General features: G+C 36.2%; 4 protein-coding genes and 1 non-coding gene across 5 annotated transcripts; 1 reads left to right on the top strand and 4 right to left on the bottom strand.

Annotated features, from left to right (window-relative positions):
• Positions 1–4,371: 4,371 nt before the first annotated feature.
• On the bottom strand, positions 4,372–5,265 carry LOC148197527 (uncharacterized). The gene has a single exon (XM_088114937.1). It carries the CDS (start codon positions 5,263–5,265, stop codon positions 4,372–4,374), a length of 894 nt encoding a protein of 297 aa, XP_087971063.1.
• Positions 5,266–8,238: 2,973 nt separating this feature from the next.
• Positions 8,239–9,390, bottom strand: LOC148197526 (uncharacterized). Its single transcript, XM_088115972.1, has one exon. It carries the CDS (start codon positions 9,388–9,390, stop codon positions 8,239–8,241), a length of 1,152 nt encoding a protein of 383 aa, XP_087972098.1.
• A 20,681-nt stretch (positions 9,391–30,071) lies between these two features.
• Positions 30,072–45,111, top strand: LOC124844921 (embryonic stem cell-specific 5-hydroxymethylcytosine-binding protein). The gene is made up of 8 exons (XM_047321939.2): positions 30,072–30,269; positions 30,930–31,086; positions 38,173–38,258; positions 39,244–39,356; positions 39,451–39,516; positions 43,845–43,951; positions 44,085–44,150; positions 44,452–45,111. The coding sequence occupies exons 1-8, from the start codon at positions 30,175–30,177 to the stop codon at positions 44,815–44,817; spliced, it is 1,056 nt and encodes a 351-aa protein (XP_047177895.2). The 5' UTR covers positions 30,072–30,174; the 3' UTR covers positions 44,818–45,111.
• Positions 45,112–45,743: 632 nt separating this feature from the next.
• Positions 45,744–46,200, bottom strand: LOC148197525 (uncharacterized). The gene has a single exon (XM_088114980.1). The coding sequence runs from the start codon at positions 46,171–46,173 to the stop codon at positions 45,871–45,873; it is 303 nt and encodes a 100-aa protein (XP_087971106.1). The 5' UTR covers positions 46,174–46,200; the 3' UTR covers positions 45,744–45,870.
• Positions 46,201–65,801: 19,601 nt separating this feature from the next.
• On the bottom strand, positions 65,802–65,883 carry LOC124844923 (small nucleolar RNA snoR117). Its single transcript, XR_007029407.1, has one exon. It is a non-coding gene; the product is annotated as a small nucleolar RNA snoR117 (small nucleolar RNA).
• Between the last annotated feature and the right edge of the window lie 6,206 nt (positions 65,884–72,089).

Genomic DNA, 72,089 nt, shown 5'->3' with positions numbered 1-72,089 from the left:
GAAATCAGCCACAGATAGTAAGAGCAATACGAGGATGAATTCTCAGTGCACAAAAGGGATGGTGGAGTTTCAGCCTCATTTTTCAAGTGTTGGTAGGGTTCCCTCTTTTCAAGTTGGAACACATGGTAGCCTACTCAAACTGTCAAGGATGGATTCTGTTTAAGGATTTTAGCTTAGTTTCTTGTTCAACTTATGGGTTAGAATGGATTCTTTCTAAGGATTTTAGCCTAGTTTCTTGTTCAACTTGTAGGCTAGACAGCTGTGTTTGTTTCGTGTCATTCTTTTTCCATTCTCGTGAATGTGATGTTAAAAATAAATGTTCTTATTTTTGTTAACTAGTTATGAAAATATATTCTTGTGTTGATAAACAATTTTGACAAAGGTCACAATATTAATTTGAAAATGTCTTCATATACTTTAATAAAGGAGGCGGGTTTTATGTGTATGAAATTATGGTTTTCATTTAGACCATATGTGCATGGTTCACTTTAAATCATGTTAAAGCAATAAGGAGATTTAGGTTTTGGTTTATTTTATTTTTATCTTTTATTTTTGCCTTTGGTGAATTTCTCTATTTCTTGCCTCGTGGGATCCTTCCCTCTTTTCTTCCTTTTCTTAACATTCTTCTTTTATTTTTGTAACTTAGGAAATTGTACTAGCACGTGATTATGTAGAGGTAAAATATCCACTCTTTATAAATAAGAGTATCTCCTTCCCTAAATCATATATAGAGTGATGGTTAGTTCTATGATATTTATTATTGTTAGTTCTATGTGTTAGTCAATTTACGGTAGGAAGTAATGTGTGAGAACAGAGAGAATATGAAATGAAGAAAACTGTATTGTATTGTATTAGGAAAAACTCTGAAACTAGAAAACAGTACAGACAAGTATATAAAAGGTAAAACAGGCTTGGTCAAAATACATGACCGTTATTACAGTTACAATTTTAAACTACTCAACACACCCCTCCTAAAGTGAAACTGTTGAAAGATCTAATTCCAAGGTGTTCTCTCAATTTCTGAAATCTGTTTTGGCGAAGTGCTTTGGTAAAAATATCAGCAGTTTGATCCTCAGTTGGACAATGTAGAAGATCAAGTTTCTTCTTATCAACTTGCTCTCTCAAGTAGTGATACCGTGTTTCTATGTGTTTGCTGCGTCCATGTGCCACAGGATTTCTGGCAAGGCTGATTGCAGATTTGTTATCTACCATGAGCTTCACTGGTTTGCAATAGTTGATCACAAGTTCATCAAGCATCGCTTCAATCCACGCACACTGACATGCAGTTTCTGAAGCAGCCACATATTCGGCCTCGCATGAAGACAGTGCAACAATGTTCTGCTTCTTCGAGCACCAACTGAATGTAGCCTCCATGAACTTGAACACATATCCGTAAGTGCTTTTTCTGTCAAGCTGATCTCCAGACCAATCAGAGTCACTCCATGCTTCCAGAACTTCATTTGTTTCACTGTGTTTCTTTGGATAAAACAGACCATAATCTGCTGTTCCCTTTAGGTATCTCAATATGTGTTTGGCAGCACTCAGATGTGATTGTCTTGGATCTCCCATATACCTGCTGATCAATCCAACACTGTAAGAAATATCAGGTCTACTGTTGCATACATACCTGAGTGAGCCCACGATCTGCTTATATAAGGTTGCGTCAACTCTTTTATCCTCTGCTTGCAGTGATAGTTTTGTGTTGGCCATTATGGGTGTACATGTGCTGTTGCAATTTTCCATGCCAAACCGCTTCAAAATATCACTTACATACTTCTTTTGATGCACCAGGATTCCACCATCTACACGTGAGAATTCCAGCCCAAGAAAATAACCTAGACTTCCGAGATCAGTCATCTCAAAGTCTTCTTTCATCCTTGCTTTGAACTCATTGATTTCTTCTTCATTAGTACCTGTTATTAATAGATCATCTACATACAAACAGATTAATACAATGCCATTGTTACTAACCTGTTTTGAGTAGACTCCAAACTCAACCCTGCATTTCTTGAATCCATTCTTTATCAGCCAGGCATTAATGTGTGTGTTCCAGGCTCGTGGTGCTTGTCTTAGCCCGTATAACGCCTTGTTGAGTTTGAACACTTTAGCTTCTTCACCCTTTTTGACAAATCCAGGAGGCTGTGTCACATATACTTCTTCTTCCAAAGGGCCATTCAAGAAGGCTGACTTCACGTCCATCTGACTGATTTCCCAGTCTTTTGCATTTGCTATGGCAACCACAAGCCTTACGGTCTCTAACCTTGCTACTGGTGCAAATACGTCTGTAAAATCCACTCCAGGCTTTTGGAGAAAACCTTTTGCAACCAATCTTGCTTTTAGCTTGGATATACTTCCATCTGGTTTTAGTTTAGTTTTGAATACCCATTTAACTTCTATCGGATGCTTGTGTCTAGGCAGTTCTGTCATTGTCCAAGTGCCATTCTTCTCAATTGCCTTTAATTCTTCTACCATAGCTTCCTTCCATTTCTCTTCTCTGATAGCTTGTTCCCAAGAAAGTATCTCTGTATCAACAAGAAAGGCATCATGATAAATCTCACCTGTTTCTGTAATCTCTCTATCAGTATAGACCTCATGATTCATTAGTCTTGTGGAAGGAAATCTGGTACGTTGTGATTTCCTAATGTTGTTAACTCCTTCATTTGTATCCATCTGATCACCAGTCTCAGGTCTCCTATCTTCTAACCAGCTGGGAACTATTCTGTTAGCACTTTGAGTTGATTCCAATTCCTGCCAATCATAGATTGCTGATTCATCAACAATAACATCTCTACTGATTACAATCACCTTTTTTCTCGGGTTGTACATCCTGTAGGCACCTGTGCTGTGATATCCAACCAGTATTAAAGCTTCACTCTTGTCTTCTAACTTTCTTCTCTTCTCATCTGGAATGTGCTTATGACAGACTGAACCAAATATCCTCAGGTGTTTAATTGATGGCTTGACTCCAGTCCATGCCTCTTCAGGAGTAGAGTCTATCAAGGCCGTGGTTGGGCACCTATTCAACAAGTAGGCTGCTGTAACGACAGCTTCTCCCCAGAGATTGTGTGGTAGATTCTTTCCTTTCAGCAAGCATCTTGTCATCTCCACTAGAGTTCTGTTTCTCCTTTCGGCTAAGCCATTGTGCTGTGGGGTGTAGGGTGCTATGACTTCATGATTAATTCCCTTTTCTTCACAAAACCTGTTCATCTCGCCTGAGTTGAATTCTCCACCTCCATCAGTCCGAAGTATCTTGACTTGTAAGGCAGATTGTCGCTCAACAAATGCACAGAATTTAACAAAATATGAGTAAACTTCTTTTTTTTCTTTTAACAAATATACCCATAATTTTCTTGTCCATTCATCAACAAAAAGGAGAAAATATTTATTACCTCCAAATGTAGTTGTCTCGAATGGACCACAAACATCTGCATGCACGATTTCAAGCGACTGTTTGGCACGTTTTGGAGCAGATTTCCCGAACCTTGACTTGGTTTGTTTGCCCAGAATGCACTCTTCACATAGTTTCTCTGGAACAGTAATCAGGGGAATTCCTTTTACTAAATCTTTGCTGTTTAACAGACTTAAACTTCGAAAGTTTAAGTGCCCTAGTCTGTAGTGCCATTTCCAACTTTCATCTTCAATACTCGTAGATGATAAGCATTGTATGGTAGAAGCATTTAGATTGACCTTGAAGGTTCTGTTCTTAGCAATTGGAGCCTTGATTATTAGACGATCTTTTTTATCAAGCACTTCTATTGAATTGTCACGCATGATCATTGAGTAACCTTTCTCAAGAAGCTGTCCAAGGCTCAATAAATTGCTCTTCATACTGGGAACAAATAGCACTTCATCCATATAGGCAGTTTCTCCGTTCTTGCATGTGAGCAAGACTTTTCCCACTCCTTCTGCCATTACCATGCTGTCGTCTGCAAACCTTATCTTGCTTTTCTTACTTGAATCTAGTTCAACCAGCCAATCTCTTCTTCCAGTCATATGGTTAGAGCATCCTGTGTCAAGATACCAACTCTGATCATTCTCCACATGTTCTTGGTTGTAGTCTGTCAACATAACGCATCTTTCTTTTATCTTTGTATCTGCATGTTGTCTCTCACTTGATTGACAACAGCTGCCCTTTATTTCTCCACTGAACATGTAATCCACATTCTTCCATAGGAAACGTGTCATGTTGTCCATAGGTAACGTGTAATCCACATTCTTCCAGCACATGTTCTTTGTCGGCAAATCTTTGTCTATTTTCCTAATTTCACTTGCAACACCCATTAATACCACTAATTCTGATTCACTGTCATGTGTATCTTGTGCCAGATTTGCAGTATCATCACTTTTGCCCTTCGTAGCAGATTCATTGTGTCAGCAATCATAGGAATAGTGACCATACTTCTTGCAAACGTAACACTGTATGTTCCGTTTATCTATGCCTTTCCTGCCTCTGCCTCTCGGACATCTACCACCTCTGCTACCTCCATCTTCTCCGGTTTCTTCATCATTCTGATCTGAGTAGGTCGTATTTCTTCCACCATTTCGTCCACCTCTACCTCTCGATCTTCCTCGGCCTCTGCCTCGGTTCTTGTAGTTTTGCTTTGTTCTTGTTTGAAGAGCTTGCTCCGTTGCTTGTATCGCAGCTGCTTTCTCAGCATTCTTTCTTTCAAGCAGTCTCTGTTCATGTGCAACAAGCGAATTCTGTAATTCTTCTATTTTCAATGAGTCGAGATCTTTACACTCTTCAATGGTGATTACAATGTGATCATACTGCGGGGTTAGAGTACGCAAGACTTTTTCAATTAATTTTCTATCCTTGACAATTTTTCCGCAGGCCCTCATATCATTGATGAGATTCTGGATTCTGCCCATGTATTCAATCACAGTTTCTTCCGTCCCCATGCCCAGAAGTTCATATTGTCGCTGTAACGCTTGTAGTCGCACCTTTTTTACTTTTCCCGTATTCCCATAACCTTCTTGGAGAATATCCCAGGCTTCCTTGGCAGTAGACGCTTTAGAGATCTTTTGAAAGATGGTTGGAGAGACGCATTGATGAAGAAGCATTCTTGCTTTGCAATCCAGACGACGTTCTTCCTTCTGAAGTTTCTTCGCTGCTGCTGTATCATCTTCTTTAAATTCTTTAACTCCCTGTTTCACGATTTCATCAACCTCTTGATACCCTAGAATCGCCTCCATCTTAACGCACCAGTCATCATAATCTTTTCCATCGAAGACTGGAAGATTGCTGTGAACCATGTTTGCCATTGCACCACTCTTTGATCGTCACCAGAGATTCTGCGAATGTCCCGAATCGAAAACGAAAGCTCTGAATACCACTGTTAGTCAATTTACGGTAGGAAGTAATGTGTGAGAACAGAGAGAATATGAAATGAAGAAAACTGTATTGTATTGTATTAGGAAAAACTCTGAAACTAGAAAACAGTACAGACAAGTATATAAAAGGTAAAACAGGCTTGGTCAAAATACATGACCGTTATTACAGTTACAATTTTAAACTACTCAACACTATGATCTTCATTATCATTTAGTGACAAACCTTTTATATTACATTACTTCTTCAAAGTTTTTCATTTATTTTTTATATATTTTTTAAAATTATATTTATATTACTATATTATGTTTTTAAGCTTTTAGTGGAAAAAATCAAAATAGTAATTACTATAAAAACAAAAAACAAACCTTGATTATAGTTGTATTTATAGCATAATCTAATGCTCATGGACCTTTACCTGGATGGGCTTGGATTTAGGCCCAATGGCTTAAGGATCCATTTACCTTGATTGATGCAATAATTGATTAGATCTTACTAAGTTTCATACGGAGCGATACATCATTAGATTTGGTAGGTGGACATGTACTTGACTAGGCTACTTAGTAAGTAGTTCACCATTAGCTTCCACAAGTGGCACATGGTACTAGTGGGAGGCACATAACCCTCACAAGGTGACACCTAGTTATTAATACACGACGTCTACTCTTGGTTGGCAGTAATATAAACGTTTATATGGACTTCTCTACTTCTTGGTCTTGTGGGATCCTTGGCTTTCACGTTACTTCAATATTGTCTTTCTTTTCTTAACACTTCTCCTTTAATTTGGTAACTTGGGAGATTGTAGGAACACGTGATTATGTAGGTCAAATATTCACTCTCTATATAGGAGTATCTTCCTTTGAATCACATATTAACTTTCTCTTCTTTTTTCATCACCTTAAAATCTTTCTCTTGAGTGATGGTTAGTTTTATGATCTTCATTACCACTTAGTGGCGAATCTTTTATATTATAGGACTTCCCCAAAGTTTTTTCATTTAATCTTTTATTCATATTTTAATATTATATTTATATATTATTATATTATTTATATTAATTTTTCTAAACTTTTCTTAAGACCTCATGCACAACCCGTACCCTACCCCCTTCCATATTGTTCTTCTCTCTTTTGTTTCTCTCTCTTTTGCACCTCTCTTTCTATCTCAATTTTCATCCTCAATTTCTTATCCTTTTCAAAATCAAATTTTACCTTGGTAAAATTTAGAAGTTAAAAATTATTTTCTATCGGTCAATTTCTTCTTTTGAGTAAGCTCATTTTTTATCCTTTTTCTCAAAAATACATGTTTTTCTTTTGCATGTGATAAATTTGCCTATTGTGTACCACTTGACAGTGATAAATTTATTTAGTTTTAAATAGGTGAGAGGTGATGAATTTATATTAGAAAAATTATGATCAACAGTAAAAAAAATATTCTTTTCTCAAAAGGAAGGTTTGTGATGAAGATGGAAAAATGCAACTATCTCATTTAATGATAGCTTTTTATGGCTATTTTATGATATGATACTGAATGATAATCATATTTTTTTGGATTCTACTATCATGTGTGCTTGTTTTGGGTAGATGAAATGAAGACACAAAATGAAGACTTTTTTTAATTAGAAAAAAAAAATTCAAATATAAAAAATTTAATTCTTATTGTTTATTGGGAAGCTTGTGCAACATAAAACGAATAAATCACTAAGGTTAGTTCTTATCCACTTATAAAGAAACCATTTTTTTTTTTCATATTCTAAGTCACCTTTTACTACATTCCTAAGGACTTAAGGACATACACACCAACTTTACACTAGAGAAGCCAAACAGTGTTACTACAACACACACCATCTTTGCAAAATTGTGCTCTGACGTTTCAAAGATTGAATTTTTTATGGGCTAAAACTTTTGACGCTAGTGGGAATGTATGTCTACTATATTATACATGTATAAATTTATTTTCACTCTTGTAACTTTCAAACCCGACATTAGTACATAAACACATTGAAGATTGGGCTATGTGAAAAAGATATGTTGTCCCACTTTCCTTAGTGTATTATTTAATGAGTTTTCAACGTGTATTACTTTGACAAGAAAGCTAAAGGAATTTGGGATGCTTTTATTCTCAAATACATCAATGAAGATGTGGTTAAACAAAAGTTTGTTATTGAGTAGATGATTGAAGATAAGGACATGAAGATACATATTAATGATTATCACAAGTCACTTGAAGATATTAAAGCAAAAAGCATACCCTACCTAATGAATTTGTTTCATAATTGCTAATCAAAAAACTTCTACAATCTTGAACTAATTATAAGCAACAACTGAAATACAGAGACAAGCATATGTCAATATTATAAATTCTATCACTAATGTATCATCTTTAAGGGTGTGTTCTTTTGGGGGTATTTGGGAGAGATGATTTGGGGGAGATGATTTGAATGGATTTGAGTGGATTTGAGGGTAATTTTTTTGTTGTTTTTTTTAGTGGATTTGTGGTTAATTGAGAGTGGATTTGGAAGGAAAGTTTGTGAGAATTAGTGTAGGATTTGATTGATGTGATAGATTTTAAAAATTAGTTTAATTGGTAGAAAATATAGATTACCAAATTGCCCCTACTTATAAAAGTATTATAAAATGTTATTTTGTAATGTTATATTTAATTGTAAAAATGTTTATAAAGAGAAAAAAATTTTGAAAAATTGTTAAAATTAATGTTTAAAATCTATGAAAATTAAATTGTAGTAAAATGAATGTATTTTAAATTGTAGAATTAAATTGTAATATAATTTAGTACGAAGTGATATAAATTTATTTGTCACGCATGTGAGAATGATTAACATTAATCAAACAACCACAATTAAGTAGCAAGTTATAATATCACACGACATAATGGGAAATATAATGAACTTAATCATCTAAATGGTGAAGAATCGAGTTCACATTTTGATTGAGGTGAGCAAATTGGCGGTTCATGTCTAGGGAAAGGTTTGCCAAGTTATCTTCAATACGTTGAACCCGCACCTGCATTTGTTCCATACCCTGCATTTTGTTTCTCAAGTCTTGTACTCCTTCCCACATTTGAGTGATCATGTTAGCATTTGATAGAGGTGGAGGAGGCTGAACAGGGTTTTGATGAGGGTGTGGTTGGTCTTCTTCTTCATCATCATCCAGATCGTGTTGCCAAACACCGTTGACACATACAATTTTCATCCTCTTCAAAGAATTGATAGAAAAGTGATGTCGGGACCCAATTTGAGTGCTGGCATTGGCTGAGACGTCAACTCCACAATATTGCATGATGTGTGTGATAAGGACACCGTATGGGAGGGGTGTGTCACTGGCCTTGCATTTAAGCATATGTTGCATGATGTGATGAGGCCAATTGATTGCTATATTATTTTTAAGCACCCATATCATAAAAATATCTTCGTGCAATAACCTAGCAAAATTCCCTGGTCGTGGAGTCAACATATGCACAATAATATAATGGAGAAGCCTATCATTGATATTCAAACAACCAACCGTTAAAACACCTTGACCACCCTGCAAATCTGGTATAATCATAGTAGCTAATGCCATGTCGCGGTCATATGGAAATTCGTCTGGGATATTTGAATAACATAATTTCTGACCGTCGTACTTCAAGTTAGCTACATTCAACCAATCAGCAGGTTTGAATCTTATTTTTGTCTTCTTTACCTCACTGAGCAAATATCCATTTGCAGATATCTTTAGATTTGAATAAAATACTTTGATTAAATCCGGATAGTACGGTCCCTGTAATGTCAGAAATTGGCTCAACCCTTGAAATAGAAGTAGCTGTTGGAAAAGTAACCCTGAACCGGCGAATGAATCAAAATTCATTATCTTGGGAGGAACTACACTCCTTGTATAGAAATCAACTGCATAGTTTTCCATTTGATGACTGTGAGTGAAAAAACACCGCTGATCTAATTGTTCCTCTACAGATGGTCTTACATGGGGTGCATCTTCTGCCTCAGTGACAGTTTCTTTTCCCTTACGGCTTCTTCTTGACCTTTTTGTTGATGATGAGGTCATCTGACAATTTCTTCAACAAATCATTTTATTAAAACAACAACAAAGGATAACATAAGATATTACTTATATTTAATAAGTACAACAAATAAGAACACATAAGAACACATAAGAACAAATCATTACATCGGAAACATAATATAACTAAATAATTACATCCAGCACAGAAATATAATAATTCATAATTACATCACTGATACAGAATTTCATATAATACTAATACAAGTAAGTCAGGTGTGGAAATTCCTAACAGTCACCGCCCGATATCATTTTACATAATTTGTTCCACCGCTTATGTGGTGGTAGTCCCATCAACCTCTTCGTACATGTGGGGTTTCGACATAAGAAATCATAACATTGCTCTAGCAAATTTTCATCACTAATGTTCATGGCACTCAACATTTCATAAATGTTCGCCTCAGTATATGTGTAATTGGGGTTGCGACGAAGGATCTCGGTTTGGGAACGTAGTATTTGATTTCTGTCCTCCATCACAGATACTTGACGCATGGCTGCATCAGAAATTACACCAAAATGTACATTTGATGAGCTTAAGACATTTGCGAAACCATCCAGACTAGTCGTCAACTTATCAAATTGAGAATCAATAGAATCGACCATAGGTGCCTTCCTTTTCGAGCCTCGTGAGGATGAAGTCCCACCAGATGGGACGGAAGGCACAGATTGAGTCTGTCCCGGACTATATTCATCGACAGATGGAGGAGGTGATGGTGGAGTTGGGTCTCTATACCCTGTCCACTGAGGTTGTTCTGGAATGTACTCAATATTTTGATTTAAATCAACACTGACATGAGGACCAACCCGCTGTCTTCGAGCTTGACGAGCGGTCCGAACACCACTCCCTGTCGCTCGATCAGCTGCCCATAACTCGACCATTAAATCGTAGTGTTTTATACTATTAACTCTCCACTTTGCCGCAGTTGGCTGCGACTACACAACAAACACAATAAACACACTGCTTCAGTATATGTATAATAAGGATCCACAAAAAGTAAGTATTTTTATAAATACCTGAATCAGGTCAAGCCAGACTTCGTCCTCAGCATGAAATGTCATACTTACCAGATTCCACGCAAATCCACTCAATCCAGAAAACAAGTCATGTACCTCACGCCATTTATCTTTCAAGACTTTATGACGATTTTTAACATTATTTTTTGTAACTGCGACATATCTAGAGCTATGAAGATGATCAACTATGTTACTATATGCTTGGGTTGTCCAGCTTCCGTCAACCCTATTACCGATTCGTGATTCCTCAATCATACAGTGTAGTAGACGTGCGTCCATGTCCTCTGTCCACTTCATGAACTCCCTAGTAGGACCAGAGGATTGAATGGCGGCTGCCTTACCTCTATTCATTTTATACCTAATGAGTCAAGAAATATGTAAGTTAACATTAAACATCCTTAATATAATGTTGTTGTCACACATATAACAAACAAAATGAAAATACAATAGAATAGAATACAATAACTACGATGCTTGGTAATCTCGCCACATATGATCGGCTATAGAATCCCTAATACTATTACCAATCCTATGGTCCTCTTCTCTAACTTGAGATGATGAAACATCATGTTCTTCCCTTTCATTCAACTCGTTATCAACTTCATCGAGTAATGAGTCATCGTGATCCACGCCCCGCAGGAAGTTGTGTAATATACAACAAGCTAGTATGATATTTGTCATCGTCTCCAATCCATAGTGTGGTTCAGTGCCACTTGCAATGATAGGGAATCTTTTTTTCAACACACCAAAAGTTCTTTCAATTACATTTCTCAACGATGAATGGCGATGATTAAACAACTCCCTTGCATTTTGTGGTCCCCTGCGTGTATATTCTTTAAGGTGATATCTTACGCCTCTATATGGAGTCAAAATTGTGCTTTTCAACATGAATCTTGCATCACCGAGGTAGTATTTTCCTACAATTTTGCACATACAAAGGTAATTAGTCAGTACTAAATAAGTTCATGCACATCGATTGTTTACACACTGACCTTGGGGGATAACCAACGGACCATCTCGATCAAGAGCATTTTTTAAAATTCTTGAATCGGATGTAGTGCCTTCCCATCCACCAAGAACGTATGTGAATTTCATGTCAACATCACACGCCGCAAACACATTTTGTGTTGGTCAATCTTTTCTTCCTCGAAATCTCGGAGCTTCACACCTTGGAACCCTTACCCTAACATGAGTACTGTCTATGGCCCCTAAACAATCCTAAAGATAAAAATATTAACTCATCATATGTCTCATAATTTGTTATCATCCTTTGTTGAAATAACATTAACAGATGTAATCAAATCACTAACTTAAAGTACGGATAAAATTGATTGTTGTTCAACACATGTGGATGAACCTCATTTCCTGTTGGTTGAATTAGAAATTCTGATTCTAAACTTAAGATAGCGTCCAACACATTGTGAAAGTGTTTGCTAATCGTCGAACCTGATCGATGAAAGAAAAAGGCCACACTACGATTCTTAACATTATGACCAATTATATGAAGAAATTCAGCAACTTGTTCCTCCACTGTCGACCGAATGGCGTCCTTCACTAACCCAGTTGATCTTAGTCTCTCACAAAGATTAATAAATGCCTATGGACCCATCTGATGACAAATTTATGAACACCGAAAAACGGCGCAACAAACTTGTTTAATAATCGATAAGTGTGACCGAATCGTATCAAGTAATAAAACAAGGTAAGACCAAGTATCGTTTTCCCAAAGGACTCACGGCCTAGTTTAGCTATGTGATTTGTTGATTATTTAAGACTTAAGAACAAATTGATTGTAGATTTAAATGCAAAAGACAGTAATTAAACATGTATGTATGAATGTTGATCAATGGAAAAGAGGAAAACAAACAGTTTAATGAATTAAATGGATGAGTATGTTGTTGGGGTTATCAATTTCATCTTATCCACTCTCATATACTTTTAGGAATTCATCATTCTTATCATCAATTGCTAATGTCACTCTCTAAATCACCTTGCAAGAAGGCCTATCCTTAATTACGAGTTCATACAATTCCTAGCATTCCTAGTAATTAGTTCTGAAGTGCAGGAGCTTAAAGGCAACCAATATGCTATTGGGAGAAATTCCCCGGATCTAGACTTCCCCGTACGTTCCCATATCGACAAAATCAATAATCATGGCAATGAATGAGTTAAACAAAGCAAGCATTAAGCAAGGAGGAAAATCCCTAACTAAAGATGAAAGAAAGCATGTATCTTAATATAAGATGTTGAAACAAATTCCATATATGAGAGTTTCACACGACTACACTGATTTCCCAACAACAATACAAGATTTAGTTCACCATATTCATGGTGAAACTAGATGAACAAGAATGAAAGAGTGAAAGAGATTGAAAAACCCTAGAAAGAGAAGAGGAGAGCTGTCACCATCACCCAATCTACCCCCAAGGGGTGAAAAGTGTGTTTCTACTTCCTCTCAGCCAAAGATACAAACCCTAGGACGTGCAAGTCCTTAAATAGGGCATAAAAATAACATAAAACAAGTCCAAGCCCATAAAAACAAAAGAAAACCGGTCCAAGCCCACTTAGAATGGCGCTCAGCGGTATTTTACCGCTGAGCGGTACTAGCGCATGATCCATTTTGCCCCCCAGCTGCTGTTTTGCCCCTCAGCGGTGATTTCGGCACCCGAAAAGTGTCGCTCAGCGGTATTTTACCGCTCAGCGCCACTCGGTCACACTTTTTCTGCGTTCTGGTTGGTTTTTCAGCATTCTGGTTGACTGGTTGACTTTTCTGGTTGACTGATTGACTTTTCTGGTTTCTGGTTGACTTTTCAGCACTCCAATCATTCGGTATTTCAATTCTTCTTTCAAATCATTCAATTAGCCTACAAAATCAAGGGAATCTTGCACAAAACCATTAAATTCACCTTTAACTCTCTTATTCACAAAACTAAAGAAAAAATATGAGTTCGAGCTAGTTTCTAAGTCTTAAAGGTTGCTTTTGGTATCAATTTTAAGCATAAAAATAACGGTTTTTCAACCGTTATCACAACCCCAAACTTAAAACTTTGCTTGTCCTCAAGCAAACAAGATGTAACTCAATCTTCCATCAATCCTTATAATGGTTCACCACATTCAAAAATCCTTCTTTCAAGACAAGTAAATACTCAATTTAGCTCATCATCAAGACTTCAATCAAGATGTGCACATGCTTTTAGTGATCACTCAAACACATACTATCCAACAAATGCTATTTTCATGAATGATCAATTAATTAAGCAAAGATGTTCTTATGTGTTCATGGAATCTATCCTCACTAGATAAAGTGTTTCACTCAAACACACAAGTGTATAGGAGATATTCACTCATTCACTCTGCTATTACAATGTCACATGAATCAACTTTGCCTTTCATTTAACCACAATCAAAAACACATACCAGCAAGCATCATCACAATGACTTTTCTATGGCTTATAACGTGGTTGGGATAACAAGAAAATTGGTTTTTCTAGATCACAAAACCCTTGAGTTAAGAGAAACATATAAACACCATCATTCTTATTTATTCCCAACTTTCTTTTGCATTGAGCTTTGCTTTTTCTTTTCTTTTTTTTCTCTTTTTCTTTTTCTTTTCACATACTTAATTATTAGCTCTTAGCTCAATGCTTTCAATTTCCCTTTCATAACTTCCCAACAACCCCAAACTTGGACATTTGTCAATACCACAAAATATTTTCTACTTAACTCAAGGTAAAGCTTTTCACAAGGGGTTTTCAAATTATGTTCAAGGCTACGGGTTCAAATGATAGAACACATAGTGCTCTTTTTTAGTGGGCTAAATTTATGAATTTGGCTAATAAAAGGGTTACCAACAAATGACCTTGATCATATGATGCAAACAAGCAATTGATTCAATCATAGAAAACCTGGGCAAAATCATTCATGCTTTCAAAGTAATAGCATTCATTCAATAACAACTCTGGAGCTCAAAACCTCACATATAAGGTCATTCACATTCCACATATAACATCCTGCTTAGTATCATAATCACAATCACAACATCATGCATTTGTTCACAAAGCTTGTGAATCACCTGTATAAGCATATAATGTGCATGTTCTCAACATCAATCAATATTAAAGCATCATCAGGCATTACTTATCAAACAACAATCATGAGCAAACCATCATAACAGACAAAGTTTCCAATTGAGTACATCAAATCCTATTCTAAAAACATAAGTGATTGATAAAACAAATCCTACTCTAGTGCTTTGAAAAACTCAGCCCCATCAATGATGCTCTCTCCCAACCCCAAACTTAGATGAAAAACTAGTGAGAAAGTGAGTGGAAGGGAGATTTTCTAAAGAGGAATGAAAGGAAAAATGTAGAGAACCTTTGTAAAAGTATTTAGGAGTGTGTGTGCAGAGAAGAATATGGAAATAGAGGCCAAAGCGTGACTTAGGGTATAAAAATACCCTAATGGGCTCGGGTTCCGCTAAGGGGCAACCTAAACCTATTTTACGATACCACCGCTCAACGGCAATTTGCCGCTCAGCAGCACTTTTGTGTTGTGCTTTTCTTCTTCCTAGCTTACCCTAGGTGCCTTCTACTCATGCCCCTCACTTACTCCCTGCAATTAAGTTCTCAGATCACTCAAACATTCAATCCCTATCATGCAACTAAAGCAGAATCAAAACAAACAATACAGATAAAATCAATCAACTGGGTTGCCTCCCAGGTAGCGCTTGTTTAACGTCACGAGCCTGACCCAAAATCCTCCAGCACCCTTCAGTAGATGCAAATATTTCTTACCAACACCCATCAGTAGGTGTATAAAAACATAGTATCCTTCAGTAGATACTCTTCCGCCTAACATCCATCAGTAGATGTAAACCCTGTAACAAACTTATAACAAAAACAAAAATACCCAAAAGTTCAAAATTACATCACCAAACCAAAAATTAAAAGTTCTTAAATCACTAGGTTGCCTCCCAGCAAGCGCTCTTTTAACGTCACTAGCTTGACCCAATAAAGCTCATGTTCCATCTTCTTTTTCTTCTTTCTACTGAACTTCTTCAGAAATTTGATCAAACCAGGAACCTGTTGCAGTGTCTCAATCATAGGAACTTTAATCTCCAATTTCTTGAAGATTTCCATAAAGCGCTCAAATTCTTTCTTCCTATGATACTTCTTTGGATGAGGAAGAGGTTTTTCATATGATTCTTTCTTTTTTTCTCTCGTCCTCTCTTTGTTTTCTCTCACTTTCTTTTTGCTCTTTTTCTTTTCTCTTACTCTCTTTTTTTCTTTTCTTCTTCTACTCACTTTCTCATTTTTCGCACAAATTTTCTCTTCTTCTTTCTCTTCTCTCTCTTTTCTCTCTTCTTTTTCCAACTCAACTTTTTCAACATTTACACTCACTAGCACTTTACACTCTTTCCTGGGGTTAACCTCAGTATTAGCCCCACAACTCTTGTCAAGCCTTTCCTCCAACAGCTTAGTAATTTGACCCACTCGAATCTCCAAGTTCTTAATAGTAGCTTCAGTGCTCTTTTAAGTGGATTCAATTGCCTGTATGAATTGCTGAAGAGTTTCTTCCATCCTTATTGATCTTTCATTAAGTATAGACATTTGTTGCCATAAGGTTGGTTGTTGTTGTTGCTTGTTAAATTGCCCTTCTTGTCCAGCTTGCCCACTTTGTCCTTGACCAATGCTTGGGTGTGCTTTCCACCCTTGATTGAAGTTCCCCTGACGGTATGGAAATTGATTGGCCATGAAGTTAACATCCTCTAAAGCTTCCACTGGAAAGGCGCATTGACCATTGATATGGTCACCCCCACATAATTCACACATTTGTGGTTGAACCTGTGCAACAGTCTTTAACTCTTTTGGCAGTTGTGCAAGTATCTTTGTGAGATTCTCCAATTGTTGAGTTAGTATCTTGTTCTGAGCTACCAAGGCATCATTGGATTGCAACTGTAGAACTCCTTTTTGTTGAATAGGAATAGGAGCTCATCTTTCACTATTCAGCTCATTGTCATTAGTAGCCATGTTTTCAATTATTTCAGTTGCTTCCTCTGGAGTCTTCCATTTAATATTGCCTCCAGCTGAGGCATCTAACATTAGCTTAGTTTGTGAACCAAGACCTCTAAGGAAGATTAGGACTACTTCTACTTCGTCAAATCCATGTGTGGGAGTCTTTCTTAATAGGCTTTTGTACCTGTCCCATGCATGACCTAGTGATTCCTCCATGCCTTGCTTGAAAGAAGAGATCTCTTGCTTTCCTTTGTTTACCTTGGATTGTGGGAAGTATTTGTTCAAGAACTTTGTCACCACAGCTTCCCAATCTGTAAAGCTCCCTTCTGGAAAAGAGTTCAACCACAGCTTAGCGTTGCCTCCTAATGAGAATGGAAACAGGATAAGTTTGATTGCTTCGTCAGGCACCCATTTATCTTCACTGTATTGCAAATTTCATTAAAGCTTGTGAGGTGCTCATATGGGCTTTCATGAGACAACCCATTAAATTGATTACTCTTAACCAGCTGGATCAATGCCGGTTTCACCTCCATGTTGGCTGCATAAACCCTCGGTCTTGCTATGCTGTTAAAATGTTGAGGGCCAACCACATTGGTGTAATCTGCAAGAGTCCGTCTAACATTATTATTCTCCATCTCCTCAATGCTATGGTGAGAACCTTGCGGTGAAGGTTATAAAAGATCTTCCGGAGGAGGGAAAAGTTCTCCAGACAGATTCTTCTCCTCCGTCTTTCTCGTCTAAGCCATAAAAAAGAGGTTCCGAGGTTTTCTTGCTCCTAGTTCGGATTGCTTCCTGCATACACAAGAAAACAAATCCCTAGAAAAATTTGTTAGCACAAAAAGATAGAGAAGATATAAAATAAGAGATAAGAAGATAAAAGATAGAAAGATAGAAGATAAAAATAAAAACAGAAAAATAAAAACAGAAAAATAAAAACAGAAAATAAAATAAAATAAAATAAAATAAAATAAAATAAAAACCGAAAAATAAAAACAAAAAATAAAAACAGAAATTCAAAATTCAAAAACAAGTCAAAAATAATCAATAATCACACAAATAAACTAGTTAAACCACGAGTCCCCGGCAACGGCGCCAAAAACTTGATGACAAATTTATGAACACCGAAAAACGGCGCCACAAACTTGTTTAATAATCGGCAAGTGTGACCGAATCGTATCAAGTAATAAAACAAGGTAAGACTAAGTATCGTTTTCCCAAAGGACTCACGGCCTAGTTTAGCTATGTGATTTGTTGATTATTTAAGACTTAAGAACAAATTGATTGTAGATTTAAATGCAAAAGACAGTAATTAAACATGTATGCATGAATGTTGATCAATGGAAAAGAGGAAAACAAACACTTTAATGAATTAAATGGATGAGTATGTTGTTGGGGTTATTAATTTCATCTTATCCACTCTCATATACTTTTAGGAATTCATCATTCTTATCATCAATTGCTAATGCCACTCTCTAAATCACCTTGCAAGAAGGCCTATCCTTAATTACGAGTTCATACAATTCCTAGCATTCCTAGTAATTAGTTCTGAAGTGCAGGAGCTTAAAGGCAACCAATATGCTATTGGGAGAAATTCCCCGGATCTAGACTTTCCCGTACGTTCCCATATCGACAAAATCAATAATCATGGCAATGAATGAGTAAAACAAAGCAAGCATTAAGCAAGGAGGAAAATCCCTAACTAAAGATGAAAGAAAGCATGTATCTTAATATAAGATGTTGAAACAAATTCCATATATGAGAGTTTCACAAGACTACATTGATTTCCCAACAACAATACACGATTTAGTTCACCATATTCATGGTGAAACTAGATGAACAAGAATGAAAGAGTGAAAGAGATAGAAAAACCCTAGAAAGAGAAGAGGAGAGCTGTCACCATCTCCCAATCTACCCCCAAGTGGTGAAAAGTGTGTTTCTACTTCCTCTCAGCCAAAGATACAAACCCTAGGATGAGCAAGTCCTTAAATAGGGCATAAAAATAACATAAAACAAGACCAAGCCCATAAAAACAAAAGAAAACCGGTCCAAGCCCACTTAGAATGGCGCTCAGCGGTATTTTACCGCTGAGCGGTACTAGCGCATGATCCATTTTGCCCCTCAGCTGCTGTTTTGCCCCTCAACAGTGATTTCGGCACCCGAAAAGTGCCGCTCAGCGGTATTTTACCGCTCAGCGCCACTCGGTCACACTTTTTCTGCGTTCTGGTTGGTTTTTTAGCATTCTAGTTGACTGGTTGACTTTTCTGGTTGATTGGTTGACTTTTCTGGTTGACTGATTTACTTTTCTGGTTTCTGGTTGACTTTTCAGCACTCCAATCATTCGGTATTTCAATTCTTCTTTCAAATCATTCAATTAGCCTACAAAATCAAGGGAATCTTGCACAAAACCATTAAATTCACCTTTAACTCTCTTATTCACAAAACTAAAGAAAAAATATGAGTTCGAGCTAGTTTCTAAGTCTTAAAGGTTGCTTTTGGTATCAATTTTAAGCATAAAAATAACGGTTTTTCAACCGTTATCACCATCCTAATAATGTCACGGCACCGATTAGTTGAATGTATTAATGTATATATCAATTATGTATATACATTAATACATTCAACTAATCATTATAAATAAACAACAACAAATACCATGACACAACAACAACATTTGAAATATTTTTTATCAACTACATACATATACATATAACAAATCAAATTCAGGTTTCAAATATTAATACATTCATATATTAAATAACATAGAAATATAAATCACCATAATATATTTCATTCATACATTCAAACTTGTAAATGTACACATAACCACCACTCATTCAATCATTCAAATATATATATTACATCCAAATCATCTAAAATACTTACCTCTTGAAGACGTTCAACACGTATATGCACACTTGAATATGGTTTCAGCAACAAAGTTCCACAAATGAGTAGCACAACCTATTTTCGTCAAATCACACAACCAATTTCACCAAACAGGCTACCTTGCATTGAAACCTACAAATATAATTATATGTGTTTATTAGATAACAGCCCCAATTTTCAATGCTTGCACAACACTGAATATAACTTTCAATGTTACATTAACATTTACCACTTTGGTCTACTGATGCACCACACTCGCCCACTTTCACAACCAACCACATAGCCACCTCTTTTCTAGTAATGGAAGTCTATAAAACCAACCTGTTTCCTACCAAATCAATAAAAATTGCTTAATAACTCATACTTAAACTATCCAAGTCATGACACTTTGGTAACAAAACACCAACTCATTTCATTCAATACCTACTACTACTACGGCAAATGATACAAATTGATGTTGTTGAATCACCTCCTTCACCTTTCGTAGCTCCCACACCGGTCCAGCAACTTCGCAATCTCCACCGGGATCACAATGCCTCCAACCAGTCAACACCTGCATCACAAACGCACTGTCAGAGCAAGGACCATGATCTTTCACCCACCAGCATCCACTCCTCTGCATGGACAGCATATGTTTCACTGCTCATCCGCATTCCATATGCTTGCTTGTCCACCGTTGTTATCAACATCATTGTTGCTTCCTTCTTTAGCTTCTTATATCTCAGATGGCCTCCACCACGCTGACGACGTCCTCCATAACAGCCTCCACCCAAATCGTGTCATTGCCTACCAACCACAACGATTCCAATGCTTATCTTCAGCACTCACAACCACTCACCCCTACCATACCTCTCCACTGCGGTCAATCGTCTCCTCCACAGTGTCGTCCAACAACAACCGTGGTCCAACGCTTGCAGCTGCTCCGGAGGTCCTTCTTCAACCCAACAACCGCCTAACCGATTACACTTACCCCTCTAACCGGTTACAAGATTGCGGTAATCGATTACAGATGTGCAGCAAATTCTTCAAAACGTTGTAACCGATTACGTCTGCTGTAACCGATTACGCGAGCCCCGTCTTGCACTGTTCATCATCGTCTTCTTCGGGTCTCAGACACGCAGATTCATCTTCTTCTTCAATCCTTTGCTTGTTCACGCCATCAACACGCACAACGTCCTTCTTCCTCCTCCTCTGCAACCCTGCAAATCAAAACCAACAAAATGTGCTTGGATATACGATTTTGGTATGTTACTAACCTAACCACTTTCTCTTCTTCGTCTCAGCAAAACCTTCTTCTCTTCCTTGTCTGAGCTTACACAGCGGAGCACTCTCTCTTCGCACACACCTTACAACACTAGCAACCAATTTAGTAAGCTTCTTACCACTCAATAAATAACATCAACTACCCACAACCAACCACATATGAATTCCCACCAATGGGTCAACGCCACTTATCCTTACTGCACTTTCACTGTGTGTGGATGCAGGAATCTTTCCTGTTGAATGCATGTATGAAGCAACGTATCATCAGCTATCCGTAGCTCATGAATATTTCAGTGGCCATGCCCCCACGCCAACCTAAGCATTCTCGTGCACGCACAGTGGTAAAGCAAACTTGATTGTTTTCTATTTCTTTAATATATACCCCTTCACCATGTAATCGGTTACCCTTCACGATGTAATCGGTTATCTGGTCCACTGTGATATGGAATTGCTTTTATGCAGATTCACTTATGTGGAATTTAATAAAAAGGTCCGGGGCACACACGACATTTCACTAAAAATCACTGCAAATCTTCTCACTTCCGCGGGTGACCAAAACGGGATGAATCCCGCAAATCCGTCTTCGATTTTCCTCGCCAATCCTCTCATACGAACACAACGTAAGCTTGAATTCTTCGCTCTGTAATTCGCATGAACAGTAAATTGGGTTCATGCGAACACAGCATAAATATATTGCTCCTATAAGAAGTCAAAGATATTTGAGATTTTCTTATTCTTAAAGACATTGCAGAACAAAGGTTTGTTATCATAATAATATATTGTTGTGTACTAAGTTAAAATATTATATTAATCCTTGTATGTAACAAGACTTTGTCATAACAATATAGTGATGTTCATGTTATCAAAGTATATATATTATGCATAATAAAATTGGCAAACTATCATAGTTTTCATAGTTATTGGAATAATTTAAGGACAAGTTATTGCAATTTGTTTTAGTTAATCATAGTTTTCAAAAATAAAAGAATGCAACTTCATATTAACAAGTTAATGGATGTTATATTTTGGTGGTTCAAATAATTCTTAAGGTTTTGGAATAAGAATATTCACAGTTTATCTAGAAATTTTCTTACTAAGTTATGAAGACTAGATTATCCTTAGTTGGACGGACAAGAACATTTAAATTATACAGATTAAATAATTTGAGTCTAATCTTTTTATTATAATAAATAATATTAGTTTTAGGTCCTAACGAAACATGTTTTCCATGATTTACCTAGTTAATCATACTTTAATTTTTTGTACATGATTTTTATATCATAACTTAAGAGAACTTAAAAGATATAACTATTTGATAATTTTTGTTTTAATTTCTAAATTTTTCTATGACTGAATATTTTATATTAGTCAATATCAAAATTATATAACTTATTCATGACTAGAGATTTATTTATGAAAAAAATTTTGACACTCAAGTCAGAGAATTACTGAGTTTATAATATATGAATTGAGGAAAAAGTCTAATACTTCTTGCAAGAACATTATTCTTTTATAGACATAAGTGGATCTTGAAATATAAATAAAGTGATATTAGTCATCATATTTGTTATTTCCAAATACTTATGTTAGTTATCATAATTATAACATTTGTGACATGATATGTTAACAATTATGCTTAGTAAGGGGAGGTCCACAAGCCCCCGAGGTTAGAGCTCCATATGAGTGAATGAGTTTAAAGAGCTAAGTGTGCGTTGAATAACTAGTACACGACCATAGTCAGAATGAAACTTGGACTATTGTGAGTTTGAGTCAACAGTTTGTCTTCCGGTATTGCATAATGAACTTACACTTGTTATTCATTTGAGAAAAAGCATTAATGAGGGTGATAACTCTTCGTTTCCGTATGTTTTTAATTAATAAAATTATCTTTTTTAGTACTATGTAGTTTGTATTTTTCTTAGAATTAGATAAATTTATATTTTTTTGTATAAAAATAGTTGTTTTGTGAAAATTGTTAAAATTCTATTTTTAAATAATAATTTTGTTTAAGTATAAAATTATCCTTTTTCTTTAGAAAAGGAAAAATAGTAAAAAATAAAAAGTAGACTGGAATTGTATTTTGTTTAAATAGATTTCTCTTTATGAAATTTGGACTTTAACCCTTGCTTTATTTTCTGGTAATTGGATAGATGTCCCTTAAAGAGGTGTTGACCTTTTCTAAACTCAAGCATCTAACCTAGTCAAATGGTCTCAACCTTCTGACCTAGGCTAGAACGAGTGAGTGAGAGCTCAAGTAGGAGATCCAAACTAGGATATGCAAACTAGGAGCTTGAAGTTGAACTAGTATTGTGCAAGGGTGAAACTCTCCTTCAGTTCTTGCACCTTCCCGGAATAGGATCATGTCTTCTTCGCTCTGTCCATGAATTGGGTTGTGTTTGGCCCAAAGAAATGTGTTCGACACACATTTGTTATGTGTTTATGCCAGTAGTGTGTTTAAAGTTGAGAAACACAGTGAAAAAAAGTTGTGTCGAAGTTTCATAGGATAAAACAAAATAAGAAAGAGCATAGTGTTGGAACAACCGGTATCGTAAAGTCGCGCAGCGGAATAAAATAAGCAGAAAGTGTGTTACAGTCACAAATCAAGTTAAAATAGTCGGTTTCAAAAATTTATTTTCTTAGAGAATTTTTATCAAACAGTTGATGTGCTAAGTGTTTAAAGAGTGTAGAGTTTAAGAAAATCAACACATAAATTTTATCCTGGTTCGAATCAAAATATTCTACGTCCATTCGTTAATCACTATGAATAGTGATTAAGCTTTTTCACTAAAATAATATTTGTACATATTACAATATATGAAGTAAAAATTAAGAAATGAGAACACCTTTTGTTCGACAAACGAACGGAAGAACCTTCCTTCGACAAACGAACCGGAAGAACCTGCTCAGCCAACTTGAAGAGAACCGCTCCGACCTTAGACACAATAAGCGCGAGCTTCTCTTATTCCCAAGACTTGACTTAAGCAACTCTATCACTTGAGAACTTCCTCAGACAAACTATATTCTCAAATGGAATATATCCTTTTTCACTCTCAGAGAGCTTCCCTTAGGTACAAAGCTCTAATACTCTCAAAATGAAAAGTTCCTTCTAAGAGATATGAAGACCTCTATTTCTAACCCCAGGTTCGTGCAGAGTCAGAAATTGAAAAGACATCTCCCAACTACCAATGATAATCGATTATCATAAATGATAATAGATTATCATAAATGATAATCGATTATATGCGAGGCTTGGAGCAGTTTGGATTTTTAACTCTTCAACCGATCGGCTCGAGTTCTTCATCTTCTGTCGCTCAGTTTGATTTGTCACAGCCTCTTGTCGTTCGGTCTTTAACTGAGTTTGGCCAATGTTCAACTCCGTTCGGTTATCAACTACTATACACTGCCAAGCCTTCAACTACTACATACCGTTCGGTCTTTCACTGATAGTGATCGTTTGGCTGTTGACATATAGGTACAGTTCAGTCTTCTAATTGTGTTCGGTCTTCTAGCTGTATTCGACCATGAACAGTGTTCGACCTTCAACTGCTGAGTTACCGTTCAACCTTAATTTGATACGACCATTCGGTCACGGTCATGCCTTCCACTACTTGGTCTTGGTCATGAAGTCTACCGTTCGGTGCTTAATGTCTTCTCTTGTGCATAAATGCTTTTAAACTCTCATACAACAGAAGTCTTCTTATTCTTCACTTTGTAACATCATCAAAATCATTATCTTCAAGATACCAATGCTCCTCATTAGTAACACATAGTGGTTAGAGCATGTAGATATCAAAGTAACAAGATATAAAGAATTTATGATATATAAGACCAACGCATGCATTAGAGAGAATGAAGAGATTAGTGCATGAATAATGATAATATGACAAAATGCAAGAGACACTTGTATTATTAATAGGTAAGACTCTCTTTAAGTCTTATGCAAAACAATATACGAACTTAAGAGATTGCATATCAAATATTTGTTGAGTTTTTTGTCTTATCTTTTTTTGATTTGGCTAATTTCTTGGTGGTGATGTCTAGTTGTACATTGATAAAGTGTCCATAATCATTTAGCATGTTTAATGGAACTCGTTTATTTTTGAGATCTCAATGTCTTATTTAGCATGATTATTTTATTTAATTGGTTAGGTTTTTTGGTATTTTTTATTACTTAATTTCTATTGTAGCTAACTTATATATAAATAAGCCTATCTAACTTATCAAGAGTTTGATTAATGTGTGAATATAATTTGTGTTTATTATTCTTGTAATTCATTCTTCATTCATGCATGTGCCTTATGTTTGTAATACTTATGTTCTTATTTGCTCAGCAAGAAGGTTTATAAATATTATCTTTATTTTCTCATAATATATTGGTATTTCCTTATATGTTATTTTGTGTTTACTACATTATCTAATGTTTAATATGTTTCTATTTTGTGGGTTTTCTTTATCTCTATTACCCTATATCTTATCCCCACTTTGTCTAATAAAAAAGAAGGAAGGTAAAGTCCTTTCATGTCTTTTAGGCCTTCAAGTTAGGCAATGGTTGATGGTGGATAATCTTGAGGTAGAGGTACAAAAAGTGTTAGGATGAAGGTTAGTCAAAGGTGTACAATGAGTGCATATTTATATCCTCATTTAGTCTTTAGTCTTGGATTATTAATTGATTTTTTCACTTTAAAAGATTGTTTTAGTTATGATTTGTTATAATTTGTTTTATTGAGCATGAGATACAAAAACATGTTAAAAATAACTTTTTAGTTACATAAATGTTCTTTAGATCTTTTGAGGTGTTTTAGTGCAACTACAACTAAGTTAAGGTCCGAAAATAAATTGATTAAAATTTCATGACACATTAAAGATAAATCCAAGAATAAAAAATTATCAAAATCACAAAAATTCAAGGCAAATTGCATGAAGAAATAAAATAAAAGCATAAAAAAGTCATCGTAAATTCGACTAAGCCACGAAAAGGGAACAAACAAAATTGGACCTTGCAATTTTCTATATCTTTTTCCATAAAAGGGCTTTAATAATTTAATAATGTTTATGATGAAAGATAATCTGTAGTATCTTTAGATATTTTATTTAATATTTTTAAATAATTATCTTATTTAAATATATTAGAATATATCAAAAAGTAAATTGAAGATATTCTTAAGTAATTACAATTGTTACCAAATTTTCTTAAATTTTAAAAGATATTCTTAAATATGTTTAAATCTTTATAACAACCAAATATATGTTGCAAATATTGGATTTATTTAGAAGATAACTAGAGGAGATTGCATTACAAAAAGAAGGTTTTAACAAGAAAATCCCAAAACAAAATCCAGTCCAATTTATATATAAAGAGACTTAAGGAAACACATTAAAGGAGCTTATGATCCCTTTTTAGAGGCCTCATCTTGTCCTCTCTCTAATATTTCATGTTTTCCACCTCCTTTTCTTCTATTTTTATATTACTTTTATGTTCTATGAAGTATTAAACGTCTAGGGTTGATTTTGCTATAATTTACGTAAGCTAATGAATGATGCAATTAGACAAACTACTTTTATGAAAATGATGACTCAACATTACATTGTAATGAATTAAATGATGAATGCCACCGTAAAAAGTTTGTAGAATCAGTTGAGACAAATGATAACTAATGTGAACGACATCATGATTCAAAGATCAAATCAACAATCAACAAAATCATATCGTGTTATATTTACTGATAGGTATGTTGATGCTCATACTAATGGACATATGAATCTCTTAATGATGAAACATCAAAGTCTCTTCAATAGAAAAATTTTGTTCACAAGATGAGATTATGAGGATTACTAATGATTTTGTTAATTATCCTAACGCAATTAATGATGCTCAAATTGAGTTGAAGTCATACACTCTACACATCAAATTTGTTGATGTCAAGATGAAGTTGAAGCAATTATGATTGAAGTATGAGAGATGAAGGAAAAAAGAGTGTGTATGACAAAATGAGAGATGAGAAGACGAAGAGCACAAGATTTGGTGCCAAAAGTTAGTTTCTTAATAATAAAGAGAAAAACAAGGTGTGCTTAAGTGAAAGAATGGTGTGTGTAAGTAAAATACCAAAGATGTGGAAAAAGATGAGAAAAAAGCGTGTGGGAGAAGTCATACTATTTAAAAAACATAGATCCTCGTATTTTATTGGTTGAGGAGTCATGCATGAAGTGTAAAAAGCATGTCTTCGTGTAAAAAAAACATGTTTTTATTGTTTTTCTACAAAGTTCATTTTACATATACTTTTTAATTTTTTCCTTGAATTTAATTAAATAAAATTTTGTATAATATTTATACTCTTATACTACTGCATACTATTATATAAAAGATTCCTTTTTTATATACACATTTTTTTACCCTTTGAATTAGTGTTGTTTTAAAATTAATATAATTATTTTGCCAATTTTACTCCTTTAAATGACTATTTTATAAAATTAATACTTTTATTTGATATTTTTTAAATTTAACTAATTTTTAAATTAAAATAATCATTATAAAATATTTATAAAAATTATTTATATTTATATTTACTAGTAAAAGCACATATACAACACGTATATATGTTCATTTCTTTATAATAATAAAAATAAAATTATTTTTATTATGATAATTATAAAACTAAATATTAATAATTTTTATAATTTTATTATAAATAGTTTTTATTTATTGGGTAAAATATAATGAAGTTTAAAAAAGTTAAATAAAAAAACAGTTAAATTTTAAAAAATATTTATTTAAAAGACAAAGTAATAAAATAATTCCTTTAATTTAAAAAGATTTTATTTAAAAGATAAAATTGGTAAATCAATATAGACACTAAAAAGTATAAGGGCCTGAAAAACATATGATTTTTGGGTCTTATGTTGAGGCAATCAGGCTCGTAAAACTAAGGACATCATGACCTTAGAAGGAACCTTTCTAGATCTGAGTTCATTAGTCAACTTTCTCTTCTCTCTCTAGAACTCTTATTTTCCCTAACCTTACTCCGCCTTCTCTCTACATTTCCAGCTCACTGAACCGTAGGATTTTGGTTTAGGCGCTGCCCAAGCGTCCGCGGCGTAAAGGGCTCAATTTCTACCGAACGTTTTCTTCATTCCGACTGGTAAGTCGTTTTTCCCTTCTCCTCCACTGTCTTTGAATCTAGGGCATGCCACTTTACTGGTTGCATGCAGCTGGTAGTTTTTCCCTTTTAGTTCCTTGTTCATTCTAGCTCTAAGAGTTGTACTTTACCCCGATTTGGTGGTTTGTAGGTTCTGTTGAACTTGTTTATGTGCGAGGGTTACTGTTTTGGGGCTTCTTCTAAAGTGTTGTACTTGTAACCACTAAGGTAAGGGGAGCTAGTTATTTCTCTTTGAATGAAATGCTTGAATCTATTTGATAAATGTAGGTATGTTGTTTTTTGGACTGTTGTACTGTTTTGGACTGTATTTTGGATTTTAAGTTGATTTAATGGCATAAACTGAAATATGCAATTGGTGAAGTTGAAATGTGGAATTTATGAATGTGGCTGGTGTGTAATTAGCTGTTGTGCATTTAATGTATGGGAAGTGGTTGGGGTGAGATTCTATTGTAGTGTTAGTCAGATAAGTAGTTAACAATTAGGTGGCCTCTGAGGCCAATTTATGGGAAGTAATATAGTGATTCTGAGGAACTAAGGTCTAGGATGTGTTTGTAGTGTTGAAACAATTTAGAGGGATCATTGGTGACTTGTTGAGGGCACATTGTTGGTGGGATAGAGGAATCTTAAAAACTGGAGTTGGCACATCCCTAATCATAGAGCAGCCCTGGTCTGATCCAGTCAGTTGTGACTCGTCATATGTGCTGGCGTTCATGGTGAGTTTGATGTGTCAAACATTTGATTCTCCTCCAATGTCCCCTTGGGTTAGTAAGAAGTGTTTGGGAGTAAGAATTCTTTGTATGGTTGTTAGAATTCATCTAGACGAGTTTAACTAGGTTCATATCATGAATTAGAGGTCTTAGAAGTTGGGAAAGAGGGTTGAAAATTGGTTGGAGGGATGTGAGTTGCATGAATTTGCATAATTCGCGTTCTGCAGATTATGCAGATGTGCGTTGTGCTAATGACCAGAGGGTGTTGCTCTCTGTTTGTGGATTTGCCTGGCGAATCCTATCACTATGCGACTGATGGTGGTCTGGAACCACTGGTCATTTAATTCGAAAGGCGATTGGGGCGCATAGCGAGAGTTTTAGGGGGGTTGGTATCTGTCTGGACTCTCGCATAACGACCTGGGTGCACTATGCGAGAGACCCAAAGTCTGATACTTATTCAGACTTAATTCGCAAGGCGAGCTGGGTGAGTGAGCTATGCGAATAGCGCCAGTCTCGCCTTGCGAGGGTGGTGCGTTGTGCGACGAGTACTAGTTTGGCTCTCTAAATTTTCTCTTATGTTGCGTTTGGTTAGTGTGTTCTTTGGTTGTTGGTGAAGCATTCTTTTGCATATATAGTATTGTATTGTGATATTCAAACAAGTATGTGGATTGTAGCAAAAAGTGTATGGTTATAAAGTGGTGGAAAGACGATCCAAGTTGTAAACCAAGTTCCATCTGTGTAGAATCTCTTGGGGAGATTCTTAGTGTTTAGAATGAGAGTAGGAGCTCAGTTTTGGGGGTCATCCTTAAACTCCAATGATCTTTCTTCTCACGTAGAGAGGATTGAACCATGTGGTGAGGAGTAGTAGGAGATCTTAGTCTTGGGGGCTTCCAGTATGCCTCAAGGCCCGGAACAGACTAACCTCGTGAGTGTGGTAGGGTGGGGGAACCCAAGTTTCATAAGCCACCACGAGTGCAAGACCCGCCATAGCTCGACTATCATTCTAAAGTCCGGACGAGTCAAGTCTAGTATCCAACATGTTAGGATGCGTGTTTATCTTGCTTGAAGAAAGTTAACTCTTGCATGCATGATTATCATATTGTATGTTTTTCTTTTATATAATTAGCTCACCCTTGCTTGTTTGTGTTGGTGCTATGTTTATGTATGATTCCTCTCGTGATGATCATCCACTTGGATGGCAGCAGATGTCGAGGAGGTACCCCTAGAGCAAGCATTGGAGGAAGGTGACGCTAAATCCTAGTTTCATTAGGAAAACATTATTTTAACTTATGCATTTTGAAAAATTGTAATTTGTAGAACCCATGACATTTTGGAAGACTCTAGTACCTCAAACTTTGGCTTCGTGGCATTTTAAGGATGAGTGTAGTTTTCAATATTCAGTTATATGTTTTGAAGTGCTTTCTATTATTATAACTCGTTGACGTCTTTATTATATATGCATCCAGTATATTTTGGGACGTCACAAAAAGAAAATTCTTTATATGTTATTTATTATTATTTTTTATTATCATAAAAAAAAATACACAAGTGTACGTGTATTTTCATTAATCAAAATCTTTAAGGTTAAACACTTTCAAAAATTAATTGATTGGGTATTTTTCCCGGGGTCCGGGTGAGGACAGACACCATCTTTGTAGCAGTTTTTCATGAGCCAGTAAGTGTTTCATTCTATTCCCGCCTTGAAGAACTGAAACCCCAACTGTGAGAGAGATGTGTGGGAGAACACGTTGTACTCTTAGGTCTGATGATGTTCCAAGGGCCTGTCACCGCAGTGATACTCCTACTCGTGCTCTCCATATGGACCGGTAAAAGCTATAACTTCAACATCTCAACAATCACAACCACACAAAGCTAGCTCTTTCGAGTTTCCCTATTTTTTTTTCATGTTTTGCCAGAACACAACCAGCAAGCTTTTTGCGAGTTTTCAGTTTTTCTATTGGTTCCTTTTTCTGTTGTGTTGGGTTCACTGCAACTGATTCTGAAAATGGCATGACTGTTAACCATATAAAAGGAAAATGAATCTTGTTTCGTTAGATGGGGATAAAGGAAGAAAAAAAGGAACCTTTTTTTGCTTTTCTTCTTTTAAGTTTGTTGTGTTGGGGGTTCTTCAGGTCGGTCTACAATGGCTGTCCTTGGAAAAGATGACGAATCGTGACTCCGCAGTTGGATTTTTTACACATTCACACTGTTTGCCAAATCAAAATTTTTTATCTCGGTACAGCGGACTCAAAACACACATTTCTGATCTTCATTAGTTATTATGTTTCATTGATTGTGTAAACGTGTAAAAAACTCCACTCCTGGGAAGTTGGTTCCTGAATATGAATGCAATGATTAGAGATATTGCTATATTATTATTATTATTATTATTTTCTTTTGGTCAAGAATGATGGGACTTTTATGTTTTGAAAGAAATAGGTTTTTGTGGATTTGTATTTCACAGTTGAATTTTACTACGTGCTTAGGTATAGGCCGGCCTATAATGTATCACCGGGCTCCAACATGCCAGTAGTTCGGAGAGAAGATGCATCTGACAATGGTGGCTATGTTCTCCATTGCATGAAATGGGGTTTAATCCCCAGTTTTACAAAGAAAACAGAGAAACCTGATCACTACAAGATGGTATAGTTTATGGATTCAATACTTTTTCTTCTTATTTATTGGGTGGATGGGAGCTTGAAAATCAGTAATGGAACTTAACTCAAGTTTTGTAGGCATGAATGATTAGAGTAACTTTAATAGAATGCGAATAAGTAATTAGTTGTAATACTCGTCAATAGTATAAACTGTATACTAATAAGAAGCTAACCATAGAAATCCTTAGCTTCTTACATTTATAAGCAAACCAAGGTTCAATAGTTGTAAGATCTTATGTTTATCTCTAACTTTGGTTTCATTTGATTTATATGGGGATTATTATAGAAGTGATAAGGAAACATATTATCTTAATTTATGTATATATTTATGTACTATTATTTATCCTGTCATTTCTTGGGAATTAATTGCTTTAATTTAGATAAAATAATTGAGATATTTGGTATATTTTGTCAGACTTGATTGTATAATAGATGACAACATAGATGACAACAGCTGCAATTAAAATTTAAATTTTCCTTTTCTATGGTTAAAATAACACAAATTATGGTTATTGGAAGAGAGATGCTGCGCATAGTATGGACAAATTCAGGGGAGGGGTGCTGAGGACAGATTCTTCCCTGTATTGTTGAGTTATTTTTTGATTCTGAGGATATGTTATATAATAATAACTTCAGATGAATCAAATGAATAATTTTGATTAACTATATTAGCAACAGTTAAATTTAGAGGGGGGAATAGTGTCTTTTTGAGATGATTGAGGGAAATGAAGAGCTATTTTATAATTGTAGAATGTGTTTCCTATGTTCTGCATACCATCCATGTGTATAGACTCTTGATAGGCTTACTGGTGTTGGAGATTAATTCCTATGAATGTAACAAGTAATGCAACGTCACTGGCAATAATGAACATTAAATAAATTTTAACATGTGGATGTGTGATAGGATATGCAATGTGTATGTTAGGAGGAAACATATTAAAAAATAATTGTTGGTCTGGTTGTCAGGATGAGTGAGACTTTCTATATGTAGTTGGGGGTCTTTGTATGTGGGGGACGTTTTTGGAAGTCTGGAGAGTTGTTGACAGGATCATTGACATCCTGTGTGAAGGGAACATTGTCCCTTGGATGCATTCATGCGGTACTTGTTTCTAGAATCAATAATACGAGATCTATTCAGTGAGTTTGGGTGTTTGCATTTGTTTTCCTGGTTTCCTCTATCTAGAAACCTAATAATATGATACATGAACTGCACAAACTTTTAACAGCAAATCAAGTTTTAAGTTAAGGTCAACTATTCTACGAGGTGTTGTTTATTTGAGGTTTTAGCTTGACCACTTTGCTCACATTGTAATTAATGATTAAACAATGCTAAGAATTATAGTGGGTGTATGATGCACCTATGCCCATTGTTAGGTTTCTACCTCTTTTATAGCATATGGGTATTTTGGAAGCCACTGGTAAATCAGGGCAGCTAGAAGTTCCTTTTGATTTTTCCATGGTGCTTTGTAACTTTTATTATTATGATGGACAGTATGGTTTTTAACCGTCTTTGTTGTTGATAGGATGATGAGGGTGTATGTTAGGAGAAAGAAGAGTATGTGAGTAGTTAGTTGCATTAGCTGGCCTAACTGTCTGACAGTTAGAAAAGGGGAACACTTATTGTGTATAAATAGTTAAGGGGAATAAGGGGAGAGGGATTGGACTGTTAGTAGTTTCTAAAACAGGATTTGGTTATCCTTGTTGGGGAAGGTTAAGCTTCCTTTGTTCTTCCTATTCTTGCATTCTTTCTTGAAAGTCAATAATATCAGAGGTTATACAGACTTTATGTACTGTTTCCGAGAGTTGTTGAGTGAGAGATAGGAATTCTTTAACAAGAAACCTATCAATTTGGTCCGACCTGCCGGATCCCAAATTTTGCGAGAAGTGAACGAAGATGGAGAACCATACCGATGCGAGACTAGAGGCAATTGAGATCACGATGGAGGGAATGAAGGCTGAGTCAGCGGCTGTACGACGAGACTTGCAGCAAATTATGAGGGTCTTGGGTACGAGCGTTAATCCACCGGAGGGGAGTTCTGATGACAGTTCGGTGAACGACAACAGACACCGAGTCGTGGGGGAAAATGAGAATGAAGGGAATGGAAACAGAGGCGAGGAACAAAAGCCGTGGCGGAAAAGGATTGAATTGCCGACATTCGATGGAGACGAGCCTTTGAGTTGGCTCAACAGAGCGGAAAGGTTTTTCGACATTCAGAAGGTGATGAGCGATGAAGACAAAGTGGAAATCGCGTATGTGAGTATGGAGGGAAGCGCAGCGTACTGGTTTACATTCTGGAAACAGAAAGCAAGAAATCGCTCCTGGGACGGTTTGAAGGCCGCGATGATCAATCGGTTCGGTGGGGGATTCAGAGGAACGGTGTTCGAGAGGTTGGCGTCGTTGAGACAGGAGGGCACGGTGGAGGAATTTGTGCGCACCTTTGAGGTATTGACTGGACAGACGAGGGGCATTCTGGAGGAGCAAGTACTCGGATATTTCCTCGCCGGACTGCGGGAGGACATAAAGGGGCAGGTTCGAATCCAGAACCCGCGGGATTTAATGGAGGCAATGAGGGTCGCTCGGGACGTGGAGGATGCGATGGTGAGAGCGCAAGGGGGTTTTGCGAGTGGGTTCAGAATGAACCCTGTAGGGGCGCGATCATCGGGAGGAGTGATACGAACAGACCCGATTCGTAATCCGGCAAACCAAGGAGGCCGAGTGGAGACGGCGGGAAATGCGAGAAGAGATGGGGGTATCGCGAACGCGAATACGAGACCGAATATTGCGGGTGGGAACGATAACCGTGGAAGAATGGTGAGAAACCTACCATATCCGGAGTTTCTCAAGAGAAGCAAGGAGGGTCGTTGCTTTCGGTGCGGTGGCCCATTCGCGCCCGACCATCGTTGTGATGAGAAGAGTTTGAGGGTATTATTGTTAGCGGAAGACGAGGAGGAGGAAGTGGGAGAAGAACCCGAAACCCAAGGAGAGAAGCTCTTGGAGTTATCGGCCTGTTCTGCGGAAGGGCTAACGTCGGCTAGAACGCTAAAATTGACGGGGATGATCGGAGAAAGGAGGGTGGTGGTGCTGATAGACAGCGGCGCCAGTCACAACTACATAGGCCGGAAGCTGACGGAGGAATTAGCTTTGAAGGTGACGGACACCCCGGCGTACTGCGTGAGTTTGGGTGATGGCCATCGGAGAATGACGTGGGGCCGGTGTGAGAAGGTGACGGTGAAGCTGGAGGAAGTCGATGTGGAGGAAGATTTTTACGTCTTTGAGCTGGGGGGTGTAGATGTAATTTTGGGAGTTGCATGGCTGGCCAAACTAGGAGAAGTAAGCACCAATTGGGGAAAAATGACTATGGTTTATAAAGTGGGGGACAAGAAGATACGTATAAGGGGCGATCCATCATTATCGAGACAGGTGGTGAATGCTAGGAGCTTGCTTAAACTAGTGGAAGCTGACTCAGGGGCTGTGGTTTGGAATCTGTGCAAAGTGGAGGAGGAAAACTGCAGTGAGTGGGATAGTGATGTGACGGAAGAGCAGAAAAAACAATTACAGGCGGTGCTACAGGCGCACTATTCCGTTTTTCGTGAATTTCAGGGGCTGCCTCCAAACCGAAACAGAGAACACCGCATTCAACTAAAAGAGGGAGTAGACCCCATAAATGTGAGGCCATATCGTTACCCTCACCTCATGAAGGGGGAGATTGAGAAGCAGGTGGAAGATATGTTGAAGGCAGGCATCATTCGTCCGAGCACGAGCCCATTCTCTAGTCCGGTAATCTTGGTGAAGAAGAAGGATGGGAGTTGGAGATTCTGTGTAGATTACCGGGCCCTAAATAAAGCAACTGTCCCCGATAAGTTTCCTATCCCCGTGATAGAAGAATTGCTAGATGAGCTGACCGGTGCACGTTACTTTTCGAAAATTGATTTAAAATCTGGATATCACCAGATTAGAATGGAGGAAGGGGATGTGCCCAAGACTGCTTTCCGCACTCACCTCGGCCATTTCGAGTTCCTTGTTATGCCATTTGGGCTCACCAATGCCCCTGCTACGTTCCAGAGTACGATGAATGAACTATTGCGGAAGTATCTTAGGAAATGGGTGTTAGTTTTTTTTGATGATATCCTTGTTTACAGTCCCACATGGGAAGACCACTTGGTGCATTTAGACGGAGTGCTACGGGTGCTAGAGGAGAATGGATGGGTGGCCAACCAAAAGAAATGTGAGTTTGGAAGAAGGAGGATCCAATATTTAGGCCATCAAATCTCAGAACAGGGGATGGAGATGGATGGTGATAAGACGAAAGCGGTGGTGGAATGGGGAGAGCCGAGGAGCTTGAAGGCATTAAGGGGTTTCTTGGGGTTAACGGGTTACTATAGAAGATTCGTGGCTGGATATGGAAAATTGGCCAGACCGTTGACGGAGCTATTGAAGAAGGGTAAGTTTGACTGGTCCGAGCAAGCAAAACAAGCGATGGATACGTTGAAGGCTGCAATAACCTCAGCTCCCGTGTTAGCTTTGCCAAACTTCGAACAAGAGTTTCACATCGAGTGTGATGCCTCTGGAGGTGGGGTGGGAGCTGTGTTGACCCAGAATAAGAGACCGATAGCTTTTTTTAGCAAGGCTTTGTCTACGGCTTCTCTAAGTAAGTCAATTTATGAGAAAGAATTAATGGCTCTCGTTTTAGCCATTCAGCACTGGAGACCTTACTTGGTGGGGAGGAAATTTACCGTGCACACTGACCAGCGCAGTTTGAAATACTTGATGGAACAGAGAATTACCACTCAAAGTCAGCAAAACTGGTTGGCAAAATTAATGGGATATGACTTTGAGATCGTATATAAAAAGGGAAGTACCAATAAGGCTGCTGATGCCCTCTCGAGGAGAGATGAAGGAGAGAGGGAAGAAAGAGAATTACAGCTCATTTCCAGACCTTTTTGGCAGGATTTTAACGACATCCTGCGAGAGGTAGAGGAGGACGTGACATTGCAGAAAGTGATTGCTGATCTGACACAGGATTCAAACTCTCATGGAGCTTACACTTTAGAAAATGAAAGATTGCATTACAAAGGCCGGATGGTGATATCGTCCAGTTCAGTTTGGATACCAAAGTTACTTGATGAATTCCATGTAACCAAAACTGGGGGGCACTTGGGAGTCTACCGTACATATAGGAGGATAGCCCAATCTTTGTATTGGGTGGGGATGAAGAAGACAATCACTGAATTTGTGGCGAGTTGTGCAGTATGCCAGCAGCATAAGTACTTGGCAGCACATCCTCAAGGGCTACTGCAACCCCTACCCATTCCGCAAGCTGTTTGGGAGGAAATCAGCTTGGATTTCATAGTAAGGTTACCTAAATCCCAGGGGTATGATGCCATTATGGTAGTGGTGGACAGGTTGAGTAAATACGCGCATTTTATAGCATTGAAACACCCATATTCTGCTAAAACCGTAGCTGATGTGTTCACCAAAGAGATCATCAGGCTACATGGGATTCCGGTTTCTATGGTGAGTGATAGAGATCCCTTATTTCTGAGTATTTTCTGGAAGGAATTATTCAAGATGCAGGGAACACAACTCAAAATGAGCACGGCGTATCATCCAGAGACAGATGGGCAAACTGAGGTGGTTAACCGCATTGTTGAAGGATATTTGCGGTGCTTTTGCTCTGAACAACCAAAGAGCTGGTATGCTATGCTTCCTTGGGCTGAGTTTTGGTATAACACGAGCTATCAAGGAGCTGCAAGATGCACGCCGTTTGAAGTTGTATATGGGAGAGCACCTCCCTCATTTAGCCGGTTCATTCCGGGGGAAACACCAGTGGAGGCAGTGGCGCAGGATTTGATGACAAGAGATGAAGCCCTCAAACAGTTAAAGTATCACTTGAATCGGGCTCAGGAATTAATGAAGCAACAAGCAGATAAGAAGAGGAGGGAGATAGATATAAAAGTAGGAGATTGGGTGTACTTGAAGATTAGACCACATCGTCAATCTTCAATGCCAACTAGACTACACCCAAAACTCTCAGCACGTTATTTTGGGCCCTACAAGGTGTTACAGCAGGTGGGGAGTGTAGCTTTTCGATTGGAGTTACCTGAATCTGCCAGGATTCATTCAGTGTTTCATGTGGCGCAGTTAAAGAAAGCGGTGGGGGACCATGGGATTGAAAAGATGTTGCCAGAGGAGTTGCAAGCTGACGGTCCTGCTTTTTGGCCAGCAAGAATTTTGGAGCGTAGGCAAATTCAAAAAGAAGATGAAGTATGTCACCAAGTTCTGGTAGAATGGCAGACAGGGGGAAAAGAAGGAGCAACTTGGGAAGATCAAACCACAATCCAGGAACAGTTTCCAGAATTTAACCTTGAGGACAAGGTTATGGATGGAGGGGGGGGTAATGATAGGATGATGAGGGTGTATGTTAGGAGAAAGAAGAGTATGTGAGTAGTTAGTTGCATTAGCTGGCGTAACTGTCTGACAGTTAGAAAAGGGGAACACTTATTGTGTATAAATAGTTAAGGGGAATAAGGGGAGAGGGATTGGACTGTTAGTAGTTTCTAAAACAGGATTTGGTTATCCTTGTTGGGGAAGGTTAAGCTTCCTTTGTTCTTCCTATTCTTGCATTCTTTCTTGAAAGTCAATAATATCAGAGGTTATACAGACTTTCTGTACTGTTTCCGAGAGTTGTTGAGTGAGAGATAGGAATTCTTTAACAAGAAACCTATCAGTTGTCCTGTGCAGGGAAGAATTATCTATGGAAATTTGTGAATTTCTTGAGTCTTTATTCTGAATAAGGGTACAATTAGAATTGCTCAATTTGTCATTAAAATGTTAAATTTAAAATAACCTTGATTGTGATCCGGGTTCCTTATTGAATTCTTGAATAATTTTCAATCTCTCTTAAATATCATCATATCATTCCTGAAATATGTCATTTTAGCTAATGTTCATTATGAAATTTCTTGGTTTGTTTACTGTTTTCGTTATCATTATTGGAGTATGTCAACTACCTTAGTCATAATCTGTCAAACAAAGTTCTCAGTTTGATGTGGAATGTGCTCTATACTGTAGTTTAATGCTCGATCTGAGTCTATAGATGAAAAGGCATCATTTCGTCGTTTGCTTCCTAAAAGCAGGTGCCTTGTAGCAGTTGAAGGGTATGTATCACATTTCTTTAATTATATTTTCAGATCTCTTCTTATAACATGACTTGGGGGTGCTTCCGCATGCTGGAGCTTTTTGTTCGAATAACATAAGTAATTCCTTGAATTTGAGGACTGGGAGTCTCTTTAGAATGAGGGATGGGAAATTAGCTAATACTTTTCCTTGCTTCTTCACTGTGCTTGCATTTTGAATGATATATAGCAGACTTAGATTCTAGTCAAATAACAGAATGCAAAATGGAAAATAACCGAATGCAAATTGGCAGGTAGCAGAATGCAAAAATACTAAATACAGTCTATCATCTATATTCCCAATATTAAGGTAGCCTATACTATAGTGCCAACAGAGCGTCCCATAACAGAATTTGGTTCACTAGATGCTTTGGTTGGATAATCTTCCACTTGGGTCGTTCACTCGCAACCCTAACTTGCATTTAGTCCGAAGTCCCTTTATCAGCCCATGTCCTATCACTTTTATTCCTATACTGTTTCTTCTAATATTATAGTATAAAAATGCTTTTGAATATTGCATGTACTGTCTAGTTCTTCGTAAGACCTTTTTCGTTGTGTTTCCTGAAAATGTATGAGCTGAATCAAAATGAGTTGTGCTTGCTGGTTAGACAATGCACTCTTATCTTACTGTTTCATACATAATAGTATTTGAGAGTTGACATGGATTCTTCATTAGGACGAGATAAATTCAATAAAGACAACCGTTATGCTAATTTTTAAGCATATATAACTTTGCCTATTATTATAATTTTAGTCTTTTATTCTTATTATATATTTTATGCCATATTGGTCTCCTATTCTTATGTTCAAAATGTTGATTCAACGTATTCCTTCTAACAAGAGGTTTCCTTTCTTTATGGTTTCTATAAATTTTCCTAATTTTTGTGGATTACATCCGTGATTTGCATATTTGTGGCTTTATATTCAGTTCTTTCAATTGATTTGCTTTTCTAAATATATGTTTAAGATTTTATGAGTGGAAAAAGGATGGTTCAAAGAAACAGCCTTACTATATTCACTTCAAAGATGGACGTCCCCTTGTCTTTGCTGCTCTTTATGACTCATGGCAAAATTCTGAAGGTAAGCATTTCTGCCAAAAGATTTAAGGAACTAAATTTGTATACTATGAAAGACAAGACAGCATATATTGTTGATGTGATATTGTTAACTGCAGGTGAAACACTATACACATTCACTATTGTTACGACCTCTTCATCTTCAGCACTTCAGTGGCTTCACGGTGAGTCACGCAATCTAAATTTTGGCATACCAACGGAAATGACCTCTTATTTGGGTTTTTCCATTGTTCGATATTCTCAACTTTTTATAGTTCTTGTGCCACTACTATTGAAATTTCTAACTAGGTATGCCTCCTTTTCCTTTTTTAAATTAATAAAGAACTCTTGAAGAGCATCAGTTTCCTACCAAGTGTCAACATGTGGAAATTGGCTAAACCTTTGCTGTATCTAGAATATATTCGGAAAAGGGAAGAGGGGAGATGTTTTCATTGTGGTGGTCCTTATAGCCCAGGCCATAGGTGTCTGAAAAAGAAAATTAGGATATTGATCATGGCTGAGGATGAGGAGGAAGGTGAAGGGGAAGAGGAGAAAAAAATGGAACAAAGGCATATGGAACTTTCTGGTAGGATACTAAGAGTCTATAAGAGAAGGGAGAGAACATAGACTGTTAAGAGGTTAGTTAACTACTGTGAGTAAGGGGCGATGCATTTGAATTAATGCAACGGGTAGTAGTTAGACTGTTGGGGGGAAAGATGATACGCTGTCGTTGAAGCTATCAAATTAATATTACTTTTCAAGGCAACTTCAATATTGCCAAGTCAGTAGTCAAGAAAGTAGATAGGGTTAAAGTAACCCTGAGTCGTCTCCCAACGAATATGGAATTGCTTTTCAATATTTGAATCTTATGAATGCTATGCAATGCTCAAGAATGAAAGTAAGAAACTATGCTAATGGAATTAATGTTTGAAGAATGTTTGAAGAACAAAGAGGAAACTTAGAAACAATTATGATGAAATAGGCTAATTTCACTGCTTTTCCAAGATAGATTCATCATTGGTTATCCACAAATAATTGTTCAATTGATTATTGTTTAAGTTTCAAATTAATTAAAGTACATTCTTAATTAATTTGAGGGCGATCATACATTTAACCAAAGTAGATTCTCAATCAAATGCAAGACCTTTCTAGATTATTCACAATGAATTCAACCAAAGTACATTCTCAATCAAATTCTTTTGTGTTTAATCATGTCTATTCTTAAATCTCTTAACCAAATTAAAAGCTAATTAATTAAAGTAAATTCTCAATTAATTATAGTTGAAATTATTACCACCAACTAAAGTACATTCTTAATTGATAGTAAAAACACGTTTAATCATATGAAAGTTCCTAAATTTAATCAAAGTAAATTCTCAACCAAACCTAGAAACCCTTGAACTCATATGATTAATATGCATGTAGATTCAAACACGTTATGATGCAAAAATCATTGCTTTTAATATGATCGAGAGATGAAAGACATAGAAAGAAGAATAACTCAAATCAATAATCAAAAGAAACAAATGCATTAATTCAACTTAACCGCAAAATCCATAATGAAATTACAGTGGAATAGCTCTAGGAGCTTAGCCCTCCATGAATGGAGTGAATAGATGATGAAATAAAATGAGAGGAGTGATGAATGAATGCTTCCAAGTGGAGGAGTATGAGAATCAATGAGTTGTGCCTCCCCTGGGTCTTATGAGAATATGGGGAAATCTTCAGAGAACCTACACAATTGCCACCCAGGAGAGACCTGGATCATAAGATTCCCATAAGAGTCAGAGTGGACCTGGTTAATGTGAGGTTTGTTTTTATACTGGTTCGCTATAAACTGAGCTATGTCCAATTCTCCTTTAAATTCCTTTAAGGGGTTCCACTAATCAAGAATGATTACAAATGAGTTTAATCTCTCTGATAGGTTCAAAGGAAATGTTTATATTAGGAGAAATAAAGGGACAGACGGTTATAATTGTTTGTGGGTAGGTTTTGTTGTCTCAGACTTTTATAAAGTCTGTGTAGGTAGCTGGTTTTAGCAGTGTTTTTAGGAAGTTTTGTAAAGGGAAGGCTAGGGAGAGTCTAGTCCTCTCGAAAGGTTAGGGCTAGTGTAACTGTTTGGATTATTGTGCTTGTTTCATTGTTAATAAAGCTGTCTGGTTTTTCTGGGTGAACATCCAAGAACCTGTCTTGGAAGTCTTTACAATTTTTAATAAATCTGGGTACCTATCATTGGTATCAGAGCCACTTTCCTAGTGCTGTGGTGGCTATGCGGCATGGTCAATACGAAAATGGAGGCAAGATTGGATGGATTGGAGTGCATAGTGCAAGAACAGGAACATGAAAATCAGAGAAGGTTCCAAAGGTTGGAGAAAATGCTTACAAGGCTGACAGGGTTGGTGGAATGTTTCACATCCTCTGATAAATAAACAATAGATAGTGCTTTTGTTGCCAAGGAAGGCAGTGCGGGAAATCTAAAGAGTGACGGAGGAATGAAAGTGGACGTTCAGGACTGACTGGGGAAAAATGGAGGAAGCTAGATATTCTTGTTTTTGCAGGAGAAGATGCTTATGGCTGGACTACCCGGTTGGAGAGATATTTCTGGTTGAAAGAAGTCAATGAGGAGGAGAGGATGAGTGCTGTTATGGTGGCTTTGGAGGGAAAAGCCTTGAATTGGTTTCAGTAGTGGGAGACCTACTATCTGAATCCCACATGGGAGGCTTTCAAATAAGCTGTTGTTCAACAGTTCCAATCAACAATGCTTCAAAATCCTTTTGAAGTCTAGATTGGGCTTAAACAAATTGGGCAGGTGGGAGAGTATATTGAACAATTTGAGCAATATGTGGGGTTCTTGAAAGGTATAAGGGAGGATTATTTGACTGACATTTTTCTGAATGGATTGAAGGACGAAATAAGGGCAGAGGTTAAGTTGTATGAGCCCAAGAGCCTTGTTGAGTTAATGATGAAGGCTCAAATGGTGGAGGAAAAGGCTAGAGTCACCACCAAGGGGGACCCTTTCACTGTGCAACTTCAAAGTATTACCTACAGACAATTGCCACCTACTCACAGTTACTCAAAGGACGGGGGAAATTCAGTGGGTTTTACCAACTCCAACAGAGGAAGTAGAGAGAGTAGTGGCTGTGTGAGCGCCATCAATAGTTCTCCTGCTGGGACTCAACAAGGAGAGACACCATTTAGAAAATTGTCCCAAGAAGAATTGCAAGATAAGATAAAAAAAGGCTTATGCTTCAGGTGTGATGAAAAGTTTGGGCCTAATCATACTTGCAAAAATAAACAACTTTATATGCTGCTTATTTCGAAAGAGGAAATTCAGGAGTTAAGGGAATCTATTGCCCGCCTTCATGAAGAAATTCCAGACTCTCACCTTGAGGATAAGGTGCACCTTCGTGGAGGGGGTGTTGATAGGTTTGATTCAGTTTACAAAATAAGGAAAAAAGTTCGTACAGTTGAAAACACCTCCCACCCATTGAAAATAGCTAGGAAGATGCTACTGCCAACAATAAGGACTTTCCTGCTTTTCACCTTGAGGACAAGGTGAAACTTCATGGATGAGGTATTGATAGGTTCAAAGGAAATGTTTATATTAGGAGAAATAAAAGGGATAGACAGTTGTCTATGGGTAGGTTTTGTTGTCTCAGACTTTTATAAAGTTTGTGTAGGTAATTGTTTTTAGTAGTTTTTGTAGGAAGTTTTGTAAAGGAAAGGCTAGGGAGAGTCTAGTCCTCTCGAAAAACCAGGGCTAGTGTTACTGTTTGGATTATTGTGCTTGTTTCATTGTTAATAAAGTTGTCTGGTTTTTTTGGGTGAACATCCAAGAACATGTCTTGGAAGTCTTTACAGTTTTAAATAAATCTGGGTACCTATTAGACGCTTTTGTGATTAGACATTCTGTTATGAACTCTATAGCGTTTAGCGCTTATTAGTCATACGTTAGACACTCTTAGTTATTAGATTCTCTTGTATTGTTTAAGTACTTAAAGAGTAGTATTTAGTGTTTCTAACATATTGTCCTAGACGATTAAGCACTATTTCATTTTAGATGTCATGCTAAACTTCAAAATAATGTTTGTTTAGACAATCTTGTTTTAATAATAATGAAAATGTGGGATAGGCCCAAATACAAATACATATGTAAAAATGACATAATTAACATAGGAAGTATGTTTCCCTGATTAACATGAAACGTAATATATCTAATATTAAGCTCAAGGAAAAAGAGTAACAATTAGCTGAAACTGTGTGACAGCATGGGGGCTTTGTTCATATTGGGTAAAAGGATTCAATAAATAGATGAGATTTGATATCCTCAAATAATAGAGACATGATACAGAAATAAATAAAAGTGTTTCTAACAATACATATATAATCTAGATATTCCTGATTATATATAAAATCAGCTCCTTATTTCTATAATTATAACAGTATTTTTATAATTATAACAATTATATTGGCGAAATACTCATTATGTATCTACGTTACTGTAACTCCTTAGATAGGATGCCTGTTATTTTGGGCAGCAAGGAATCAACTGATACCTGGCTAAGCAGTTCTGGTTCCAGTTTTAAGAGTGTGATGAAACCATATGAAGAATCTGATTTGGTATGTGTTTTACTGAACATTGAGGCTGTAATTTCTGTTTTATTCATTAATACCAGTCATGTCGTTAAGATTTTCTGCCTTACTGTCGTTGCATTTAACATTGTTAGTTTCCCCATTTGTTTTTCATCTCCAGGTATGGTACCCAGTGACACCTGCTATGGGGAAGTCATCGTTTGATGGACCAGAGTGCATAAAGCAGGTAGGACTATTGGACATTCATTTAATGTTTCTTTTCATTTGGTCTTGTTTCAGTTTGAACATCTTAAATATGTATGTCTTGGTGTATTAAGTTGAACAAATAATTCGATGGACAAATCACATTGCTTTTATCTGAACCTGCAATTATACTTACCTTGATCCCTATCCCCACTTGTCCTTTGATGTATAAATTCAAAGAAGAAAAAATTGTGACTTAACTTTGTTATTGTGGCCATGTTTGTTGAAGAGGGGGCCAGTGTTTCATAAGTTCACTATAATTAGCATTATCCTATGTTTGGCAGATTCAAGTAAAAGCGAACACGTCAATCTCTATGTTCTTTTCAAAAAAGGGAGCCGAAAGAAAAGACACAAAGTCTGAGCAGAAGTTATCATGTCATGAATCTGTCAAGACTGAACCTACAGAAGACTTGATTGAAGGAGCAAAGACTGATGAGGTAGACAATGACTTGAAATTCAGTGGTTCTTCCCATTCTAAAAATGCTTCTATGCTCCCAATTAAGCGTGAGTACGAGACTTTTTCAGCTGATTCAAAGCCAGCATTGGCATGTCATGATCAGATAAGCTCGACCCCTGCAAAGAAAAAGGAGAAAACAAAAAGTGCTGATGACAAACAACCAACCTTGTTTTCATTCTTCGGAAAGAAGTAACTACTAAACTAACGGGTTTTGGTTTGCATGAACATGAAGATTGGTTTGTTGTATAATATAGTTCATGTTCAAGGGGAGTTTTATATAGTAATGCTTTTCTATTACTATATTATGATTTTGATGGTCACCAAATGTGGTCTCAGCTTTTGCCTGTTAGAATGGCAAAATACTTCCATTTTGGATCATTATCTGTTACAGTTGCATGGTTGAGTATTGTGGTGCCAAATGTCTTTGAGCATTCTTGCAACAAAATTTAAAATTGGCAATGAATCTTGGGCCCTTGTTGACTTTTTATTGCTATTTGAACTCAATTTATTAAACTGCAACTAAATTTAAATCTTAATTTAAGATATAAATCTGAATTAATGGTCAATCGTATGAAGAGAAGTTTAACTTGGTGCAGTATAAACAAGTTCTGAAATAGGTATGAATAAATGAACAATTTAGTTAAAATAGTAATTTTAAGCCTATCAAAATTTGTGATTGGTTGAAATTGTATTTATTTCTACATTTAGATTTAAGTAGTTTTCGTTTATTTTTCTAGTATCTTCCTGGTTTCTGTAGTTCATACTCAGTTTTAATCGCAGACTCTGGACAATGTCTGAAACTCCTCAAGCTTTGTACTAAAATTTGTCAACAATGACAACAAAGTTGTACGTGAAAACTTTTTCTTGATTAATTTTATAATCACTTAATATAAACAAGTTATTTTGGATCAAACGAAGTGGTATAAATACAACTTTTCTCATTAGGAAAAACCAATTGCTCTTTGGTGTTTTGAATCTCAACTTATTGTTGAGGACATACTGCAACATCCCAACATTTAAACCAAGAACATTGTACAAACACTATCAAGTGCTTATTAAACATGTATGATTACACTAAAGCAAACCAGAACTTTAGCCTTTTGACATTTTACATGAAGGTTCACAAAAGAGAATGTATATTAGATTCTTCCTCCAAGTTGAGTACATTCTTTTAGTTTTACACTTTCACTTTTCACATTTTGAAGAAAAGAAAAGATAGGAGATGAAATCCATTACTTGTTTGTGATTAACAAAGAGGAAACAGTTGGGGGCGTAGAAGAGGTAAAGACAAACAATAAGCCTCTATCCAATGATGCCCCTTTGGTGTTATTTCCATGATGATCTTCTTCAACATCCTAAGAGGAGCCATGACACCCCATTGTACCACAGGACGTGATCCAAGGCATAACCCTCTTCTCTTGTTTCCTAGCCGAATGCTGTTTCCCCGCCGTCGCCGGAATCGCCGCCGAGGCCGGCACAACCCAACCAACATGGTAGAACTTGGCAACATTGAAATGCTCACACCACCACCACCTCTCTTGAACATCATAGTAAGTTTCTATTCTTCCCAAATGTTTTGTTGTGTGACATTACATGACACTAAACTCTTTTATAGTATGTTTAAAAGGTACGTCATTCATGACCATCATAATGGTCATAATGGCAGCAATTATAACATGGCTAATGCTATAAGAATAATTGTAGTGTGCAAATAAAATAATGGTTTAGATGAATCCCTTTATTCTTCTTTAGTAGTTTAGGGTTGTGGCTGCCATCATTAGGAGGAGTATGCTTACAAGTTAAGATCGAATAAAATGAACTTAAGGTAGCCGTAAGAACTCTTTTCCTATGAGCTATTATTGTGACTTGTCTCATGCTTTCAATATGAGAAGGAAGAAGAAAAAGTTATCACATTATTGTTTTTTCTTTTCTGATTCATTTTTGAATAATGACGCTCCAATATGCCCATCAAATCACTTTAATTGATCATTTTCACTGTATAATAATTGATTAATCTTGGGTATACTTTATCAACATACTAGTATTTGTTTATAGCTTAGTTTACGTACTTTGTCCATAAATTGAGATTTGGTGTACAAAATCAATTCTATAATTGGACACAGATTAATTAAAAAGTGTTACTTTAATGACTATATGCATTAACTGCGTAAAATGCTTTTACATTATTAACTAATTCAAAGTCATCAGTTATATTCTCTTTTAAAAAAAATAATTAATTATGATAATATAAAATTATTTTATACAGAGAAGAAAAACTCTAGTTGTAAGATATTTGTAAATCAAATAACATTGTTTTTTCAAATAAAACTTAATTAATTATTGGCTAAAGATATTGGGGCATATTGTAATACTCTAGTACAAAAAATATCGTATAACGTCGTTGTTTTTGATCTTTCACGTCGAATTTAAGGTCGACGTCATATCGGGAGATGTTAATTTGACGTTATCAAATTGACGTCGAATTTTGTCAATATTCGACGTTAATCAATTTTTTTGTTTTTTTTGTTTTTTGTAATGAATTGTGATTTTTTTTTACAACTCTACGAGATCTGAAAAGCAGAAAAACAACAAATTTCAGTTTTTGACATTTTATAAAGCATGAACTATGAATGTGTAGTATAATATCAACAACAAACAATAATAACAAACAACAAACAAGTTCAATCAAACAACAACAACAAACAAGTTCAACCAAACAACAACAACAAATAAGTTCAACAAAAAAAAACAACAAACAAGTTCAACAAATAAGTTCTTCAAAACGAAAACAAAAACTAACCTTCAAAAGGTGGGTTATTCGGAATAAAGTGTCGTCACCAGTGAGAGAGAAAGCAGAATGCGCCTATGTGTTGGGTTATTGGGCTCCCTTCCTATGTGAAGAATAGGCCCAAATAATGTGGACCATTAGGTCTCACTAGGTTAAATTGAGATGGGTCAAAATACTAGGGCACATTAGAGTCATTTGAAGAGAGACAAAAGCCAAGTGAGATATGAGCCCAACCATATAAGGGATTGACATCACTCTTTATCCAAAACCTTAAGGTAATGGGTTAATGGATCTCTCATCTTTATATAGTGCTCTACTCTCTCATTTCTATCCAATGTGGGACTTAGACTCACACTTGGATTCCCAACACTATGAAGGACAATAACACGAAATAATCGGTCAAAACAAACGAAAATCATACATAAAGTAGTTAATTAACATGCATTTGTATCAAATGAAAGAAATATTACATGTGATAGTCGTCAAATTTCGTTCGAGACAAGTTTGAGAAGAGAAGAGAGTCTCGCGCACTAAGAGGAAGTGAATGAATTTTCAATCTCCCGCTCAAATTTTTATTGAATTCACTACAAAATACGTCAAAGCTCCTACACAATTCGACGTATTATACACTAGTGCATAATTGACCTTTAATGTCACCCCATAGACGTCCGTCCACCAAAACCCCAACGTAAATAATTGACCGGTGGCATAAATGTAAATAATTGAGTGTGGAGACGTCCGTCCTGGAGGGGGCCGGACGTCTATAATATAGTAGACGTCCGACCCCCCTAACGGACGTTCAAAAGGCTAACGGGAGAGTTGAAGATTCAACCTTTTGAACGTCCATTGTGGAGGAGGCCGGACGTCTACAATATTATAGACGTTCGGCCCCCTCCAGGACGGACGTTCAAAAGGCTGACGGGTGGAGTTGAAGAGTTGATTGCTTCAGCCTTTTGAACGTCCGTCCTGGAGGGGGCCGGACGTCTATAATATAATAGACGTTCGGCCCCCTCCAGGACGGACGTTCAAAAGGCTGAAGCAATCAACTCTTCAACTCTCCCGTCAGCCTCTTGAACGTCCGTTAGAGGGGGCCGGACGTCTACAATATTATAGACGTTCGGCTCCCTCCAGAATGGACGTTCAAAAGGCTGACAGGGTAGTTGAACCCGTCAGCCTTTTGAACGTCCGTCCTGGAGGGGGCTTGACGTCTACAATATTATAGACGTCCGACCCCCTCTAGAACGGACGTTCAAAAGGCTGAAGCAATCAACTCTTCAACTCTCCCGTCAGCCTCTTGAACGTCCGTTAGAGGGGCCAGACGTCTACTATACTATATACGTTCGGCCCCCTTTAGAACGGACGTTCAAGAGGCTGACAGGGTAGTTGAACCCGTCAGCCTTTTGAACGTCCGTCCTGGAGGGGGCCGGACGTCTACAATATTATAGACGTCCGGCCCCCTCCAGAACGGACGTTCAAAAAGCTGAAGCAATCAACTCTTCAACTCTCCCGTCAACCTTTTGAACGTCCGTTAGAGGGGGTCGGACGTCTATAATATTGTAGACGTCCGACCCCCTCCAGGACGGACGTTCAAAAGGCTGACGGGTTCAACTACCCTGTCAGCCTCTTGAACGTCCGTTTTGGAGGGGGCCGGACGTCTACTATATTATAGACGTCCGGCCCCCTCCACAACGGACGTTCAAAAGACGTTTAAAATAAGGACATATGCACCAAAACGTGAACCCGTGAGAGTTCCCTCTGCGCCTTGCATTTCTAGGTTGGTTTTTATCTATTTTGGACCATTTAATCTTACTTTTATTTCAATTAAATTGTTCAGTGATGAAATATCTTTCATTTGGACCGATTAAAAATCGTTTTCGGTGCGTTTTGGTGTAGTTTGTTGTGTGTTCTTGGGCGGCGTTTTTTGGCCTACGTTTTAGGTCGTGCACTCCTCCATTTCCCTTCATTTTCATTTCGAATCTGCTCTTCAGGCGTGTGGCAGTGGACAAACAAACGTCCAAACCTCGTAATCCTAAATAACCCGTTCAGCCATATAGATGTCCGTTCCGTCCCATAACGGATGTCTATATAAACGTCTGTTGTGTCGGAACGGACGTCTGTATAGACGTCTGTTTGTCCCATAACGGACGTCTATATATAGACGTCCGACCTAGCACAACAGACGTCTGGTTAACGTCACCCACAAAGACGTCGGGTTCATGTCGGACGTCAAAAGGCCAAAATAACAAACGTCTAAAGCCCTTTTTGCACTAGTGATATGTGGTTTAAAAGAAAAAAGAATTAAAAATGAGGTTACCTTTTGGCTTATGACTGACAAATAATACATCAAAGCCCCTACAGAATTCGACGTATTATTTGTTGTTTAAAAACAAAAAGAAAAAAGAATTAAAAAGGGGTAACTCTTTGGCTTCTGGCTAAAAAATAATACGTCGAAGCCCCTTCAGAATTCGCGTACTATTGGTGGTTTAAAAGAAAAAAGAATTAAAAAAGGGTCACTCTTTGGCTTCTAGCTGACAAATATTACGTCGAAGATCCTACAGAATTCGACGTATTATTGATAATTTAAAAGAAAGAAGAAAAAGAATGACGCGCTACGTCGAAGATCCTACAGAATTCGACGTACTATTGATAATTTAAAAGAAAAAAGAAAAAGAATGACGCGCTAATTTATATAATTACCATAATAGAAGGTCGAATTGCATAGAGTTTTACAATTCTAAATGACATCTAATAATTGCATTTATGTCACCCATCATTTCTAACGTTGACTATTCACTGATTGGACGTTGAACGCTGTTTTTTTCACTAGTGATACGGTCATAAATTAATTTGTAAAAAGTATATTATAAGTTCTCTTAATCTTATTTTTAACTTATACATTAAACTAATTATAACGTATGAAAATATTTATTTAATTTTCTATTAAAAATTACAACATTAAAAATACCCTTGAATCTGAATGTTAACGTTTTGTATAGGCTACTCTTTCTTTAATTTGGAGAAGTGCAAAAGGTGCAAAGAAAAAAACAATAATTGGAAAAATCATTTGGAAAATATTTGGGTAAAATGTTCTGAATTTGAAAATAGAAACTTTTTGCTTTTTTTTTTCGCATGGTCACTTTGGACTCTGCGCTTATCTCATTAGCATATTTTAAATCCTTAATTATTTGTCTAATATGATCATATCAAACTGTGCTTCTGTTCCTACTCCCAACTTTTGTTTACAACAACTTTTCCATTGTTAAATAATTTCTGCATCACATTATATCAAGTAATCATGAGAGAACTAATTAGTGGGATCATCAGCTAATTACCATAATAAAGAATAATACAATTGGCAAGTCATTAAACTTTGAAGGTATAGTTTATGTATTAATATTTAGTTTTACATGTAAAATCCTATCATTATTTCTGATTAGTTCACTATATAGAATCTAAACTTCTAAAATTTTCTTTTTACCAATAATAATTTTTTATTGCTTCTAATAAAATTTAATTTTAATTTTTTGTTATCCCTAAAACACTATCCAGAGCCTTTTATTTAATGGTTTAATTTTAATTGGTGTTATACCTCTCTTAATAGACCTGTCAACTAATAGTACAAAAATATCGTATAACGTCGTTCTTTTTTGGCCTTTCACGTCGAATTCGAGGTCAACCTCATACTGAGAGACGTTAAATTGACGTCGAATTTAAAAAATTTGACGTTAATCAAATTAACATCGAATTTTGTTAATATTCGACGTTAAACAATTTTTTTTTAATTAATTGTAATCCTTTTTTACAACCCTACGAAACCTGAAAAAGCAGAAAAACAACAAATTTCAGTTTTTGGTATTTTATAAAGCATGAATTATGAACGTGTAGTATAGTATCAACAACAAACAACAATAACAAACAACAAACAAGTTCAATCAAACAACAACAACAACAAACAAGTTCAACCAAATAACAACAACAAACAAGTTCAACAAAAAAACAACAACAAACAAGTTCAACAAATAAGTTCTTCAAAACGAAAACGAAAACTAACCTTCAAAAGGTGGTTTCGTCGGAATAAAGTGTTTTCACCAGTGAGAGAGAAAGCAGAATGCGCCTATGAAGGATAAGAACACGAAAATGATCAGTCAAAACAAACGAAAACTATACATAAAGTAGTTAATTAACATGCATTTGTATCAAATGAAAGAAAGATTACATGTGATGGTCGTCAAACTTCGTTCGAGAAAAGTTTGAGAAGCGAAGAGAGTCTCGCGCGCTAAGATAAAGTGAATGAATTTTCAATCTCCTGCTCAAATTAAAAAGGAAAAACTTTTGGCTGACAAATAATACATCGAAGCTCCTACAAAATTCGACGTATTATATGTGGTTTAAAAGGAAAAAGAAAAAAAAATTAAAAATGGTGACTCTTTGGCTTCTGACTAACAAATATTACGTCGAACCCCTTCAGGATTCGACGTACTATTGGTGGTTTAAAAGAAAGAAGAAAAAGAACGACGCACTTGTTTAAATAATTACCATCATAGAACATCGAATTAAATGGGGCTTCGACGTTCTACAATTGCATATTTTAACAAAAATGTCATCTGTCATTTTTAAGGTTGGCTAGTCATTTTTAAGGTTGGCTATTCAGTGGTTGGATGTTGAACGCGTGATGTTATACGTTGTTTTTACATTAGTGAACTTTTGGAACAATATTTTTATTATGAATGAAAAGATTAAAAATAAGGTATAAGAAAAAAATCCAATAACTTAATCATACACCTAAAACATATTTAAATTTCTTATTCATGATCAATAATTTACAAATAATAGTATACCCATATCCTTCTTTATAAACAAAATTAGGGTATGAGGTAAGTACATTGCTTAGATAACAACATTTTTAATTGTCTCTTGAGTTTATTAAGCTCCAAAAGAGACAATCTAGATGTAGCTATACATAGGCATCTAACCCTAAGCCTTAAATTATGGCGTGTATATATATATATGTTCAAGTTGATGATTTTTACTAGAAGAAAAAAAAAAGTTTGAATATGTTGTTTGGGAATTTGCTATGATGTTTGGTAATTAAAATACTTTGCACTGTTCCTGTTGTACATGCTTTATTAGAATATGAAATTAAAGTAGGGAAGTAGGGTGAAACTAATTTGTATTTTTAGTGGGAATAATGGGAAGGGAATAAAATCAAAGGGCTATTTGCTTTTTCTATGTGGCTTTGGACAAGATTAACATATTTATTTTGATTAGAGATATTCAAAACATAGTATCGAGATAAAGCTTTGAATTAAATTAAAACGCATTAAAGAATTTCCATTTCTTCAATTTTATATAGGAAAATGTTACCCTACAAACAAACCACCGTATCCAATAATTATAAGTGTGTAAATTTGGTCACCAAAATACATACCAACCAAAGTTGTGGTCACTAAAAAATGTTCACAATAAATAGTTATAATACTCTTTGCAAATAATATATATATATATATATATATATATAACTGTTCTGCGTAATCAACAATAATAACTCTATTTTTATATATTAGTGTAAAATAGTATTTTTAATTGATTATTTTAATTAAATTATGTTATTTGAATTGAAAGTAGAAATAGATAATATAAAAAATTCTTATTTTTATGTTGTTAAAAGATGTATCATAATACCATGCTAAGTCAAAAGTAGAGTTGTCAAAATGAGTAATCTGGCTCGACCTGATTTGCCTACCACAGGTTGGTCACTTAGTGAATTAATCCAACCTGGCTTAGTTAATAGCGAGCTCACAAAATTCAAACCCGATCTGACCCACTATGGTTTGTTGGATTAAACAGGTTGACTCACTGGTTCACTTAATTATAAGTTTTTTTTAAATAAAAAAATTATAATTTTTTTTAATTCAAATTTAAATAAATTTCACTCTAAAATGATTTTAAACTCGAAAGACAATTCAAAATAAATAAAAATATATATCACACAATCCAAGTGTAATCCAAAAACAAACACAAAAGGCGAACAAATAAGTTTTTAATATTGATAATTTTTGTATCACTTGTTCATTTATAATATTAGAGTCTTGAATAAATAAATCTATAATATTTTTCTCTCTTGATACATCTTTTTCTTATCTCCATCTATAATATAATAAAAAAATGCTAACTAATAATATTGAAACACAAAATAATAAATAATTAAATTAAATTAGGTGGGTTGGTGAGTCAACCCGGCTCATCACGGGTTTAACCCGGGTCGAAAACTAACTCGCATAAAAAAATTACATTATTTTCAAACCCGACGGCTCAAACCCGTGGTGGGTTGGCTTGGCTCGCGAGTTACAACCCATTTTGACAGCACTAGTTAAAAGCTTAACATATAAAAAGGAAAACATTCTTTTGATTATAGTTAAGCATCAATAATTGTAAAAAAAAAATTATGTTGGTTAGTACCGTGGATTAATATATTTTAGGTTTAAACCCTCCCTTGGTCCTCAATTTTGTATGGAAATCTTAGTTCGGTCCTCGTTTTTTCATCTGTCTCAATTGGGTCATATTTTTTGTAAAAATGAACACATTTTACCCTAACCGTTAACTGGTCTGAAACGGCGTTAAATTAAGGCCACGTGGTGCACAGAGAATGTGGTGATGTGTGTTGCTGACTTACGTGGAGTTTTTTGATTAAATAAATAGTGCTGATGTGGCATTATTTAGTACCCTTTATTTAGTTTAAGGAGATCAGAATTAGGGATTTGAAATTGGAATTGGGGATTTCATTTCCTTGTTGCAAGACGAAGCGGAAGACGATCACCAACTGCAATCTTGGACAAGACGAAGAGAATGCAGCCGATAGTTGACGCGAACTAAGGTAAGGTATTTTCGTTTCGTCTTTGGTTTTCTGTTTGAACGCATAAATGTCTTTTTGCTTTTACGAACATGTGCGTCTTCGACAATTGGGTTTTTGTTTTGGTCTGTAACAATTTTTATAATGATTTGTGGTCCCCATTTTGCATGTTCAATTGTTACATTGTAGTTTAGACATTGTGATCCCGAATTTTTTTTGTTGAATTGTTTATCAGCTGTAGTGGTCCCCTGTCTATGAGTGTATCATTAGTGGGGATGTTACTTTGTTCCCTGTCCCCCTATCTGTGTCGGTGTGAGTGTTTAATTAGTGAGTGAGTGTTCTCATAGTGGTAGGACTGTAATATTCCAAACATTTGTTAACCCCCATAATGTACAGGTTATAAAAGTAACTTGTTGATAACAGTTGAAAAACTGTTATTTTCATGCTTAAAAGTGATACTAAAAGCAACCTTTAGACTTAGAAACTAGCTTGAAATCATGCATTTTGTTTATATTTTCAGAAATAAGAGAGCTGGACAGGTTTATGCTTGATTTGAGTGTTTTTGTGCAGGTTTTGAGGTGAATTTGGTGAAAGAAGTGAAGAATGAGAGAGAGGACATTAGAAAAGACAAGAAAGAGTGCAAAAAGAGAAGTCGAAGGCACCGCTCAGCGGCAAACTACCGCTGAGCGGCACTCAAGAGGTGGCGTTGGAACCGCTGAGGGGCAAATGGCCGCTGAGGGGAAGAAAGAAGACGCGTAACCACCGCTGAGCGGTAAATGGCGCTGAGCGGCACTTTTTGGGCTTGGGCTTTTGTAATCTTTTGTAACTCTAGATTAGTATATAAGGGCTTGCACGTCCTTTAGTTAGGGATCTTTGGCAGAAACGAGGCAAACACTCTCTCTTTCACCCCTTTGAAGGAGGATCTTGGATGCTCAGGCTACCTCTTCCACTTTATTGGGTTTATTCTTTCATACTTTCATTGTTATTCATCTAGGTTCACCATGAATATGGTGAACTAAACCTTGTATGTTTGTTGGGGAATCAATGTAATCTCTTGAAGCTCTCATATATGGATTTGTTGAGTACATCTTTGAATTAAGACATATGCTTTCTTTCATCATTAGTTAGGGTTTTTCCTCTTTGCTCAATGCTTGCATTGTTTAACTCATTCTAATGCATGATTATTGGTTTTGTCGATACGGACACGTACGGGGAAGTCTAGATCCGGGGAATTTCTCCCAATATTATACTGACAATATTCTATTGGTTGCCTTTAAGCTCCTGCACTCATGAACTAATCATTAGGAATGCTAGGAATTGTATGAACTATTTGATTAGGGAGAAGCCATCTAGAATGGTACATTAGAGAGTGGCATTAACAATGATGATTTGAATGTTGAATTCCTAAAATATATGAGAGTGGATGAGATGAAATTGACCCCCAACAACATATTCATTCATATATTCCATTGAAAGTGTTTATCTTTTGTCTTTGCCATTGATCAAAATTCATGCATACATGTTTATTTTCTGTCTTGCATTTTAAACTCAAATATTTCGTTTGTAAGTCTTAGTTAATCAAGAAACCACATAACTAAACTAGGCCGTGAGTCCTTTGGGAAGAACGATACTTGGTCTTACCAAGTTTTATTACTTGAACGATTCGGTCATACTTGCCGATTGTGAAACAAGTTTGTGACATCATATTTTGGTGCTTACAAATTTGTCCATCAAGTTTTTGGCGCCGTTGCCGGGGACTCGTGGTTTAACTGGTTAATTTGTGTGATTATTGATTATCTTTGACTTATTTTTTTTTATTTTATTTTAAATTTCGAATTTTTATTTTATTTTATTTTTCTGTTTATATGTTTCAGTTTGTATTTTATTTGATTTGATTTTATTTTTTTTCTGTTTTCTGTTTTTCTGTTTTCTGTTTTTATTTTCTGTTTTTTATTTTTCGGTTTTTATTTGATTTTATTTTATCTTTTTAGATTAGATTTTATTTTATTTTATTGTATTTTATCTTTTTATCTTTTTAGGTTAGATTTTATTTTATTTTATTAGATTTTATTTTTTTATCTTTTTAGGTTAGATTTTATTTTATTCTTATTCTATCTTTTAGGTTAGGTTAGATTTTATTTTATTTTATCTTTTAGATTAGATTTTATTTTTTAGATTAGGTTTTATTCTATTTTATTTGATTCTATCTTCTAAATCTTTTATCTTCTTATATCTTTTAAATCTTTAGTTTTTTCTCTATCTTTTTGTGCTAACAATTGTTTTTAGGGTTTTGTGCCTAATGTCTGCAGAATGCAATTTGGTCAAGAGTTTAACTATAGGGGCACTCAATTCTACCAAAGTAATCTCAACCAATGGTGGGAACCTCACTCAAGCATGGATCAAAGCCAATTTTGGCAAGCTGCTGGACAATTTGAGAACCAACCACAACAACAATGGCAGCAACAACCCTTTCTATCAGGAAGTTTGGATAGGTTGGAGGACACCCTTCAACGATTTTTGAAAAATTCCGACTCTACTCAGAAAAGCATTGAAGAATCATGTAAAAGAATGGAGATGCAACTTCGTCACATTAGTCAGATATTAAATGATGATGTTAATACTGATGTTAACCTTAAGGAGGAAGGGCAAGTCATTATCACTGAAAGTGACAAGATTCTTGATGAGGAAAAATTAGAGGGAGATGAGGAAAGGGTAGAGAGAAAAGAGAAAGAAGAGTTGAGTGAGAAAGATAAAGATGAAGAAAAAGAAAAAGAATTGGTTGAGAGAAAAGAGAGAAAGAAAATTTGTGTGAAGATAAAGAAGTTGAGGAGAAAAAGAGAAAGGAAGAAAAAAATAAAAGAAGAGAAAAAGAGAAAATTTAGGGAGAGAAAAAGGAAGAAAAAGAAGATGAGAGGAAAGAAGAAGAAATCACATGAAAAATCACATCCTCATCTAAAGAAGAATCATAGGAAGGAAAAGAAATTTAAGTGCTTTATGGAAATCTTCAAGAAATTGGAGATTAAAGTTCCTATGATTGAGACATTGCAACAGGTTCCTGGTTTGATCAAATTTCTGAAGAAGTTCAGTAGAAAGAAGAAAAAGAAGAAGGAACATGAGCTTTACTGGGTCAAGCTAGTGACGTTAAAGAAGCGCTTGCTGGGAGGCAACCCAGTGGATTTACAAACTTTTGATTTGGTTTTGTAATTTATAATTTGTGAACATTATTCTGGACATTATTTTATTGGATCTAGCATCTACTGAAGGATGCTAGGTGATTAAGTATCTACTGAAGGATACTAAGTTTGTAACACCTACTGATGGGTGTTGGTGAGAAGATTTTGCACCTACTGATGGGTGCTGGTAAGTTTGAAACACCTACTGATGGGTGTTGGTGGATTTTGGGTCAGGCTCGTGACGTTAAACAAGCGCTACCTGGGAGGCAACCCAGTTGATTGATTGTTTTCTGTTTGTCTATTTTAGTTAGGGTTTGCATAAGCATTTTTAACATTGAATTGCAGGAAACCTATGAGGGGTATGCTAGGAAGGCACGTAGGTCAAGAAAAGAAGGAGAAGGGCACATCACGAAAGTGCCGCTGAGCGGCATTTACCGCTGAGCGGTACTAACGCAGATGGGCTTAAGTTCCCCTTAGCGGAACCCGAGCCCATTGGGGTATTTTTAAACCCTAAGCTGCGCGTTTGTACACTCTTTCAAGTTCTTCTCTGCATAAACACTTCCACACCTCTTCTCCTAGGTTTTCCACATCTTTCTACTCTTCCCTCTTTAGAAGATTTCTCTTCCACTCACTTTTATACTAGTGTGTCATCAAAGTTTGGGGTTGGAAGAGAGCATTCTAGTTTGGAAGCATTCTCATATCATCTAGCATCTCCACCCAAGTAAGTAAAATGCATTTTGTTCATTCTAGGGTTCTTGAATTTGAATGTGATTGTCAAAACATGAATACTTAGGGGTTTTAGTTTCTATGCATGATTTGATGATATATTTGATGTTTGAACCGATTAAACTGCTTGATTATGAACTGGAAAACTGAAAATTGCATTTGGGTGGAGTTAGGACTGTTTTAAAAAGAGATTTGCAAAAATCTGCAGATCACCGCTGAGCGGCATTTACCGCTGAGCGGCACTCTGCCAGATTTGTTTTTTTCTGGTTTATTGCGTGTTTGAATGTGGCACTGGTGGCGCTGAGGGGAAATTCTGGCCCTCAGCGGTGGTTTAGCTTCGAAAGGAGTTGTGTTCTGAGTTTACTAATGATGAACATCATGTTCTGTGGTTTTGGATTTGTGTTTGAATGCAGGAATGGCATCCTCTTCAGGAAAGAGATTGAAAACCATGGCAACCAAGAGGAAGGAAAAGGAACCAGAGCAGCCCCATAATGGCAGGTTCCTCTCTAGGAAACATGAGAAGCACTTTAGGGTGGTTCAGGACAGGAGACTTCTAATGGAGAGAAAGGTTGGAATGATACCTAACTTTGCTCCTCAATTTGGAGAGCAAGTGTTAGGGAATGATTGGGGAAAGCTAGCCACCTATCCAGCACCTGCCAACATAGCTGTGGTCAAGGAATTCTACACCAATGCAAAGAAGATTGGTGATCATCCAGCTAAGAATTATTTGGGCTATGTTAGAGGCCATGCTATCAGGTATGATCCTGACTCCATCAATAACTTCCTGGATACTGTGTGGGCTGGTGAGCAATGCCAGTTTGCTCTTAGCATGGAGGAAGGTGCTGACTTTGAGGATGTTGAGAGAGTATTGTGCATACCTGGAGGACACTTTCAAAGGAATAGATCTGGAGCAGTGGTTAACATTAGGAGGACAGACTTGACTCCTCTTGCAAAGTATTGGATGGCATTTTCTCATGCCAACATTCAGCCATGCTCACATGTGTCAGATATCACTCTCAGCAGGGCACTATTCATCTATTGTGCTATCAGAAACTTGAATGTTAATATTGGGCAGGTGATAGCTGATGAGATTAGTGTGTGTGCTAACACCTCAAACAACAAAGCACCACTGGGACATCCTTCTTTGATCACTCACCTTTGCAAGCTAGCTGGGGTGGATACTTCTGTTCCACCATTTGAGAGGCCAAGAAAAGCTATAGATGAGGCCTATTACAGACAGTACTGTGGAGGTGAGGAGGCAGCCCAGCCAGTTCCACCACGCCAGGCTCGTAGAGAGAGAAGGCCAGCACAGGGCAGGACTTCTGCTGATACTCATGAGGCAGAACCATTCCAGATGAGGGACATGTATATGTCTCTTATAGGTGCTCAGTTGCAGTCCATCCACAGAGGGCAGGTGGCCACGGCTGAGATGATAGTGGGGATGTATGATACCCCTCCAGCACACAGGTGGACTATGGATGAATTCCATAATGTGGTAGCTTGGCCAGAAGAACCAGTATATGGAGGAGCTGGAGCAGCTGAAGCTTCAGCCAGAGATATGGAGGAAGATGAAGCAGAGGAGGAGGATGCATTTGATGAAGATGATGATGAAGAGGAAGAGGAAGATACAGAGAGCTCGGACTGATGAGGAGCTGAGATAGCATTTACTGATGAATGCTATCATATGATTATGCTTTTGTGGTTTAAGTTTTCTGAACTTATTTGTTTTTGTTTTTAGATTAGGGTTTGATGTACTCTATTTGAAACCTGGTTTCTTGTGATGGTTTGCTATTAACTGTGATTGTGTGATAAGTAATGCTGAATGATGCTTATGATTAATTGATGTTGAGATGATGTGCACATTAAAATGCTTATATAGGTGATTCACAAGCTTTGTGAACAAATGTGTAATACCATGATTGTGATTGTGAAATTAAGCAGGATGTGCATGAGCTTATATGTGAGGTTTTGAGCTCCAGAGTTGTTATTGTTGAATGCTATTACTTTGAAAGCATGAATGACTTTGCCCAGGTTTTCTATGATTGAATCAATTGCTTGTTTTGCATCATATGATCAAAGGCCGTGTTTTTGAAACCCTTTTTATTGGCCAAATTCATAAAGTTAGCCTTCTAAAAGAGAACACGTTGTGTTCTATCCTTTGAACCCTTAGCCTTAAATATACACTGAACACCCTTGATTGAAAATCTTTACCTTGAGTTAAGTAGAAGATCTTGTGTGGTATTGTTAAATGTTCAAGTTTGGGGTTATTGGGGAAACATGAAAAAGGAAAAGCATTGAGCTAAGAGCTAAAAGTAAAAATATGCAAAGAAAAAGCAAAGAAAAGAAAAAGAAGCAAAGCTCAATGCAAATGCAAAAAAAAAAAGAGGCAAAAGAAAGTTGGGAATGAATAAGAATAATTGTGTTGTTATGATTCTCTTAACTCAAGGATTTTGTGATCCAGAAAAACCAATTTTCTTGTTAGCCCAGCCACATTATAAGCCATTGAAAAGTCCTTGTGATGATGCATGCTTGTGAATGTTTTTGATTGTGGTAAAATGAAAGGCAAAGTTGATTCATGTGACATTGTGATAGTGGAGTGAATGAGTGAAACACTTTACCTCTTATACACTTGTGTGTTGAGTGAAACACTTTACCTAGTGAGGAAAGATTCCATAAGCACATGAACATCCATGCTTAATTGATTGATCATTCATGAAAAATAGCATTTGTTGGAACTTAAATGACTTTGTGAACACTAAAGCATGTGCACATCTTGAATTAACTCTTGGTCATAAGTTTGAGTGAAGTTATTACTTATCTTGAAAAGAGGATTTTGAATGAGTGAACCATCATATGAATTGGTTGGAGATGGAGTTACATTTTGTTTGCTTGAGGACAAGCAAAGTTCTAAGTTTGGGGTTGTGATAACAGTTGAAAAACTGTTATTTTCATGCTTAAAAGTGATACTAAAAGCAACCTTTAGACTTAGAAACTAGCTTGAAATCATGCATTTTGTTTATATTTTCAGAAATAAGAGAGCTGGACAGGTTTATGCTTGATTTGAGTGTTTTTGTGCAGGTTTTGAGGTGAATTTGGTGAAAGAAGTGAAGAATGAGAGAGAGGACATTAGAAAAGACAAGAAAGAGTGCAAAAAGAGAAGTCGAAGGCACCGCTCAGCGGCAAACTACCGCTGAGCGGCACTCAAGAGGTGGCGTTGGAACCGCTGAGGGGCAAATGGCCGCTGAGGGGAAGAAAGAAGACGCGTAACCACCGCTGAGCGGTAAATGGCGCTGAGCGGCACTTTTTGGGCTTGGGCTTTTGTAATCTTTTGTAACTCTAGATTAGTATATAAGGGCTTGCACGTCCTTTAGTTAGGGATCTTTGGCAGAAACGAGGCAAACACTCTCTCTTTCACCCCTTTGAAGGAGGATCTTGGATGCTCAGGCTACCTCTTCCACTTTATTGGGTTTATTCTTTCATACTTTCATTGTTATTCATCTAGGTTCACCATGAATATGGTGAACTAAACCTTGTATGTTTGTTGGGGAATCAATGTAATCTCTTGAAGCTCTCATATATGGATTTGTTGAGTACATCTTTGAATTAAGACATATGCTTTCTTTCATCATTAGTTAGGGTTTTTCCTCTTTGCTCAATGCTTGCATTGTTTAACTCATTCTAATGCATGATTATTGGTTTTGTCGATACGGACACGTACGGGGAAGTCTAGATCCGGGGAATTTCTCCCAATATTATACTGACAATATTCTATTGGTTGCCTTTAAGCTCCTGCACTCATGAACTAATCATTAGGAATGCTAGGAATTGTATGAACTATTTGATTAGGGAGAAGCCATCTAGAATGGTACATTAGAGAGTGGCATTAACAATGATGATTTGAATGTTGAATTCCTAAAATATATGAGAGTGGATGAGATGAAATTGACCCCCAACAACATATTCATTCATATATTCCATTGAAAGTGTTTATCTTTTGTCTTTGCCATTGATCAAAATTCATGCATACATGTTTATTTTCTGTCTTGCATTTTAAACTCAAATATTTCGTTTGTAAGTCTTAGTTAATCAAGAAACCACATAACTAAACTAGGCCGTGAGTCCTTTGGGAAGAACGATACTTGGTCTTACCAAGTTTTATTACTTGAACGATTCGGTCATACTTGCCGATTGTGAAACAAGTTTGTGACATCATATTTTGGTGCTTACAAATTTGTCCATCACTTGTTCATATGGATGAGGAACGTATTAAGGTGGTGGTCCATCATTGTGGAGATTTTGTCAGTGATCCAGACCTGTGGAGCTATTTTGGCATAGTAGCCTCAGTTAAAGAATTAGGTCATATGGACATCAAAGAATTATGCTACGGTTTAGGAGGTTAGTCTGTGGACCCAAATAGGTTAAATTATTAACTGATGATAGGGGTGCGATGTATATGTTGAACATTGCTAGGTTAAATGATGAAGTTCATCTGTATGTGGTTCATAATATGATGGAACTGGAAATAATAGAAATGATTGATTGGGTTGGTGGTCATGTTGATGATGAAGGTGATGTTGCAACACAAGTGGAGGAGGCTGAGGTTGTTGGTGATGGTGAACTTGGAACATAAATGGTGGAGGGTGAGGGTGATGCCCATGAGGGTGATGGTGAGGTCCATACTGAAGTTGGAACATAAATGGTTGAGGGTGAGGGTGATGCCCATGAGGGTGATGGTGAGGATCATACTGAAGTTGGAACAAAAATGGTTGAGGGTGAGGGTGATGCCCAAGAGGGTGATGGTGAGGATCATACTGAAGTTGGAACAAAAACGGTTGAGGGTGAGGTGATGCCCATGAGGGTGATGGTCAGGATCATACTGAAGTTTGGAACAAAAATGGTTGAGGGTGAGGGTGAGGGTGATGCCCATGAGGGTGATGGTGCGGATGTTAAGGTCCATGAGGTTGAGGATGGTGAGGTCCATCATGTAAAGGAAGCTGAGGTACATGATGTACATGATTTTGAGCTAGAGGATTTAGGAGAGGATGATGATGTAGAGGACATTGAGGCTGATGATGTACATGAGGCAGAGACTGAGGACTAAGATGTAGATGTGAGTGAAGAAAGTCTAATTGATGTCAGCGTGCATTGTGACATTGGGAATTCTAACGGAAATGTGAGAGAAGAAGCTTCCAGTGCAGTACTTGAGTCTTCACAGTCAACAGATAATGTTTGTATTGATGATGTTCGTGGGTTGTCTGACAATGAGTGGCTACCAGAGGAGTTGATTAGTGGATTAGATAGTGAGGACAATGATAGGTCCACTAAGATAAGGTTTCCCACTTTTAGTATGCCTAAAACTTTGAAGGGTTATAAATGGGAAGTAGGAACCTATTTTGCTGAGAAAAATGAATTCACAGATGTCATAAGGACTTATGCACTAAGTAATGGGAGAAGTTTAAAATTTATTAAGAATGACAAGAAAAGGATTTTTGTGAAGTGCTTGGGTGGAAGAGGAAATTGTAAATGGTATGCCTATTGTTCCTTTAGGAGTGATGTCAATGCATGGCAACTAAGAAAAGTGTTTGATGCTCACAGCTGTAGTAGAGATTTCAATGTAAAGTTGATGACTTCAAAGTTGTTGAGTCAAAGGATGGAGAAAACTGTGAGAGAAAACCCTACAATGAAGGTCATGGACATTAGGGACAAAGTCACTAGGAAATGAAATGTAGGAATTTCAAGAAATATGACTTTTAGGGCAAGAGCCATGGCAAAAGATAAGGTTGAAGGTTCATTCAAAGATCAATTTAGAAGACTTCATGATTATGGTCATGAGCTGCTGAAAACAAATCCAGGTACAACAGTACAAATTAAAGTTGATAACAGTAATGGTGAGGTCATATTCCAAAGATTTTATGCATGCTTGAAGGCATGCAAGGATAACTTCATTTGTTGCAGACCTATTATTGGGTTGGATGGATGCTTTTTGAAAGGCAAGTATGGAGGGGAGTTACTAACAACAGTGGGAAGAGATGGAAACGACCAAATGTTGCCCATAGCATATGCTGTTGTTGAGGTAGAATACAAAGACTCCTAGACTTGGTTCTTGGAGCACCTTATTGAGGACCTTGGTGGGGCAGCTGTATGTGCAGGATGCACATTTATTTCAGACCAACAAAAGGTCAGTTAATGTTCAATATCTTGTACATATAACTGAATATCTTCATTACACAAATGTTAATTAAAATATCTTGAATATGTCAGGGTCTTTTGCCAGCTATCCAAGATCTTCTACCTGGTGTAGAACAAAGATTTTATGTTAGGCATTTATATTCAAACTTCAAAAAAAATTTTCCTGGAAAAAACCTTAAACGTCTCATGTGGAGGGCAGCAACAGCCACACATCCACAACAATGGGAGACTGAAATGAGGAATATTAAAGACATAAATTTAGACGCATTTAAATATTTTCTTGCCATCCCACCTAGGTATGTATTAAAGAGACATCCTTACCACCACCTCAACACCACAATGCTTGCCCAAGACGTAAGACAGGAGGTGCGCTTGGCGAAGACGAAAGACAAAAGACGAACCTCCTCTTCTTCCCCAAGATGAAAATATACTTTGGATGAGAGGGGATACCCTTAAATGTTAGGGCTTGGTAGGCCACCTGGATAAAACACAAGACACATTAAATTTTAGTGCACAATGCCACGTCGATAAAAGAAAAAATACAGCTCAGATCAATTTAACGTCGTTTCAGACCAGTTAACAATTAGGGTAAAATGTGTTCATTTTTACAAAAAATATGACCCAATTGAGACAGATGAAAAAACGAGGACCGAACTGAGATTTCCATACAAAATTGAGGACCAAGGGAGGGTTTAAACCTATATTTTATGTTAATTATAGTATCAATCAAAGTTAAAAACTTGGTATTTTAAAAAAAATATTATTACATCGATTGAATACTATATAAAATATCAATTAGTGAAAAAAAATACTTTTTTTAATAACTTATTTTGACATTAACCAAGAATTATAATGCAATAAAAATTTACAGTTAGATAATAGTAACATGTTTATGGTTTGTTTCACTATAAAGTATTTATAATATTATAAACTATTTTTTGTCATTCTAGAAGGTACAACATCCTAAGTAATATTAGTGGAACATTAATAAATTTACTTGAATAATAATAGTTTGGTAATAAATTAATTTTTAGAGAGCTACTCCCTCCACCACCCCAACTCCTCTCTACACCTCCTAAAAAATTTTAATTACAAATTACCCTTTTTTACTTTAACCATTTACCTTTTTTACTTTTATATGAAACCCTAATTCCTTACCACTCATTTTCACTCACAACAGTAGCCCCCACCCCCAACTCTCAGTTTCTCTCTTTCTTTCATATCTGTTTTTTCTCTACCATTCTCCATATCTAACCCCTCCAACTCTCAGTTTCTATCTTTATTTCATATATGTTTTTTCCTCTACCATTCTCCATATTCGTTTCCACTTCATTCTTTCTTTCTTCTTCATTTTGGTCTCTACTTGTGTGTTGATGGTGCGTTGCTGGTGCAGTGCGGTGGTGAAAAACTAACACGAAAACGATTATTATTCAGAAAAGTCGAAAGAACAAAGGCCTCAGATTTAAGAATTTGAGCATTCGTCAGAGACAGAGTCTCATATGGTACGGAAAAATTGGTCATGCATTACTGGCCAAATGCACCCGCAAAAACGCAAAAAATAAAGAAAACAAAATTAAAAAACAATATCAAATTTGCCCAAATTATGCACATAGCAAGCGAGGCTGTGAATGGGTGGATTGCAAATTAAATAGGCGAAAATGAAATGAAACCCTAATTTTCCTCTGCGAGTGAAACTACAGTTGTATACTCCATCTTTTTGCTTCAGCCCAAATCTTTCAAGAGCTTGTTACTGGCTTGACGTAGTATGCATTTCATTTTAATGTATTTGAATATACATTATGTTTGTTGTGCTCGTTGGTTGCTTGTGTTTTTTGTGTGCAGAAGAAGAAGATAATCGTGCAAGCCTCAATGGATAAGGCACATCCGTTTCTCCTTTAACGAATGTCAAGATTCGTTCATGGATGTTAACATCTGTTTAAAAATCAACACATTTTCACATCCATTACCGTGCTTGTGTAGCTCGCAGGACCACCTTTAACCACCATCACTAAGAGGAAGCTCTGCCACCACCAGACCTTCTTACACCACCACTAAGTTTTGTCACTTTTTGTAATCACTAGAGAACCAACGAAGCTTTGCTACCTCCAACCAAATACACCACAATAACTCCACACTATACCACCACACTTTCAGTAAACAAAACTCACAATAGGGGAGAAGAAGATTGAAAGTAAGAAGAGAGTGAGCAGGGGGTGGAAGAAACAGATCTCAAAGAGAGAAGAGACTGAGAGAAAGCTGGGGGTGGGGCTGTGCGAGAGTGAAAATGAGAAATGATTTAGGATTTCGTAAATAAATAAGATTAAAAGTAAAATAGTTAAAAATTAAAGGATAATTTTGTCATTAAAAAATGGGTGGGGAGGTGAAGGGAGCAAAGGTGGTGGTGGTGGAGGGAGCAACGCCCTAATTTTTATAATCTTATCAACAATGTGTTATATGGACCCAAAAGTCGTTTATCGAGTTGATTTTGTGCAATCAGCCTCCACATTGTGGAACCAACTATGAAAGTTTAAGATATTCCTCATATTATAGTGATTCTTCTCTGGTCTTGATGAGTTTTAGCTATAACAATTCATATCCTTCGAAATGGTTAAATATTCTATTAACGGATATTAGGTAATCAAGTATTATATTAGTTATAATTTATATATTATTATAATTTTTGCAAATTTGTACATCTGTCATTCATTTAATAGATGAAGAATTATAGGATTCTTGTATGTATATATATGATACTCTACTATTTGAAATAATACATAGGAAGGAGTACTGTGTGGTGATGGAGGGAGTAACACCCAAAAAAAAATTGTATGTCATCATCAGTTTGTAAGTCCTTGATTTATTTCTATATCTTCTTTTATTAAACCTTGATTTATTTCTTTTTGGAAAAAATAACATCATTTTTTAAATCTTTTTCTTTTACTTATCTTTACCTCTTGTAATACTCAATCGAATGAGATCTAAATTGTTTGAAAGTTTTCTTTTCTTTTCTTAAGTCATATACTTCTTGAAGGATCATCCCTTAAAAGATAAACAAAATGAGTTTCTTTTATGAAACTTGGTAGTCTAAAAGATTTTCCAATTCCCTATATTTTCTATTGCAAAGAGAGTGCTCCATCATAATCCAAGAAGATATTTAGGTGAATTTTAATATGGTGTCTGATTCATGTCCATGGTTATGATGCTTTTAATAGAATTTAAATGTTGGACATACATATACTTTATAAATGATATAGTTGACATTTTCATCATTGAAACTAATTGTATTTAGTGGATAAAACAAGTCACAATGGCTTAACATAGTTGAATTCGATATTGTACTAATTTTTCACTTCTATATATGTCCCATGAGACTCAATTTAGTTGCTTTAGTAGTGTTCAAGTGACAACTTTAATTTCAAGCACACAATATTACCATTCAAAGAATCAATTGCTCGTTAAAGGGATGTCGCTCCTCGCCAAAGCCATAACTTGATATTTGAAGGGTTAAATATGTTTTGGTCCCTAAATTATCATGCGATTTTTGTTTTAGTCTCTCTTCAAAACTTTGATCCATTTTCATCAATCTTCTTTTAGAAAGTCTCATATTTAGTCCTCTAAGATCAACATTGTTAGTTTTGTTTTTCTGACGTGATGATGTGCCACATCGTCAATACACATGTACAATAAACATTTGAAATTAAATTGAAATTAGGGTTTAACAGAAGAATGAAGACGTAAGTTCAGATTTATCTTAGAATAAAGGAAGATGAGTAATTTGTGGAGTTCGTGTTCAATGAAATTGTGACTTAGCATTTGAAGATTAACAAAGAGGAAATGCTTTAATTCTTGGAAATCTAGGGTTTCAACATGTAGGTAATTTAGTTTTGAAATCATTGTTGTAGTGTGATGAAATATGAGAGTATAGGATTTGGATGTACATGGAGGAGCATTGGTTCGAGAATGTCACAAACATGTAGATCGTCTTCAGAGTTAGCATCAAAAGTTTGTGGTTGTGGGGAAAGATTGTTGTTCTTGAAAGCAACTACTTTGAAGAACAAATGAAGATTAATTTTGAGTTGTAGAAATTGAGCAGTAAGTGAAAAAATGCATTACTTATAGTGATGAAGTTTTTATTGATAGTTTGTAATTTTAATTGTAGCCTAATTCACATTGTAATTACTTTGCATGAGTTAATGAAGAAGAATATGAAATTAAAGCTATTGTACAAACAAAAACTGTAGAATATGAAGTTTGTTTTGGAGAAATCTAACAGATTAGATACATTGTTTAATGGATTATTTCTTCCAGAAATGAAATATACAATCTGTTTTTAAGCATGATCATTAACAATCAATGAATGCATATACCAAGCATCTCAAGCACAAACACAATAAGGATAAAACACTTGTTATGTCATTTGTTGTTCAAAAAACCATAAAACCATTTTCTTGTTCATCATAAAAAACATGGGTATGTAATGTAGATATGGCTCCCCTATCAACAATATGTTTTCAAAACAATATACATAAGAGACCTTTTATAGTTAAAAAGGAAAATTAGATGCAATTTTGTGCAAGTCAATTAAACTTGACATATTAGTTTTGTTTTTACTTTCCTCATTATGCAAGCGCATACATGAACATTTATGTAATTTAGATGTTCATAATATTTGCTTAGGAATCATAAGTTGAATGAGCACCTCACTTATTATTATTAAAAGGTTTAAAGAATAATTCTGATGTATTATTTCAAAGAGTAGAGTACCTTATATATATACAAGGATCCTACAATTCTTCATCTATTAAAGGAATGACAAGTGTACAAATATGCACAAATTATAATAATATCTAAATTATAACTAACACAAATTTGATTACCTAATATCCGTTAATAGAATATTTGGCATATCTTAACACCCCCACTCAAGTTGGTATATGGACATCACACATTCCCGAATAGAGACTCATTAAACAATCTTTTTGACACTCCTTTGGTGAGAACATCAGCCAACTGCAATTCTGATCTTACAAAAGGAAATGAAATTATTACAACTTCAAGCTTCTCTTTGATGAAATGTCTATCAATTTTCAAATGCTTTGTTCTATCATGTTGCACAGGATTGTGACCAATTGCTACAACCAAAGTATTGTCATAGTACAAACTCATAGCTTCATTTGGTTTAAAGCCCAAATCTAATAGCACATTTTTAATCCACAAAATTTCACATACCCCTAGTGTCATGCCTCTGAATTCTGCTTCAACACTAGATCTTGCTACTACAGGCTGTTTTTTACTCCTCCAAGTTACAAGATTCCCTCCTACAAAAGTAAATATCTTCTATCATCTTTTGAACCTGCCCAATTTGCATCTTTGTACTCTTCTACCTTTAAGTTTCCATGATTTCAGAACAAAATTCCTCTTCCAGGATCGGACTTCAAATATCCCAAAATCCTCTCAACAACATCCATATGAAGCTTTCATGGCTCATGTCACTAGTGCAAAAACAACGTATAACGTCACGCGTTTAACATCGAACCACTAAATAGCCAACGTTAAAAATGACCGGTGGCATTTTTGTTAATAAATGCAATTATTAAACGTTGTTTATAACTGTAATTCGACATAAAAGGATATAAAATGTCGAATATCCTAGCGTTAGACGTTAAAAGGTTAGTGAATTCAATAAAAATTTGAGCGGGAGATTGAAAATTCATTCACTTTATCTTAGCGCGTGAGACCCTCTTCTCTTCTCAAACTTTTTTCGAACGAAGTTTGACGACCATCATAGGTAATCTTTCTTTCATTTGATACAAATGCATGTTAATTAACTACTTTATGTATGATTTTCGTTTGTTTTAACCGATTATTTTTGTGTTCTTGTCCTTCATAGACGCATTTTGCTTTCTCTCTCACGAGGGACGACACTTTATTCTAATGAACCCACCTTTTGAAGGTTAGTTTTCGTTTTCGTTTTGAAGAACTTATTTGTTGAACTTGTTTGTTGTTTTTTTTAACTTGTTTATGGTTGTTGTTTGGTTGAACTTGTTTGTCGTTGTTGTTTGGTTGAACTTGTTTGTCGTTGTTGTTTGGTTGAACTTGTTTGTTGTTGTTTGATTGAACTTGTTTGTTGTTGGTTATTGTTGTTTGTTGTTGATCAAAGTTCATGCTTTATAAAATACCAAAAACTTGAAATTTGTTGTTTTTCTGCTTTTTAGATCTCGTAGAGTTGTTAAAAAGGATCACAATTAATTAAAAAACATAAAAAAAATTGATTAACATCGAATATTGACAAAATTCGATGTTAAGTTAACGTCGTATATTGACAAAATTCGACGTTAATTTAACGTCGAATTTTTTAAAATTCAACGTCAATTTAACGTCTCCTGATATGACGTCATTCGCGAATTCGCCGTTAAAAGCCTAAAATATTCGACGTTGTACGCAATTTTTGTACTAGTGTGCATAAATTGAATACCAACATTCGCTACATAGGTGATATCTGGACGTGTATGGTACAAATAAATTAATTTTCCTATCATGCTTGCTGAATTTGAGCATTGAAAGAGTTTATGATTTTGTTCAATTGGTGTATCAGTTGGTTTACTCCCAAGTAGCCCAGTTGCCGATAATAAGTCAATAGTATATTTTCTTTGGCATAGGAAAATACCATGTTTTGATCTAGCTACTTTAATACCCAAAAAATATTTGAGGTTTCCAAATTGTTTCATCTCAAATTCAGATGCAAGGTATTGTTGTAAACTAGAAATGTCATCTTGGTCATTTCATGTAACAATCATGTCATCTACATATATAATCAAAGCTTCAATTTTTCTTTTTCCTCTCTTCAAAAATAAGGTGTGATCAGAGTTACTTGCTCTATAGCCAAAAGCCTTCATAGACTTGGTAAAACTTTCAAACCATGCTCTTGGGGATTATTTTAATCCATATAAAGCCTTCTTTAATTTGCAAACCTTCATTCCAATTGAATATGTCATGCTTGGTAGAGAATCCATATAAATTTCTTCTGAAATTTCTCCATGTAGGAAAGCATTTTCACATCAAATTATAGAAGATGCTAATCTTGGTTTGCAGCTAGCGGCAGAAGTATTCTCACAATGTTGAGCTTGGCTACTGGTGTAAACGTCTCTTGGTAATCTTCACCATAAGATTGAGTGTAACATTTAGCCACAAGTCATGTTTTATACCTCTCAATAGTTCCATAAAGTTTATGCTTAATTGTAAAGACCCATTTCCAGCCCACTGTTTTCTTCCCTCTTGGTAAGGACACAAGATCCCAAGTGTTATTTTTTTCTAAAGTTGTCATCTTCTCAACCATTGCTTTGGTCCATCTAGGATCTGCCAAAGCTTCCTGTATATTACTAGGAATAGAAATTGAAGATAATTGAGATACAAATGATGCATATGACTAGGATAACCTGTGATATGACACATATGTACAATGAGGTATTTAACTTTGGCTTGGAGGTCTGGTTCATATTTAGTTGGAGGTTGACCACGGTTAGAACGAGGTGGAAGAATATATTGAACAGTAGTAGACTTAATGTTTGATGTGCTGGTGGTCTCACATAGAAAAGAATCAATTTCATGATCAATTTCATCTAAATTAGTATTGTCAGAGATAGGATCAGAAGGTACCTCTAAAGAGTCAAGATGAACCTGTGGAGAAGATTAAGCCAATTAGTTATGATCAGAAGACATTGTATTATTCAGAAAAGAAG

The sequence above is a fragment of the Vigna umbellata genome, chromosome 5, assembly GCF_029865625.1.
Source record: "Vigna umbellata cultivar VRB3 chromosome 5, Vumbellata_1.0, whole genome shotgun sequence".
In the NCBI taxonomy this organism is placed as follows: Eukaryota; Viridiplantae; Streptophyta; class Magnoliopsida; order Fabales; family Fabaceae; genus Vigna; species Vigna umbellata.
Note: the sequence above shows the minus strand (reverse complement) of the source record. Positions and strands in the feature narration are given on the sequence as shown.

Coding starts and splice junctions, on each gene's coding strand:
- LOC148197526 (XM_088115972.1), bottom strand. CDS start 9,390: ATGACCTCATCATCAACAAAAAGGTCAAGAAGAAGCCGTAAGGGAAAA.
- LOC148197525 (XM_088114980.1), bottom strand. CDS start 46,173: ATGATGTTCAAGAGAGGTGGTGGTGGTGTGAGCATTTCAATGTTGCCA.
- LOC124844921 (XM_047321939.2), top strand. CDS start 30,175: ATGTGTGGGAGAACACGTTGTACTCTTAGGTCTGATGATGTTCCAAGG. Junction 30,270..30,929: donor CGTGCTCTCCATATGGACCG/GTAAAAGCTATA, acceptor CTACGTGCTTAG/GTATAGGCCGGCCTATAATG. Junction 38,259..39,243: donor TGCCTTGTAGCAGTTGAAGG/GTATGTATCACA, acceptor TATATGTTTAAG/ATTTTATGAGTGGAAAAAGG.
- LOC148197527 (XM_088114937.1), bottom strand. CDS start 5,265: ATGGCAAACATGGTTCACAGCAATCTTCCAGTCTTCGATGGAAAAGAT.